This window comes from Bidens hawaiensis, unplaced genomic scaffold, assembly GCF_021521415.1.
Source record: "Bidens hawaiensis isolate Kalapana, Puna unplaced genomic scaffold, B.hawaiensis_p1.1 tig00026851_1, whole genome shotgun sequence".
NCBI classification, from domain to species: Eukaryota; Viridiplantae; Streptophyta; class Magnoliopsida; order Asterales; family Asteraceae; genus Bidens; species Bidens hawaiensis.
In genome coordinates, this window is record NW_027494324.1 from 102,801 (window position 1) to 174,689 (window position 71,889).

General features: G+C 35.6%; 5 protein-coding genes, 1 long non-coding RNA gene and 3 pseudogenes across 8 annotated transcripts; 2 read left to right on the forward strand and 7 right to left on the reverse strand.

Annotated features, from left to right (window-relative positions):
- Nucleotides 1-5,632: 5,632 nt before the first annotated feature.
- LOC143574120 (tubulin beta-2 chain-like) lies at nt 5,633-9,009 on the forward strand. Its single transcript, XM_077058827.1, has 3 exons — nt 5,633-6,041; nt 7,186-7,455; nt 8,327-9,009. Exons 1-3 carry the CDS (start codon nt 5,648-5,650, stop codon nt 9,007-9,009), a joined length of 1,347 nt encoding a protein of 448 aa, XP_076914942.1. The 5' UTR covers nt 5,633-5,647.
- A 1,344-nt stretch (nt 9,010-10,353) lies between these two features.
- On the reverse strand, nt 10,354-12,617 carry LOC143574139 (pentatricopeptide repeat-containing protein At2g01510, mitochondrial pseudogene; annotated as a pseudogene).
- Nucleotides 12,618-18,692: 6,075 nt separating this feature from the next.
- Nucleotides 18,693-20,621, reverse strand: LOC143574140 (uncharacterized). Its single transcript, XR_013142538.1, has 3 exons — nt 19,856-20,621; nt 18,908-19,067; nt 18,693-18,808 (listed from the first exon to the last, which is right to left on the reverse strand). It is a non-coding gene; the product is annotated as an uncharacterized LOC143574140 (long non-coding RNA).
- Nucleotides 20,622-22,993: 2,372 nt separating this feature from the next.
- On the forward strand, nt 22,994-24,523 carry LOC143574130 (putative glutathione peroxidase 8). Its single transcript, XM_077058836.1, has 6 exons — nt 22,994-23,023; nt 23,404-23,480; nt 23,553-23,614; nt 23,691-23,809; nt 24,180-24,347; nt 24,462-24,523. The coding sequence occupies exons 1-6, from the start codon at nt 22,994-22,996 to the stop codon at nt 24,486-24,488; spliced, it is 483 nt and encodes a 160-aa protein (XP_076914951.1). The 3' UTR covers nt 24,489-24,523.
- A 419-nt stretch (nt 24,524-24,942) lies between these two features.
- LOC143574141 (5-amino-6-(5-phospho-D-ribitylamino)uracil phosphatase, chloroplastic pseudogene) lies at nt 24,943-26,126 on the reverse strand (annotated as a pseudogene).
- Nucleotides 26,127-31,193: 5,067 nt separating this feature from the next.
- LOC143574142 (ASI1-immunoprecipitated protein 3-like) lies at nt 31,194-35,614 on the reverse strand. Its single transcript, XM_077058843.1, has 8 exons — nt 35,274-35,614; nt 34,245-34,313; nt 33,089-33,664; nt 32,880-33,020; nt 32,735-32,818; nt 32,588-32,647; nt 31,560-31,646; nt 31,194-31,488 (listed from the first exon to the last, which is right to left on the reverse strand). Exons 1-8 carry the CDS (start codon nt 35,577-35,579, stop codon nt 31,207-31,209), a joined length of 1,605 nt encoding a protein of 534 aa, XP_076914958.1. The 5' UTR covers nt 35,580-35,614; the 3' UTR covers nt 31,194-31,206.
- Nucleotides 35,615-39,803: 4,189 nt separating this feature from the next.
- Nucleotides 39,804-42,875, reverse strand: LOC143574143 (S-adenosylmethionine carrier 1, chloroplastic/mitochondrial-like). Of its 2 annotated transcripts, XM_077058844.1 has the most exons (9): nt 42,795-42,875; nt 41,267-42,311; nt 41,071-41,189; nt 40,859-40,983; nt 40,669-40,768; nt 40,485-40,562; nt 40,319-40,402; nt 40,147-40,232; nt 39,804-40,062 (listed from the first exon to the last, which is right to left on the reverse strand). In XM_077058844.1, the coding sequence occupies exons 2-9, from the start codon at nt 42,261-42,263 to the stop codon at nt 39,936-39,938; spliced, it is 1,716 nt and encodes a 571-aa protein (XP_076914959.1). In that variant the 5' UTR covers nt 42,264-42,311; nt 42,795-42,875; the 3' UTR covers nt 39,804-39,935. The 2 variants fall into 2 exon arrangements, with proteins under 2 accessions (XP_076914959.1, XP_076914960.1); XM_077058845.1 differs by lacking the exon at nt 40,485-40,562.
- A 1,563-nt stretch (nt 42,876-44,438) lies between these two features.
- Nucleotides 44,439-50,699, reverse strand: LOC143574131 (kinesin-like protein KIN-14J). The gene is made up of 16 exons (XM_077058838.1): nt 50,619-50,699; nt 50,455-50,532; nt 50,280-50,372; nt 50,169-50,198; nt 49,314-49,655; nt 49,116-49,197; nt 48,498-48,593; nt 48,229-48,408; nt 48,029-48,135; nt 47,250-47,428; nt 46,996-47,160; nt 46,653-46,906; nt 46,387-46,550; nt 45,455-45,789; nt 45,092-45,243; nt 44,439-44,613 (listed from the first exon to the last, which is right to left on the reverse strand). The coding sequence occupies exons 1-16, from the start codon at nt 50,697-50,699 to the stop codon at nt 44,561-44,563; spliced, it is 2,391 nt and encodes a 796-aa protein (XP_076914953.1). The 3' UTR covers nt 44,439-44,560.
- Nucleotides 50,700-56,588: 5,889 nt separating this feature from the next.
- LOC143574144 (uncharacterized) lies at nt 56,589-60,277 on the reverse strand (annotated as a pseudogene). Its single transcript, XR_013142539.1, has 6 exons — nt 59,696-60,277; nt 58,750-58,927; nt 58,297-58,672; nt 57,549-57,680; nt 57,296-57,471; nt 56,589-56,769 (listed from the first exon to the last, which is right to left on the reverse strand). The product of XR_013142539.1 is annotated as an uncharacterized LOC143574144 (transcript).
- Between the last annotated feature and the right edge of the window lie 11,612 nt (nt 60,278-71,889).

The following is a 71,889-nucleotide window of genomic DNA, read 5'->3' on the forward strand; positions in this document are numbered from 1 at the left end:
CTTTAGGCTCAAGATCTCCAATAACCAACGCATCTCAGGAGATTTTACAAGCCATATCGGTTGTTTTTGCGATTCATGGTATAACTTTGGTTCAAGTATGGAAACTATGTGAAGAGGGCGGTCTATTTTTCGCCGCTAGAGTCGGAGAGTATAATTATGACGTTTCATCAGAAGATGCAAAATATACTTTTCTATTTACAACACATTTCCCAAAAACAATGGTTACACTTTAAGAACCTTGACAGATGAGAAAAACCCACCTTGTTCTGAGGGCCGTTTGCCAAAACATGATCCAATTGGGTTACTCTTTTTTATCAACCGTAGAGAATAGAGAGGGTTGTTTGTTGTTTGCCTTAGAAAAGTGAATAACATGTTACTACCTTTTCCCGTTACGAGGACCAGCTCTTTCTCTATTCAAAAAGCGGTAGCGGCGCAGTTTGTTGCCCGCTTGCCTTGTGTTTCGATGTAATTTAATATAATTATTATATGAACAAAAATCATGAACGTATATTTATTCTACTATGTATAAATATTTAATTTGTGGGTTTGAAAGATAGAGTTGCCAGCAATTCAAAAAGGTTGGTTGGTTAGGAGAGATATGCTTAAAACAAAATCCCGCTCCAATAAACTGAGACACAACAGTAAGCAAGCCAACAATTAATAGAGAAATCTAATCTAACTTTACTAATAAAAGAAAATAATTAAGATGATGTGGTAATTTCACATTCATTTTTTATCTAATCTTTTTTCTCATTCATTCTACCTATTCATGGGTTATGGGCAAAACCATTTTGTTAAATGGGTTATAATTTCCTTTCTAATCTTTCATCTCATTCATATCTATCCATGAGTTTTGGGTCAAAATAATTTTGGCAAAAGTTATAATTCCTTTATAATTTTCTAATTCATCATCTTATTTATCCTACATATCTATTGGTCATGGGCTAAAACAATTTTGACAAATGGGTTATAATTTCCCTTCTAATTTTCTAATCTCTCATCTCATTCATTATAGTTATTCATGAGTAATGAATCAAAACAATTTTAACAAATGTTGTATATTGTTGTAAACTTATAATGGTTCATCTCATTCTAATTTCTAAATTTGAGATTATAGACTTCTTATTATTTGTAGTATATATATTTTATTTTCTTCTTACCTTCAATTTTTTTTCATTTATTTAAAAAAACGTACCGTATTTATTTTTATTATTTAGCAAACCCCGTGTAATACACGAGTTCAAAAGCTAGTCTGAATATAATAAAATCAAATGGATCAAATTAGCGTAGTAGAAATCGAAATCGGAACGGGACAGGGCTTACGTTCGACTCTCGTTGCGCGATGCTTCGTTCCATTTTGCCCTAATTTCGGTAAGGAATCGTAGTTCACAAAAAGGGTTTCTGACATGTTTAAGAGTCGGCTACGATGAAGAAGAGATTGCATAGTGAAAAGGGTTAAAAAGAAGGGGAACAGAAAGAACGTAAGTGTTGAGGAAAAGGAGAAAACCACAGGGGAGAATGGAGATTGTGAAATTGCTTATTGATTTATTTAAACCTTTGTTATAATGTATCTAACTTTTTATGTTATTGTCTTGCGTGATACGTGATGGGCTATACTTCTGTCCTCTATCAACTTATTGAGTGTAGTGGCATACTAGATAAATTCAAATGCTTGTATACAATGATACATAATTGTGAATTTGAGTCATGTTTTGTGGTATCATGAATATGGATTATTTATTGCCCCCTCAATATATTATTTATTTATTTAATTTTGAAGATGTTACACATTTGCAACTCAACAAATGTTACAAGGCCCTAGATTTGACGATGTCAAGACTCAGCTCGCCAAAGCCTGTTGCTTGGAGTTCAAGTTGAATCCCTTCTAGCTCTCTCTTGAAAGTCTCCTTCGAGCTTGCATATATCATCTTACTTCTCGCCGTTGATGAATCCGGACACCTGAATTGAAAACACGACATTTTTCTCAAATAACATTTTTTTTTTAAATCTTGTTTATGTAATGTACGGTCATAGACGCCAAAGTGGATATAAACATATAGAAACTACATTATAAACATCGATAATGTTGTGTATATATATTTGACTGTTTATTGGCAATCAAATGTACAAACATTATTACTTGTTTCAAATCCATTTTTAAGGTTTTTTTTCCTTTCTTCATTCAAATGTTATGATCATAACTAGTGTTTTGTACCTACCACGCAATTTTTTTTATTTTTTTTTACTTTTTTGGTAGTTCTCGACGGTAGTGAAATCTAAATCATAGACGGCATAGCGACATTCATTGGTGGCAAGCTTTTTTGAAAATCCCCATAGCTTTCATTTGGTTGGTCTAACTTCTCGATGACAACTTTATGTGTCTTGTCTTCGATCTTGAAAACTAAGAATCGATTGTTTCTCTTTGCTTTCAACTCCATGAACTTCATAATGCACTCATTGTTCACACGCATTCCGGATGCTGCGTTTGCCTTCACATTCTCAATTAATATTGTTAATATACATCACTCAATGTGTTGTGTATGAAAGCACATAAATATTATGTATTGAGATAACACTTTAAAAGATTACACATATGCATGGGCGGATCTACACACTATATCTTATGATATCATCAACCTGTTTGCATTATATAGTATCATATACTTGTTTTTTCATGTGTTGTTTACACATCTCACTGCATGCGTATGAGAGAGTGAAGAACTTACCATAATGCCTACCGACGACCGGAAAAAGATGTTAATTTATAGAATCAATTCTATTAAAAGGTGATAAGAAGATCTGATGGTGTGGGCAATAAATAATGAATGAAAAGGTAGTGTTTAAATACCTGAATTGGTTACTAAATTTTGATCGTTTTTGTATGTAACTAAGCAAAGGTTATTTTTGATTTGGGAAAACAAGACCGGTTAATACTCATGACCAGTTGACCACTACATGTTAGCATGTGTTCTTGTTCTCACTGTTCAGTAGTGGTCAGTTTAGTTAACATAATATAAGAAATTTATTTAGGTAAACTTATTTTTTTATAATAAACGACTTGTCGTTTATAAAAAAAGTTGAATAACATTTTAAATAATAAGTTGAATAACAATTTTAGGACATATTATTAATGTCCATGTCACAGCTAGCAGACAAGTTACCTCATTTTCCATACAAGTAAAACTACATGATACAATATAACTCGAATATGACTCGTTACAATTTGGTTGCTTAACGAATTTAAAATGGTTGGCAAGTCAAAACGGGTTGACATATTTTAAATGACTTGTAAATAAGTTGGCAAGTTGGTTGATGGGTTATAAACAAGTTGTAAAAAATTGTATACGCATATGTTAATTATGTTATATAAATTTTTGTTTTTATAAACGAGTTAGCCTGGATGAACAAAATACAAATACAAACATTTATTAACTGGATTCTACCCAAAAAAAAAAACAACATATTGATTACGCTAGGTACAATAACCAAAGGAAACACAAATTAATTTTATTTTATATTTGAATTGTCACTATAGGTTTCTTAAACACATGTGTTTCGCTTATAATATCAGTTTATACATATCTAGCATGAAGCACCGTGGTCTAGTGGTAGAATAGTACCCTGCCATGGTATAGACTCTGGTTCGACTCCTTCCTGATGCATGGCGATGAAGAAACAGCGCTAAAGTGATGTTGGGTCATTACAGTAGTTCGATAATTCAAATCATACAACGCATATCCGAGCTCTACTTTTTAAATTTTTTATAAATAACTTTCAACAACTATCCAGTAAATATATCGGAGCTTCTCCTTTTTTTTTAAATTGTATATTCTTGGTTATAAAACTGATCGGCAAGACGTACGGCAACAATGTAACATGACTACATGAGTGTCACGTGACATAAAAATCTTTTGATATATTCTAACTGTATCAATACTGACTGTTCATGTATGACTTAATACAACTAATAATTGAATAACATGAGTGCCACCATTCTTTTAATATGATGTCTCTTCTTTCACACACATACTCACACATGTAGCACTGTAGCAGTTTTTTTTCTCTATCTTTTTTAAAATGACGATCCTAAAATATATAAAAACTAACAAAACAATTTTAACATTTTTTATTATGGCGCAGGGCATGAACATATGAATTATAACACGTACACATTTGTCGGTAAGCAATTGAATAAAACATGTAAACAAATTAGTTTGACGGTCTTGTATCAACATACATTACATATTTATATTTAAAAGATACATAATTTAATATAGTATATCGTTGATAAAAGTTTATTTACAAGTGTAATTTTGTAAACTTAACATACCACAGGTACTATTCGCATAGAAATTAATTGATTGTTTTATATAAACTAAGAATATTATAGTAATTAGTATGATATATATGGCATCTCTATATATGATTGTCGGGCACGTGCATTTGCAGCCACATAGAAGTTCACTTGCCCCGTACTCCAACCACATAGCTTGACCATTACAAAAAAAGTGTGACAGCCTTGACAGTTAAAACTCACTATGGTGCATGTGCATCGAATTGATTTTCTCACCACCACCTTATCCTCCTTTACTCAACATTACATTCATTTTACATCTATTTTATGCTTCACATGTAAAACAAATTAATTAAATTTAGAACAAAAACGGTTACATCTTCATTCTTCAAAATGTAGGCTTTAATTCGAAACCATATATACTTTTTTTAATTGTTGTTACAATGATATTTGCTTTTCAAGTTGGGTTGTTTAATAGTCAAATAAGACGTGACATTTTATTACGGATCTATAACTCATATCGTTGTTACTAATATTATTATCCAATAGTTTTGAAAACTTAAAATGTCACAAACAATTTCATTCTTCAACCAAGGGGCATAACTATTTATGTGTGATCTTAGCTACACATTAAACCATTGATGCACGTGTGGTCATAAAATCGGTACGATGTAGTCATTTTTCGTGACAAACGTCTATTTACTAATTCTAAGGTACGGTTTCATTGGTCTATTTACTACTTAGAGGACAAGGAATGGTGCCCGGGGAAAACCAATTCCCTAATTTCTCTCGTTTTTCCCAAAATTGTGTGGGGTGAACCTTTCCCCGGGTGAAAAAGCTATGGACAAGTCCCGATTTCCCTGTTTGTTTCACAATTTGCTTTACATTCTGAGGAAAATTGGTGGTTACTAACCGATTTGCATGGATCTGCGTGTTTCAAGTTTTTCCTAGACCGGTTCCGGTTTTTTCCATTGCCTTTTCACGGAGACCGATCAAATTGCGTTTAAATAAACAAAACAAATTAAAATAATCAATTCGAGAATAATATCTAGAGTGAACCCGGTAAAAATCATGAGCCAGACACATATTAATAAGGGATAGTGGTGGGGCTAGCTCATGTGTTTCAAGGGTAAGTGAATTAAGCTTAGAAAAAATATAATTTAAGTTAAATGGTAAAGATGTAACATTTCAATAAAGGCTTTAAAACGTCTCCACGACAATAAGTATTATTAAATACATCTGTTTTAAAATATAAAAATAAAAAACTTCAAATCTCCCTCTATAAATAAGAAACCCCTCCTTATTTCATCACTCACCTTAACACTCACACTCTTTTGAAACCCTAACAAAACCATGAGAGAAATCCTGCATATTCAAGGCGGCCAATGCGGCAACCAGATCGGAGCCAAGTTCTGGGAAGTCGTGTGCGCCGAGCACGGCATCGACTCCACCGGCCGTTACAACGGCGACCAAGACCTTCAGCTCGAGCGCGTCAACGTCTACTACAACGAAGCCAGTTGCGGAAGGTTCGTTCCACGCGCCATCCTCATGGACCTTGAACCAGGCACCATGGACAGCGTCCGGTCCGGTCCCTGCGGTCAGATCTTCCGTCCGGATAACTTCGTGTTCGGGCAGTCCGGTGCCGGGAATAATTGGGCGAAAGGTCATTATACGGAAGGAGCGGAGTTAATTGACTCTGTGCTGGATGTTGTGCGTAAGGAAGCTGAGAATTGTGATTGTCTTCAAGGTTATCATTATCTTATTTTTGCAATTTAAGTTAATTAGTGAGTGTTTTTTTGGTTATTTGATTAGATCTATTTGATTAGGTTTTGAACTAAGCACTTAATGCGGAAAAATATCAGATATTGGTCAAGGACCGATATTGAGATATCGGTAATTTTAATATCATGTAAAATTCATATATGTAGAAATTTAACACTAATAATCAGTATAGTCTCCTACCGTTAACGAATTAACCTTTAGCAAATTGCAAAATACTAACTATCTTAGCAAGTAAGAATTGATTAAGACTTAAAACAATAACATTGAACACTAAAAGTTGATAATCAAGACTTAAAACACTGATATCGGGGATATCGGTGATATATCGGTCAAATATTAGTCCAATATCGGTCAATATCGTGATATTATCGGTCGCCAAGGGACCGACGGCAGATATATCGGTGATATATTGGCGATATCGACTGCATAGGTTTTGAACTGATGAAATGAAATTAGTGTATTGATTGATTTTGATGCTGTTACGATTTTAGGATCAGAAAGCTAGGGTTTATTAAGTACAGTTATAGTGTGGTTGAACTTAGAGATCAGAGCCTGGTATCACAATTAGCGTCTGTTGATTTGTGCATTTGCAGTTATCGTCCATAGATTCATAGAATTTTAGTTTTTGCAGTGTTGGCGATTAATCGCCAATTGGTATGCTACCGATTTGATTTCACCTACTCAACAAATCGGTAGTCGGTCAAAGTTGGTCCAAATAAGCCCAAATCGGTCGAATTTCGGTCAAAATTGGTAAACAAGTGTCGGTTGAATTGATAAAAAAAATTGAAGTATTTGGAAAATATACTTATTAATCCAGTTCTGATTAATAAGTTTAAAAAATTATATATAAAATTTTGAAACTTTTTGTATGTATATGTACATAATTTTGAAAGTTACATATAGATTCCAATCCGATCGATCGCTAGTCGGTACCCCATCGCCCGACTAGTGCCTAAGGAGTTCTACAACACTGCTAAGTAATCGTTTGATATTCAAAGCTGTGTAGATTGTTTAATTAATTAACCTCAGAAACTATGAGTTCCTTACATATGAATACTTAAGTGTATGAACTATGAACTGAGTGTTACATCTTGTGTTATGTGTAACAGGATTTCAGGTATGTCATTCACTGGGTGGTGGCACAGGGTCTGGGATGGGGACTTTGCTGATATCCAAGGTGAGGGAGGAGTATCCAGACCGGATGATGCTCACTTTCTCGGTTTTCCCATCACCGAAGGTGTCCGACACAGTGGTCGAGCCCTACAATGCAACCTTATCGGTGCATCAACTGGTTGAGAATGCAGATGAGTGCATGGTTCTTGACAATGAGGCTCTCTATGATATCTGCTTCCGTACACTCAAGCTCACTACTCCCAGCTGTAAGTTCATCTTGTCCATATGGTTTATGATTCAATATTAACCGTACTTGTTTCTGATGTTTCTAAATAATTAGGCATCTAGATAAGCTCATTTTCCTTCTGGTTTTTGTTAGTTGGACACATAGGATTATTATTAGTTTATTACAATTGTTGTTGTTATGCTATTAAAGTGTGGTGTAAGTTAAGAATACAGTTGGGATTGGCTTTTGGGTTAGTCAGATTTCTACTTGGTTATGTACTGAGTCAAATCATAGTGTTGTAGTTTTCAAGTCATGTGGGTGCCCATGTCATGTGATTCCCAATCTAAGCAAAAATTCTCTTTTTTTTTTATTATTTTTGGTGGGCATTAACACAGTTGTCAAGTTCAGCTTTCACGTGTTTGGTTTCTTGATATTACACGAAATATAAAAAGATAAACTTTTTTAATAAATGTAGTAAAAAAATAATGAAATCCTTCATTATCATAGGATGATTTGGATCTGATTGTCAGGTTTTCTGTTCATATTTGCCAATCAAGAAGGGATAAAATGTTACAGATCTGTCTCAATGAGCATTTAAGAATCACTTTTATGATAGCAAACAGTTTGGCAAAGTTTGGATGATTCATGATTGTATGTAATTTGAAGACATGGGTCCATGATTTTATAATAAAAATAAATAATTTATATGTTACAACTATCACTTTTTCTTCTCAACAGACAACAGTACATGGGTCAGATAATAGTATGAATTTAAAGACTTCATGTGGTTTTGTTCTCCATGAATTATAAAGATTTCATGGGATATGAATTTTAGCCATCCAAGTTACATATTTGTTTATATAAACATATGATATGATTTATAAGCCATTGTTTTTGTGACTTTTATACAGTTGGAGATTTGAACCACTTAATCTCTGCCACCATGAGTGGTGTCACGTGCTGCCTCCGCTTCCCGGGTCAACTAAACTCAGACCTTCGCAAGCTTGCGGTCAACCTAATCCCATTCCCCCGGCTCCACTTCTTTATGGTTGGGTTTGCACCCTTGACCTCTCGTGGGTCCCAGCAATACCGTGCCCTAACTGTACCCGAGCTCACCCAACAAATGTGGGACGCCAAGAACATGATGTGTGCCGCCGACCCCCGTCATGGCCGCTACCTGACCGCCTCGGCCATGTTCCGTGGCAAAATGAGCACCAAAGAGGTGGATGAGCAAATGATCAATGTGCAGAACAAGAACTCGTCTTACTTTGTCGAGTGGATCCCGAACAATGTGAAGTCAACCGTTTGTGACATTCCACCAACGGGTCTGAAAATGGCGTCTACGTTTATTGGAAACTCGACTTCGATTCAGGAAATGTTTAGGCGTGTGAGCGAGCAGTTTACCGCGATGTTTAGAAGGAAGGCTTTCTTGCATTGGTACACGGGTGAAGGAATGGATGAGATGGAGTTCACAGAAGCTGAAAGTAACATGAATGATCTGGTTTCTGAGTATCAACAGTACCAAGATGCAACTGCTGATGAGGAGGGCGAGTACGAGGAAGAGGAAGAGGGTGATTACGAGGAAGAAGCTTAGAATAAAATGTGCCATGTTTGCCTATTAGGTTAAGGTTTGTGTCTAGCCGTCTAGGTATATGCTTTGTGGGATTTGGTTGGTTGATTAAGTGAATAAGTGTATGAGTTTCCATAGAGTGATGTCTTGTATGTTGGTGTGCTAATGAATTGATTGTTGACTACAATATTATATCAATGCTTTGGTATTTCAAATTTATTTGAATTTTTATGAGATACAAAAAATATATATCATGTTTAAATAATGATAAGAACTACAATTTGAATGTATTTCTTGAACTTATGTTTCTGGCCCCATTTATAATAACAGTCAAGAATATAACCACATGATTATTTGTAAATGTAAAATTCTTTGACCATTACTACCTAGAAGCAATTATATAATACATTGTTTCCCATGAAAAAGAAACTGCAAGAATAATTTGGACCGTTAGATGAAGCTGAGAAGAAATCTAGACCATTCAAAGTTGTTGAAAAGCTTCTAGAAGCAGAAGTTAGAGGCGGTTTCTCCCACCAGTTAAACTTTGAGAAAATGGAGCAAAAGTTCAAGCTGGCTACTTGCTATCAAGAATAATGCATTGTATCTTAATCCTGAAAATGTGGTTTGTGTTGAATTGCTTTATCATACTTACATCATAAAAGTGGTCATCAAACATATCTATTATATTTGGCAGTTTTAAAGGACTTGCTTACTATAGATATGAAGAAGCACGGAATCGAACTGGTAGTCCGAATCTATGTTTCCCCAAGTGTGATTGTATTTACTGCCCGATGAGATCAGATTCCAGCTAATTCCTTGCAAAACAGGACACCGTGAGTCTCTTTACGGGAAGGACAAGATGGGGGGTCTTCCCGTAACCACCATCCGGCGTGAGAATAAGTACTGTACTGTGTGTAATAAAGTACGAATACAAGTAAATTGCTCTGATTACGTGAGAGTGAATGAATACCTCATGGAGATGATTCGAGTATTTATAGCCGGGGGTAGCCGGTGCGGTTCGGTTATTAACATGTTAACTGATAATAGCCTATCGAACTTAAGCTCTGTTAGCACTAACCGTATTAACCTATGTTTGGTTAGCTGGTTTCTATGTGAAAATCTCTAATCTGTTCCTAACCAGTTTCTTTACAGTTCGGTTCTGGTATCTGTTTGGTTAACCGCTTATGATTTGCAACTCTAACTACCTCAAGGAAAATTAAAAACTATCTGTTTGTGTCTTTATAGATATGTATATTTTAGAAGGGGGAAAAAAAAGAAACAGACATGTTTATGAAGCGTGTTAAGCGCTAACAATTGATTACCTAAGCAATAAGACCATATGGCTATACTTTGTATCTATGTCCAACTCTTTGATCAACCAAAAGTACACCATTAACAACTGATACATGGAAAGAATAAAATATTTGACAAAGGGATCATACCTCAGTTTGACCTTATGTATCCATCAACAAAAGTCAATACTCACAGGATCCATCACCAAAGGTCCTTACATGAGCAAGATCCTCCTACAAAGTGATGAAACCGATTCGAATCCCTCAGCACAATGTCACAACCAACGACTTTCGAAACAAACTTCATAAACATATGACAATCACCACAGACCCTGATATTCTTCAAAATCCTAACCACACGTCTTCCTCCGGGCTTCTTCATCAACGCGTAAGCAAGAGCCAACTTCTCACTATGATAACATATTGACTCAACCTTTTCGTCATCACCAACATCATGCAGCACGAGATTCTTGTTTGGAACAAATCCAGCTTTCAATACCTTCCTTATAATCCTATTCAACTCCCGATAAATATCATCTGACTCTGCGTGAACCCGATCCTCCGCCACAAATTTATGCACTTTTCCATCAATTTCCACCCAACTAAAAGCAGCAAACTTCTTAATATTATTACTCTTCATAAGAGACCTCATTACTGCAACATCTTTCCATCTTCCATTAGCAGCATAGATATTGGAAAGAGTAATATACGGTTCAGAATTATTCGGGTCCAACTCAAACAGATGTTTTGCAGCCATCTCTCCATGTTTAACGTCACCATTAAGTTTACAAACCGACAAAAGGGTTGACCAAATCAGACTATCGGGTTTGTAAGGCATACCCTTTATTAGTTCAACAGCTTTTTCCACACGACCGGAACGCCCAAGAAGATTGATCAGGCACGCGTAATGATCTGAAGTCGGTGTGATTCCATATTTTGTCATTGAGTGGAAATAATATTCTCCTTTCTCGGTTAGTCCTTCGTGTATGCAAGCCGAAAGAACACCAACAAAGGTGATACTATCTGGCTTTATTAACTTTATATCATTATTCAACATTTGTTCATAAAGTGTTAGTGCCTCTAAATCTTTACCATTTTGGGCATACCCTAAAATCATGGAATTCCAAGAAACCGTTGATTTCGCATGTATTGTGTTGAAGATCTTTCGGGCTTCATTCGGTTCGCCACATTTTGAATACATGTCAACAAGCGCACTAGACACAAGAGTGTCATGGTCAACTCCCATGTTGACTGACTTTCCATGAATTGTTTGACCATGAAACAAAGAAGCTAACCGAGCGCACGAACTCACCACGCTTGAAATTGTGAACTTGTCGGGCTTAACGTTTGTTGTTAACATATCATTAAACAACATTAACGCGTCCTCTTCCAGCCCGTTTCGAACATGACCTGCCATCATTTCTGTCCACAAAATCATGTCTTTTTTCTCACACTCTTCAAAAAGGTTACGCGCCTCGCGTATTCGCCCCGTTTGAAAAAACGCACCGAGAACGTTCGAAACCGTGACAACGTCCGGATTAACACCCGACAACTTCATCTCCGAAAACATGTCTAAAGCTTTTTCAGGCAACCCATTGTTCACATATCCCGAAATCATCAAGTTCCAAGAAACAACATTTCTGCATGACATTCGATCAAACAACCAACGCGCAGCATCACTCTCGCCACACTTCGCATACAAATCAGCCAAAGCATTGCAAACGAATCCATTCGACATCAACCCACATGCTACAATCTTTCCATGAACTTCCTTCCCATGCTCCAAATCCAATACTCGCGAACACGCATTCACAACACTCACATAAGTATGCCCAGTAACCTCAACTCTCTCTTTAACCATTTTACCAAACACTTCCAACGCGGCTCTTGCCCGACCTTTTGTAGCCAAACCGGCAATCACGGTATTGTACGAAACCGAATCCGGACATGGGATGGTGCTAAAAAGCCCCTGCAAGTCATCTGCAGACCCCATTTTGGAGTAAGCTTTCAACATAGCGTTGTAAGTGAAAACATCTCTTTGCGGCATTTGATCGAACAGGTTGTGTGCGTCCGAAAGTTTGCCAGAGTTAATATATACATGAAGAAGACGGTTGTGGATAAAGGTGGTGGTGGGTTCGAAGAGACTGTGTTCCATGTGGGATTGTAAGCGTTTGGCTTGATGGGCGTCTGAGAGGCGAAGGCAATCAAGAACGAGACGAGTGTAGGCTTCAGGGTTGGCATGATGATTGTGTCGATAAAGGGAGTCGATAGCTTCTTTAAGCTTGTGTTTTGGATGCATTTAGAGCTGCTTTATGCATTGATGAATCCAATTTCGCAGCTTTCTTTCTCCGAGTTTGAAAGATTTAAGAAATGTTAAGTTCGGGTTTGGGTCCGTCAATGGAGAACCAAGTTTGATTTTTCTGGTGGTAGAGGCTTGGGTTCTTCGGTTCGGTGGAGACGTAAGTTTGATCCTTACCGGTGGCACTATGGGTGGATATTTGTAATGGAGGATTTGAGCTACGCCTTACGAGGTTATCAGTTCGAATCCCGAGCTCACTCGGATTTTAGTCTCGCTGTGTGTTACTCCGGAGATTTCTGCTCTTTTGGTGGCACAATTACTGTCAAGGTTTAGCCAGTGATATGGTTTCCTAAGGGAACGCCCAAGCCAAACTCTGAAGCCAGCGTGGGCCATTTTAGTCTCGCTGTGTGTTACGTCGGAGAGTTCTGCTCTTTTGGTGGCACAATGAATGTCAAGGTTTAGCCAATGGTATGGTTTCCTAAGGGAACGCCCAAGCCAAACTCTGAAGCCAGCGTGGGCCATTTTAGTCTCGTTGTGTGTTACGCCAGAGAGTTCTGCTCGGCACAATGACTGTCAAGGTTTAGCCAGTGGTATGGTTTCCTAAGGGAACACCCAAGCCAAACTCTGAAGTCAGCGTAAGCCCGGTTAAAGGCAACATAGCCTGGCCGAAATGGGGCAACGGGACTCTCAAAATTTGGGGTTTGAACCTGGATCTACATTAAAAAACTAAAGGTTTCCTACCGCTACACCATGCTAAAAAGGCACTTAATATAATTAATATATGATTTTTAAGCAAACAAATAAAAAGATGGCCAATCAATTTGCGTTGTTAAAACCATCTAGTCTTCGACCAAAATCCAAATCAAAATAATCATTAGGCTTCAGCTAGACTATTGCCCATCTAGTCTTCTTTTCACTTGACTCAACAATTCCGAATATACCACTATTAATGTGTTTTCTAGTTCTAAATTTCTAATGTAATGATCATTTGTGTTGAAATTGTAATTTTGTTACATACATATTGTATTTTTATTATGTGTGTGACATTCGTCAATTTCGGGTCTTGTTTGTATTCGCTTTTGTATTTGTTTATTATGTAAACCGACCCGATTTGTAAACCGAAGCTTATGTTATAATCAAAATGATGGATTTATGTTACAATATTGTTTCACACTTGTTGGGTCTTGAAAACATCCTATTTTTATTTATTTATTTATTTATGTTTTTGTTGTTTTGTGTTTTTGTCTTGATCCATTTTGCATGAAAACTCTTGTGTCTCACACACATATTTGACTACCAACATTACCTTATATATACACCACCTTTCCTCTTCATTTTCCCTCGCTACAACTCCAAAAAAAAAAAAAACTCTCTCAAACATCAAAGATTCAAGGTTATCTTCTTAAGTGTTCTTGAAGGATTTTGGTCTTTCATCTTAATTAGTTTATGTAGCCTTATTAATACTTGTTTATGGTTGTGCAACATATATATAATATACACCCCTTGTTTACCTTTGGTAGTTACTTCTCCGATTCCGGTCGGTGAGGTTTCGGACCCCATAAGGCAAGGCTTCATGGAGGACTTCGTGTCCTTGATATATATACATCTATATAACTTGTTCATACATATTAATCTTGCTTATTTTAGTTTGTTGGTCATGTTTACAAGTTCTATGGTTATGGGTTTTTAAAAGTCTATGCTTCGGTTTAACCGTAAATAGCTCTAAACCGTAAACCGAACTTTGTTACTAGTCTTGTTTGTTTAAACATACTTAGTGTTAGATCTAAGTTTCTAAAATCATTTTTACAAATTCTATGGTTATGGGTTTTTAAAAGTCTATGCTTCGGTTTAACCGTAAATAGCTCTAAACCGTAAACCGAACTTTGTTACTAGTCTTGTTTGTTTAAACATACTTAGTGTTAGATCTAAGTTTCTAAAATCATTTTTACAAATTCTATGGTTATGGGTTTGTAGAATCTTACCTCGGTCTTAACCCGAAACACGATCCGAACCGAAAACCGAACTTTTGTTTAAAGACTTTATTGTTAACTTTTGGTATTTTTTTATTTGTACATTATTATACAAGTTCTTTAGTGTTTGGACATGTGGAAACCATCTATGAACTTGTTGTGAGATGGAAACCGAACCAAACCGATTCTTGCTCGCTTAAGACACACAAGTGTGTTTTTTTAGCCATCAAGACTTGTATATTTCTTTAAAAATAGTTACAAATTGATTTTTAAATATTTTTTTAAGTACTTGGAAATGTTGGATCCAACTTGATCTCATAACAAAGTTTGGACCGACAAAACCGAACACTCGCTCAACGTGCGTTGTTAGTTCTAAAACAATGGAACTACATACTTGGTTAAGTCTTATTAAATTTTATTGAGTTATCTCATAACATTCAATATTTTGGAAAGTTGACTTTGGGTTTGACCAATTATCAAGACCCGAACCGACAACCCGAACACTCGATAAAAAAAACCCCGTTTTAGTATCTTTATTCCAAAGGGACTTGCATTCTTGCATTTTACCCACCTTATTACTTAACATAGGTTGAGTAAATATTAAGGTTAGATACTTTAACCCGGTTTCGAGCAAACTTACATTTTTAAAGGGTTATTATTATAAATTCTTAAATAGTCACATTTTAAACCTTGAACTTTAATTATTTACATTTCTCAACATTTATTTGTTTAAAGACCTTCAAGACAACCTTTCTAAATTCAAGACTTCTTTTCTTTTTAGGCATTGCGCGTTAAACTCGTCGTTCCGACAAATCTCCAAATTATCATCTTTCAAGTTTACCACTTGAAGGTGAGTACTTCATACCCTATTTTCCATCTTTTATTTTGGGGGTGACATTTCATACTTATTCAACAAAATGCTTTATATTTGAATCTTAAACCACAAACGTAGTTGTATACTTTACCTAAATAATTGTTCGATTTGGTGTTCTATGCTTATATGCCTATGTGTTTATCGCTTTTGGTTGGTGGAATTATAAAATCCTAGACTATTTGGCATCCCCTTATAGCAAGGTGTCGTTAACGTAATGCAATTAACGATAACTATAAAATCCTAGACTATTTGACATCCCCTTATAGCTAGGTGTCGCTAATGTGTTTAGCGATATCTATTTATTCAAATTACCACTTTTATTTATCGTTTCGTATGCAAGTTTTGTGGCTATCTTTATTATATACTAATATGATTAAACTTATGAATTGCTCACCGACCTTTGTGTTGACAAACTTTATTTTATGAAATGTTGCAGGTTTGCATCTTGGTTGATTCATGATTGTGAAGAAAATGACATCAAAGACCTTAGGATATTAGTAAAAATGAACAATATCAATTTGCCATATTTTGTGATATCTTGTTTATGGTTTTTTTATGGATAATTGTTATGTGACATTTTCGATGTTGTGAAATGAAATGAGTTTATTAAATACTGTCACTTTAATTAGTGTCATGTGCTTATGGACAATCGTTACACCTCGGCATGTTCCGCCGCCTTTGGTCGGGGTGTGACAATGTGACTCTATCCGAAAAATTTATCGCCAAATAATCAGTGTTTTAAAAACCGGTACGTACCGGCCGGTTGAACTTGTTATACCGGATTTTGGTAAGGCAACCAGTATTTATAGCCCAGAAAAAGAATAACCCGAACTAACCCAAACCCAAGAAAAGACTAACCCAAAACCCAAACCGAAGTAATTTGGGTTGGTTCTTGGGTTTGATTTATGATTTTCGGGTCAACCTGAATAAACTTTGAGTTTTGAAATTAAACCAAATGCATTTTTAGGGATAATCGACTAATGTCATTCCACCAATTATGGATCGACTGCTAATTATGAATTTATATTTCCGTTTATGATTATTAGCAACTGTAATCGGACAACCAAATCAAGCCTGCTTGAAGACGACTATGGTTGATGTTTGTTTACTCTTTTTTTTTAAACGTTGCAATCAAAGAATAATATATATGTTTTAATTTTAGATTATAGTTTTTAAATTATATTTTATCTTCTGTTTTTGTTGTTTTCTAGAATACTCGATTCGAAAAAAACCTAACTGAAAAACCATGAGAGATTTAAGCTAGGTTTTAAGTCAAGATTTAAAACTTTGAAACCCGAAAAAAAAAAAATCCGAAGAAGACCCAAATTAAAACAATTAGCTTAGCATTGCTAATCATTGTAATTTGTTTGTTGTATATAATTAAACTCAAAAAATAAAAAGGTTGTTTCGTTTAATTAATTTGACCCACCTTTCCTGTTGTGGCATGTCTGCAGATACTAAGAGATATTATTCTATTCTTGCTACCTAATTAAATGACATTACCCACCCTTCCTCATAAATATTTCTGTTCTTATATTTACTACAAACAAAAACAAGCATTCACTTCTCACTTCTCATCTTCATCTTCATCTTCATCTTCATCATTGTGACATGGCATTGACTACTCAGGTACGCACGTAAGATCCGCAACTAGGGTCGAAATCAAACGACCTTAATGTGTTCCGTACGTTCACTCTTCTCACTAGTACATGAATATTTTTCTTTATTTCTTTTGATTCGATCGGTATTTTTTTTATGGTTTGGAGCGATCGAAAAGCAAAAACGCCTTGCTTATTTATTTTCTGGCAACTCAATCCGTTGATTTGTGTTGTACGGAAGATCTCCGAGTGGTGGGGCGGCGGAGCAAACAACTCCGGCCGGCCACTTTTATTCTTTAACTAGTAGCTATTTTTTTAAAATTAAAATCACTTTAGTTTCTGACATCAAATTAGTATTAATTTATTTATGTATTTTAAATCTATTGCGTAGCATAAGCTCGTGGTGGAGCTAGTTGAGATGAACGACTCGACCAAAGTGTTTTCTGCGATATCTGGTAGGGCTGAGCATGGTTCGGTTTGATTCGGTTTTTAGGTGAAACCGAAACCGAAAAGTCGGTTTTCCAAATACACAAACCGTTCGGCTTTCGTTTTTTCGGTTTTTTTGGTTTCGGTTTGGTTATAATCGTTTTTTTTGTGTGTGTGCAGGCATTGCAAAAAAATTCCAAAAAATGAAAAATGCACATTATATTCAATACACAAAAATAGGCATTTGTTACGTGAAACCAAACAAATACAAACTTATAAGAGTACTAGAGTTTAAAATTCAACAAAGTTCTTAATCCAAAAATACTAAAAGTTTAGTTCCAATCTTCATTTTTCATCTTATTCATCTTCAAAGCTTACTCTCAATCATCATCATCTTCATAATCTTCATCACCATCAACGGTAGAACCTTTTGGTGTTTTGTTTCCGATCATAACATTTAAAAAAACACACATAATTGTATTAATATTTAAGTAAAAACACATATCGGTTCGGTTTTTAAAAAATGGAAAACCAAACCGAAACCGAAAATTCGGTTTTTCAAAAAAACAAAAAATTAACCGTCGGTTAATGCTTTGGTTCGGTTTTTTCAGTTAATTCGATTTCGATTCGGTTAATTCGGTTTCGTGCTCACCACTAATATCTTGGCATCAAGGGAATAAGTTCCATGGCTGTCGACATGGAACAGAAAAGGTTGATGGTGCTTGGTAAGATGAATGCATCTCACGTGACATCCAAGCTCAAGAAGTGGCGCCTTAAGATGCTTTATTACGGTGTCAGAAAGCTTCCCCAGCCACAGCAATAGCCATCCGATCCTCCTCTTCCTCTGTTGGTGACGGAGCCAGAGCCACAACCAGAGCCAGGTCAACTGTACCATACCCATACCCAGTTTTGATGTTTTGTCTTTTAACTAATACACAATTCGATTTATAGTGAGTTTGTTTGGGGATATCTATGTATCATTTGATTATGCAAACCGCATTCAATTGTTTGAAAGGTGGTGTAAGGGAAACTGGCTCCAAATATAGTTGTATGCCTAAAGACAAAAAAAATATGTGTATATTTTATTTCAGACTCACCAACCCTACAAGAAAACTAAACATTTGCAACATAATAAAACTAGTTTTATACCCGTCCGGTGAACGGGCATTTTAATGCCATAACGCCACCACTATATTGAATTGCTATTTAGAACTCTACTACTAATTATTAACATAGCATGTTATAACTGCTTACAAAAGATTAAAACCATATACTCTGCAATTTGGCACTCCAATTTGCCAAAGATTTGTTTCACTGAACTTGTTATTACACATGCTTCTAGTGACAGCTCTCCATTTGGCCCACTCTGAGAGTGAAAGAAACATTGTTTATGTTGTAATAACTTAAAACAAATGATTAAATGCATAAGTAAAAGCTAATGCACTATTTAAAAGATATAATACCTTGGCCCACTTACATTCTCATTGCATGGTGTATGTAATCCAGGTGCTTGTCTGTCCATAGGCAAAATGGTGTGCAGTTGAACACTTCTAATACTTCATTTACAATTGGAATAACAACGTGTTCATATAATTCCTTTTGCTGAGCTGTAGGACCAAAAACCTGCCATAAATTTTTAAAAGTTATAATTAGAACCATAGTTGCTTGTCTTAAAAGTAGGCATCATCAACCATAAGCAGGTGACTCGTACACTGAACTGTTAAGCTACTAAGTTTATTGTTTTGGATTTCTAATACTCCACTCATCCAAAATCGATGGAATGAATAGCAGTGTTCATGAAGTGAGTGAATAGTACCTTGGGACCAAGAGCAAACATATCAAAGAAATAAAAATTTGTGGGGTACTATATAACAGCATGATTATGTGAAATATGACGAAACAACATTAATAGCTGGAACAAATAATAATGGTAAAGGTACTATTAGTAATCCACAACATGAAGAGAAACATACAAGTACAAAAGGTAAAAAGATTCAATAGCCTTTTATACCACCATTCTTCGGTGGTTAGGTATAGAATGCTAAATAAAAAAAATATTATGTATGTAGATTAATCAAATAATGTAAAATTACTAACCTCTAGCAATCACTTAAAAGGATTTGACTTTTAAAAATAGAAAAGAAAACTTTTACTTATAAGGCAGCTATAAACATTTTATTATAATTAAAGCCAAGGTCCATTACAGAATAACCATAATTTTTCTTTGTACTTATCATATACCATACATGTGTTCCATTGTCTAGAACTGTAGTTGCTGTAAACTGGCACTCAGCTTTATCAGTTTCATGAAAGTCAAAATATTTCTATATAGCTGCAGTTACATGTTTTTATTCACAACAAACTAACAGACATTTAGTAACAAATGCACTTATATGATGAATATCCCATACCAGTGGTGTTAGCTGTGATTATGGCAGTCCCAAACTGAATAATAGCTTGAAAAGTAGGGACCGTGATGCAACTGCATAAAATACATATATATAAATTATTTTACTGTGGTTATGAGTCTTAGCATTTTAAAGAAACAAAGAATGGAGAAATTTATAGAAAGAACAACTTACATTCAAGACATCCAATAATTTTACCTGTATCAAAATATTTAAACAATAAGTTGCTCATTTTCGACCCATACCCGATATAACACTTGATCTGTTTCAATCTTGAATAATGCTTATAACGAAAGTACCTGTCCACTCGACAAAAATTAACAGGCCGGCAACAAAATATGACCCGTTTGCAAGCAATGGCAGAACAACCTATCTGGACATTATATATAGAAAATATCTGGGAAGGTGTATGCATTAAAAATAGATTTTAGGTTTGACTCATATGACCCGTTTGAAATAATTCACAGCCCAAACCTACCGATTTAAAATCAAACGGTTTAATACTTCCACCTCACTATCAAGATGTTACCTGAAATCCGAGTTTGAAGAAGTTTTAATAGTATGTGTGTGTGTGTGAAAGTTTACCTAAAACCAATACGTAATATGTAATGTACCTGAGGCGAGATATGCTTACCTATGATGCTCATTCATATGCATCTGCTGCTCACAGCATGAACTGTTGAAAAAGATACAGCATAATTAATTAATGAAGAATCCAATTTCAAAATGAACTTTTGAAATTAAAATGAGTAAGAAGTTTTAAGTTATAATAAGATCAATTCAAAAGGTATTCCATGAAATACTTTAAGCAGACAGGGCAAATACAGTCGTGACATTGTAGAGTAGGGCATCAAACAATTCAATGTGAAAATTTCAAAAACCACATCACTGCAAATGGGTCAAACAGACATTACCGTGTTTGTGTTTCTAGAATGTAAAATCCAAATCAGCTTCTATCAATCTTCCTCTTCCGATTTTGCAGAGAGAAATGGAATTACGGATATAGCCACATGTTTTTCTCTTACCTTCATTGATTCTGATGTAACCTAAGAACAAACAACAAAAAAATAGTCATTCAGGTGTCACAAAAAAGAAAACTAATACAATTATAAAAATCCGTATGTATTTCAATTTTAAAGCGAATATTATACTGTCCTTCAAAGTTATTTTGACCAAAAATAAAACATAACTTATGGCAATTAGGCACAGCTATTACTCACAAATGCTCACCTCAATGTTTGCATCCCAAACATGATCTTTGGCTGTAACCATTCCCGAATCCCCGTTAACCGAAAGGGTATTGATGTCATTATATTGTTAATGATTCTTCAAAACAGCTAATCCAAGCCTGAGCCATTAATGGCTCTTCAAACTCCATCTTCCTCTAAGAGGTTAACCTGATCTTGCAATATATGTAAATCAATTCACAGTCCCCGTGTATGAACTGCAACAATACCATAATAATAGGTAATTTCAACTGCGATTACCTATATGTGAGTAGACACCATGGCCGAACAATTAGAAAGTACTCCATTCCTTCAATTGAAAGTAAAACTCAAAATTAGGGCAAAATTTGAAACGCAAATAATTGAAATAATTACTCACAAATTATTTTCACCGGCAACGTTGTATTGGGCGAAAGAAACTACACAGACGAAGGAACAAACAGGATCGGCAACTTTGAACTTGAAGGTCTTGACTCGAGAAAGCAATCGGCTAACTGGAATCGCGGTGGTAAAATCTCCAACCCTAGAGAGCTCGGTGCCAAACACATAGCTAGCAGCGACGGTGAAGAAAAGATTTGAATGGAGATCAGTGGTGGTAATATAGGACCAGTTATCCGCAGCGGGATGAAATTAACATACAACTACTCGTAACTTCTCCTTCTAGAAGCATTTTCTTGATCGGGCAGTTAAGATGCATCCAAACCGCAGCTATTTGCACCGGGATAAAACCGGCTAAAACCGGTTTATAAACCGAACCGAACCGACGTGACCAGGTCGACCTATCTTGTGTCTAAACCGGCTTATAAACCGAACCGGTTTGAGTCAAACCGGTTTTGACCAGCCGTTGACCAAACCGGTTCGGTTTGGGTTTAAAACAGGTTTTGTACACCTCTAGCTAGTATCAACAAACCACCAATACATTTACAATTTCTCCAAGCACCAACAAAACATGCATGCCACCCGAATACAACCTATACTTAAAATTAAAATTAAACGCACATCACCTCTTTCACGTCAGGCTCAACCATTTTTCTATATTCTTCACCCACAAGAAACTCATTGTTTTTATTCCGCCAATCATGCTACCTATGCAAGCCTGTTTCCTTTCGAATATCACTTCTTCCTTGTTTTCCATATGCACCAAATTGTTGTACAAATCGCGACATAGGCTCAGCAAGTTTCTAAGTTCAGAGATCTCATCCGGCGCATATGGTGCTCTCGACCAACCCCATTGCCCGCATAATTCCCATACGTACATTAATAGACGGCCGGAAACTTTGCACCCTTTATTAGTCTCAAGTTCGAGCAATAACGGGAACCAAGCATAAAAAGTGGAATCCCCATGCCACCTCTCAAGCCAAAAAAAAAGGTATTGTTTCCACTCTTTACCTCACGCCTCAACACAGTAGATAGATCCACCCCCGGTTCTGTCAAGTCGCCAAAAATCTTAATTATATGTGTCCATGGACCCACCAAGGAAATTTTTACCGGAACAACCACGATCTATCCGTGTGATGTAAAGACCATATAATTTTTCTCAACAATGGATATTTCTCACTTAAATCTCCACCACCATTTTTCTAGCACGACGATATTTGTTTCGCGTAACGAGCCCATTCCCAACCCACCCTTATTCACCGGAGCCACTACTTTTTGTCAAGCAAACCGATTAATTTTCGCCGCCTCCTCCTCCTCCTTCGACCCACCCCAAACAAAGGACCCTCCGAATTCTTCCGGGGCCTTTTATAAAAGTGATTCTTTTAATTATTTAGGCCTCTACAAACTCAATACTACTTATTTTGTGATATTTTAAAATAAAATATTATATGCTTTTTTGGTGACAAATACCAATTACCAAAGGGCAAGTGCAGTTGGCTGAAAAAAAAGTCTATCTTCCTTCTTTAGTCAATCGGCCATGGCGTCCATCTATGATTTTACAGTCAAGGTAAACTATGTGCTCTCCAGTCGTTAAAAAGATTTACTTTTTAATGTTTAAAGATCAATACCCATTGATAAAGGATTGATTTTGGAAACAAATATTGGATTTGGGATTTGAAGCTCCCGGTTTGACTTTTCAGGTCAACTAGCTTAAATTTTAAGCTGAAGTTTGTTAGCGTGAACGCTTTAATAACTCATGAAAATGTTGTCACTTGAATTAAAAAATAACAATGACTGAATGCAGAAGAAAGTGGTGTAAATTTTACAACAAATCCATAACATATTTGCATATAAAATGTAACAAGTTTGACCTGGAAAGTCAAAATTGTTATATAGTTAATAAGAATGCCCCTTTTGATTGTTAGCCTTTTTTATCTATATACGCAGGATGCTAATGGAAACATTGTTGAGCTTAGCATCTACAAAGGCAAAGTCCTACTTGTAGTCAATGTTGCTTCCAAATGGTATGATTCATTTTTCTTATACTTTGTATGATCATGGAATCTTGTTTATAAAATGGTGAAGCTTTGTGGCAGCGGGTTGACCAGTTCAAATTACACCGAGTTGAATCAACTCTATGCAAGATACAAAGATCAAGGTTCGGTTTTTTGATGACGGCTTGTTTGATTCTTGTTATAAGAATGTGAGTTTGAAGAGTTTGATGCATGATGTAGGTTTGGAAATCTTGGCATTCCCGTGTAACCAATTTGGGGATGAGGAGCCCGGGAGTAACGAGCAGATTTTAGATTTTGTTTGCACTCGATTCAAATCCGAGTTCCCTGTCTTTGATAAGGTAATTAGTGATTAACATGTGAATTAATATACTTACATATATTCTTCGATATATATTAATATAAGAAAATTACTGTTTGCGTCCATGTGGTTTTAGGACGGAGACACAATGAGTCCCCGAAAAAGATTTTGAACTGATTGAGTCCCCGTGGTTTCAAAAACGAACAATTTGAGTCCTGTGGTTTCAGTAAAATGAAAGTTTACCCTGAAAGTTAAGTAATGGCAGGGACACGAGTGGTTCGTTTCTGAAACCACGGGGTCTCAACCAGTTCAAAAAAATTTTCGGGGACTCATTGTGTCTCCACCTTAAAACCACAGGGACACAAACAGTAATTTTCTCTATTAATATAGATTTCAATTCCTTTTGATAGATTGAAGTGAATGGTGACGATGCTGCACCAGTATATAAGTTCTTGAAGTCGGGAAAACGAGGGATCTTTGGGGACGATATTCAATGGAACTTTGCCAAATTTTTGGTTGGAAAAGACGGGCAGCCTGCTGGGCGTTATTACCCGACGACTTCACCTCTCACAATTGAGGTAAAAAAACAACCTCGTTTTATAAAATCAGCTCTAACGGTTTTTGTGCAATTGTTATGGTGTGCAATTGCTTTCTGTCTCTCTCTTAAAGCTATGAACTTGATTATTATGCAGAGAGATGTGCAGAAACTTGTGGAATAGATTCATGAAAAGGTTCCCTTTTCGTAAGGTTAACAACTTAATATGCAATGATCAATATGCTGCTTGTACTAGATTTGATGTTAGTTTGAAAGACTTAATAGCATCATGAAAAGTTGTTTCTTTTTTTGCTGCAAATTATGGATAACTTGAAAGACATGTTTATGCACATCTAGTCATATACATTATATGAAAATCATAGTCTTGCTTTTTTTTTCCTTAATGTTTAAGAACAACTTTGATCATTGTGGAATAATGTTGCAGAACTGTAAATAAACTTGCAACTTTTATTAGAACCATTAAACATTGGATCAATCCCCTCAACTTCACATGTAATAAAAAAGGATAACAAAAATTAAACAAGGTGCAACAACTATGAAGGTAAAATATTTATATACAAATTACACATATATAACACATACAATTACAAATGGTAATCTAATGCAGACTACCCTGTTCCCTTTTCACTCCCCATATTCCCATTTCAATATTCATAAAACTATAACCAACTGATGCACATTTTCACCATGAACATCAGCATTAAACCCATAACACCTACTGTTTACAGATTCATGCATACCAAATTACCAGAAATCATGATCATCAATCGCAACCCGAGAAGACGGGTCGTCTTCTTCCTCCAACTCCATCTCCACCTCGACCTCCAGTTCCGCCCCAAACTCCGAAGACTCCATATCAGCAAGATTCTTCAAATCAACAACCGACAGCTCATCAAGCCACCTCACAACCAAATCGGCAGCAGTTAGCTCATAAACCGGATGCTTACTAGCCACCGCCACACACTTCATTCTAGCCTCATGAGCCGCTTCAACCGTCAAATTCGAGTTACCAAACACAATACACCGTTCCGGTATAAACCGCAACAACTGGCCCGCATACGCAAACATTTCCGGGTCGGGTTTCCCTCTATACACATCTTCAGCAGTAACCACCACGTTAAACAACCTGTTTATCCCAATCGACCCGATAGCTTCTTCAATATCATTTCTCGGACGTGTCGAGACTAAAGCCATGGGAATATCATAACGGGTCAACACATTTAAAAACTCCTTCGACCCGTCACGAAACCTGTACACCCCGCCTTGTAACGCTTGATAAATCTGCTCTCTTCTTAACGACATCCGTTTGAGTTGACCCGGGTCTCTTGACCAACAAAGAACCTCCGAAATTGCCTGCTCGTTTTTCATGCCTTCGATCCTCGAAAGCATAAATGAAGGAGGCGGGGATTTTCCCTCTTCTTGCGAAAGCGCAATCCACGACTGCTTCTCGAGATCAGGATTATCTTCAACAATAACCCCCTCCCACTCAAATATCGCGCCTAACCACCCGCACCCCATTCGCTCTTGTCTCAACAACGGGTTATCCAAAGATGGGTTATCGGCTTTGTTGTTAGGTGGCCATAACCCGGGCTTTCGGTAACATCAGTTTCATAATCAGAACTCTCTTTGAAATTATGCACCTCTTTGGTCAACTCCATTGCCCGGGTTTTGGTTGAGCGAAACCGAAGCAATCGATTCGGGCATATCGGAATTCGATTAAAGGAAGGATCTTTCAAACTATGCCCTAGTATTGGACTATGCCCTAGAAGGTAAGTTGCAGCTATTGATTCCACCATTTTCAAAGAAATTAATTGAAGAGAGCAATAACCCCAAATTTAATATGGGTTAAGAACCCTAATTAACAGGGTTTGTATAATCAAGATCTAAACTTTAATTGATAATAACAATATATACATATACAATACAATATATGTTGAGAAAATAAAATTGAAAAAGGAGGATGAAGAACCTGAATAATATAATAATAATAATGGATAGAGATTATTGAAGAAGAAAGAAGAAGAAATTAATATATTATGGTGTTTAATGGTTTATAGGGGTTGCGTAACGCCGGAACCCGGAGTGTTTGGAATGCATACGTGTCGGTGGCTCAACGTCATCTTTATTTTTATTATTATTATTAGGTTTATTGGATTTTAATAATCTCGTATTAGTCGATAATAATCACTATTTACTTTATCGTCACTGGCGGTCTCAATTTTAAAAAAGTTGGTTGCCAATGGTCACTTGTTAAAAAGGACTTAACAGCGTTATATTTTTTTCCGAATTCATAACTAATGTTTTAGGGCTTTTGATCGGAAGGAGGATGATGTAAAACTTTGTTCGAAACGGTGCTCCAAAACGGCGAAACAATGCTTCAATTCGGGTTTTTGAACTTCTAATTAACAAAAATCAAGTCATTTGAATCACGGTTTCAAGCTAAGTTTTACATCAATCGACTTGTATCCTCCTTCCGATCAAAAGCCATAAAACATGTTTGAAATTCGGAAAAATGTATAACGCCATTAAGTCCTTTTTAATGGAGGACCAATGATGGCCAACGTTTTTAAATTTGGAACCACCAATGGTGATAAAATAAATAGGGATTATTATTGGCTAATACTCGTCAATAGAGATTATTAAAATACAATAAACCTTATTATTATTATTATTAATTTAAATTGATTGATTGATTGGATAATATCCAACCGCTGGTTGTTTTTTCTTTTTCAATTTTAGGTATGGTTTTTTGTTGTTATTATTTATTCAAAAGCGTGAAAAGCATGAAAGAAAACAAGTACTAACCAAAGACGATAAGCCTATTTCTAGAAGTTGGAATAAGACGATTAATTTATGTAAACAAAGTAAGAAAGGTATTGACAATGGATGGTATTACTTGATGGTTAAGATAAGACTGATGCGGTTACGGTCTGATTACGTTTGGTAGATTGGGTGGGCTAAAACAAGTTCGTACAGTTCTGTTTAGTATGAAGTAACGAATGAAAGAGAGAACAAATAAAGGGTATATAATTGTGTCAAGCCTATATTTCTTCTAATTTCTAATCTCTCATCTCATTCATTCTAGCTATTCATGGGTAATGAGTCAAAATCATTTTGTCAAGCGGGTATAACATGGTGTGGATTTATAACATAGTATCATTTTCATACCTGAAGTTTGACCAACTACGCAACTTTAGCACATTTTTTAAATTTCTTGCAAATCCACACCCGACATTTCGAAAACCATGCTATATTAGTAATTTTCGTTAACCTTTTTGTTTTTCCTTTAAGTCTACATTAAATTAATTCATAAGTATTTTGATAATCACACTTGAAATAAAGGACCTTTTTTATTTTTATCGTTTGATAAATCTCGTGTAATACGCGGGTTCAAAAGCTAGTATAATTATAGATGATCAAATATTTTCTCCTTAAATTAGTTCATTTTTCCCTCTCTTTATGCTAAATAAATTTCACTGTTGTATCTTAATAGGATAGTTTTCAAAAATACTTGAATATAATCCATTTTAATAGCCACAAGTAATTCGAATCACCTTGTGACACCGTTTTTTCGTAATAACTACATTGTCAAACGTTTCACTTTAAATCGCCTTGTAACATTATATGATATAACAACTATATTGCTTTCTAACATCCAAATAATAAAAACTAATGGTATTCTAGTAAGTTTAATAAAATTTAAAATCCAAACAAAATAGTTTTCAATTTATATTTTTATTAAATTCTTATCGTTGTCGTTTGTTGTTATACATTTAGTATTCTATGTGTTATTGTTATTCATTGTATTTGCCTACCGGCCGACAATTGAGTAACTCATGTTATAAAATAAAAAATGAATATATTGAATAATGTTATTTTTTAGAACCGTGAATAATGTCATTTAAATTATGCTTTGTGATCAAATATGTTGCGCACAACTACACTACAAAAAAACTTAATGAACCTGCCCCTACTTTCATACCATGTTCAAGCTTCAAAGATTGCAACAAGTCGAGGTTGTGTCATAAAACACTACCAATATAAAATACCTGGGTAGCTATTGTTATTATTATTATATGCATGGTAATAATTAATAAATATACGATTCCATTCGGGTCAGTTGTTAAATAAGGAAGCTTTTCTGGTTTTAAAATATCCAAATTGATCTCTTATCTAATTTTAAACGAGTTAGTCACTTGGTTGAAGAAATCCAAAAAACAGGAGATGGTGTTTAAAATTGACGATGAAAAGTCTTTTGATTCGGTTAAATGGAGATTTCTTGATTCAAATCATGGCTCAAATGAGATTCTGATGAAGCGGAGAGGATGGATAAAAGGCACTCTAATGTCGACACAATCATCAGTATTAGTTAATAGAGGTGTACAAAACCGGTTTTTCTTAAACCGAACCGGTTTGATCAAAACCGGTTTGACCCAAACCGGTTCAATTGAAACTGGTTTAGGAGCAAGAAAGGTCTACCTGGTCCAGTTCGGTTCGGTTCTATTTAAAACCGATTAAAACCAGTTTTTTTCAAACCGGTTCGGTTTTAAAACCGGTCACCGGTTTGGGTTGGGTTAAACCGGTTTTATTAACCGGTTCGGTTTGCATAAACCGGTCCCAAACCGGTTTTTTTGTACTCCTCTTATAGTTGATGGCGCACCCACTCATGAATTCGACATCAAGAAAGGGGTTCATTTATCGTTGCATATTGCAATGAAAACGGCGTGTTCGGAAGGACTTTTCCATGGTATTCAAACCCCACATGCGAGCCCTCTAATATCTCATTTATTATATGATATACTACCTTGAGACCCGTGTACTACACGGATAATTGATGAAAAAAATAATATTTAATTATTAAGCAAAATACAAAAAAAACAATAAATTATCATGCATGTTAAGAGACAACCGTTGTAGAATAGTGTTTAAAAGAATCTAGATATTTATTCGGTTATTTGCATCCTTCAAATTTGTATTTAATAGTTATTAATTAACAAATAAATGGTAATGACGGATTTTAGAAATTTAGTTGGTTTTAAATTGTGAGGATTAATGTGGGAGTGACAAATGACAAAACATTATAGGTTTTTAATAGAGAGTATAGATATAGATGCGGATGATACGGTCTTTGTCGGGGAATGGAAAGAATCAAACTTCAGAAATCTTACCCTCATTCTGAGGTGTTTCAGCATGGCATTGGGGCTAAAGGTAAACTTGCATAAAAGTGTACCTTTTGGGGTTAATTGTACCTACCCTGAGCTGTGGTTTATGTGGCCAATTTCAAGAAACATCATCTCACATTCCGGTGCATTGTCATTACATACAACTTCTACGGTCAAGCATACTTTCATGGGTGAGGTTATCAACAAGTGGCACATGCGACTCGGTAACAACATTTATGGAGCTACCTGAATTCCATAAGGTGTTTGGGGGGGGGGGGGGGGGGGGGGTAAAGATTACACAAGCAATAATGGCGTTAGCTCTTTGGTTGATTTGGAAAGTAAGGAACGAGAAAGTCCTCAAACATAAGGAATGCTCGATAACAAAGTTGGTAAATGGTATAAAGGCCTACTCTTTCCTTTGGATAAAAAACCGAAGCAAAAGGACGAGCTTGGATCGGGAGCCGTGGTGCAAATTCAATTTTGTGAACTTCACGTTGTAGTTTCATGTTGTCTTTTTTTTTCCCCTGTGTTGTAATCCGTCTTTTAGGTGGACTGCTTGCTATTCGCGTAAGGTTCCCGTTTCTTGGTTTCTTTTATAACAGTTTGACCTTTAAAAAAATTCGAATTTGAGTTTATCCAAATAAGCTAATCTATTAGAGTTGTGGGCTTGTCTTTTCATTTTAACTAAAACAATATTACGAAATCGAGAATTTTATGGTAGTCTAATGAAGTATTAGTTTTACGAGTGGTGCATCTAACAGATATCAATGATAATGATGTCCCCGACTTGATTTCTATAATGAGTTTGAAATTTTGAATACATTGTTGATTAAAAATAATGCATCCATTTAATTAATATGGTGTGCTGCTTAAAAGTTGTAGATAGTTATGTAGAGTAAATTACATATTTCTTGCACTAATCGTTCGTAAACTACGAAAATTACACAAATCATCCTTTATGTTAATATGTTGACCTAACCGAACCAACTTAACCAACAATACCGCATCAAAATAATCGACCCACAAGTAACAATTAATGGCTAGATTTTACTTTTGTTAAATCTGTTCAATTTTAGTTATACCTCGTTCCAAAGCCAAATCCCACCGAACTTAGGAACCAAACTACACCAAACTTGTTTGAATGTTTTGTTGAGTTTATAGTGCAAATTCATTACTTGGACTTTGAGTCCAAAGTTTCTAGGACCAAACTTATTAACAAGTGGTTATTAAAATAAAAATTACCCAAAAGTTGCCAAATTCGATATTTTGAGCAAGTATTTTTTAAGATCTCATTCGTAAAACCTAAATTTAACCTATAAGGTTATAACCGAACCAAACCCACCCATAAAACCTAAAACCAAAACCAATTCGGTTTCCTAAAACCAAAGTTTCAGTTTATGTTCGGTTCATGTCTGGAACGGACCAATGCATATCCAGGGGTACGAATAAAATGTTGTGCAAAACCAAACTACAAAAAACTTAATAAACCAAGCCCAGCTTTCATACCATGCTCAAAGATGCTGTAATAAAACGCACCAAAAAAAACACACCTAGTAGCTATTATTATAATTATTATAAATAATAATATTATTATTAGATGCTCAGGTACACTATTCTTCTTTCCCCCACAAGAATTTACTGTATTCATTTTGCAATTTTTGAGTTAGACTGAATTTTCAAACCTACTTTTAGGCACACGTAATGATTCAAACACCAACATTAGTTTACAGGATCAGTTGTTGGAGGCGGGTTGTCTTGATCCTCGGGTGTCGACTTGTTCAAAGATTTCTGCTTTTTGGGTATAGCGACCAAAGGCTCGGTTGGTTTTCTAAGAGGTTCGTTGGCCTGAGGGCTCACCAACTTCTTTTCAACATCTTCAAGCTTGGCAGAGGCCAATGGTGCAGTTCCTACGGTCCTTGCTGAGCCCGGCCCGTTTATTGTAAGTGTGGATGCTTCGTCCTGAGAAGCATACCACGTGTTGCCGCATGCAGTACATTCGAGCTGCAAAAGAAAGAACATAAAGATGTGTTTTAAGGATCTATTAACTATGTAACATGGTATGGAGCAAGAACCTGGTATCGGTCTGCATGTCCACCTGAGATTATCTCCACCAAACGTATTTTTTTCTCCATGCATCTTTTACATCGAGCGTCGGTCGTCTTAACAAAACAAAATCCAAAATCTTTTATGTTTGAGGTTACATAATTAAGTCTTCAAACGAACCAAACATTCAAGGAACCGTTAGGCGAGAAGTTCGTTTATGTTCATTTATTTAATAAACGAATAAGCATAAACATATTTTTGTTCATTTAGTTAAACAAACAAGTATGAACACCTGTCTTGTTGGCTTATTTATGTTCTTAAACGTTTGTTTATGTTCGTTCATTGATGCTCATTTTAGTTCATACCTTTAAGTTTTACCTTCACTTATGTTTGTTAGTTTGTACTTACTTATATATTCATTTAAAATATTTAGCCCCCCTTCCAATTTAGTTTTTTAAGAAATTAAAATATTACCACTTACAATTTAGACTAGTTTTATAAAAATTTTAGGCCCAATGTATTAATGTCCACGTTTACTTTTTTAACGGTTTGCTCGGTTATGTTTGTTCATCCATATTCAATTACGTTTGTTCGCTTATGTTTGTGATCCATTCGTTTATACTATTAACAAGCGAACATAGATGAGTACGAACACACTCATTTTCTTAACAAACGAACACAAACAAGGAAACCCCGTCCGTTTAACTGTTCGTGTTAGATAATTTGTTCGGTAATAGTTAAACGGACAAACACGAACATGCCCTGTATGTGTTCGTTTGCTTCGTTTAATGGTGTATACATGATGGCATCAGTTTAAAGTGGCATTTCGACCCAATTACTAATGTGTAGGTCTCCCTCCCTAAAGGTCAAATAAAAAAACTTAGCTAAAACAGAAACGGGTCAAAGGTTGCTCAAAACATGTTCTTGGTGTATCTTACATCCTATTAAAACATTTTTTTATTAATAATAGATTATTATTGCGACTAATAAGTACATAACTTTTGTAGTCAAATTTTAAAACACTCTTAATGTGTTTACAGCCACATGAGTAAATTACCTGCACCTGGAGACCCTCTTCAGGCTCTTTACTTGCTATCTCTTCTGCTGTCAATCCCTCCTATAAAAATTTTTAAAAAATGTATCCCTTTGTAAAAAAATATGATTTTTTTTTCCTTCAATAAGATAAGATAGTGAAAACATATACCTTCAATTCAATAGGTGACATGCTCAATATTTTTGAAGGTTCTAAATCTCCCATTAGGAGGCGACGGGCTAACTGTGCATTTTTCTGCGAAGTAAATACAATTAGACATCATAACTTCATTTTGTCCTGATAAATATGTTTTTACCTTGAGATTAAAAACTAACTGTCTCATTTTCTGGTTATATTTCAGGAAATCTGAAGAAAGGGATTCATGTGATGCCCGCTCAAGCGCAGACACAGCACACACAGCATCATCAGGCCACGCAGGAGCTAATCCTGTTCCATTCTGCAACAACAATATATCATTATTATCAGAACAATATAGAAACTAAGTTGGTATTTTATGATACTCACATTTGGAATTTTGTCTTGAGGCTCATTTGGAATTTTGTCATCAGCCTTATTGCATACAAATTGCACTGTTTCTAGAAGCTTCTCTAGCCATTTATCGGTTGCAGCATCTTCATCTCGGGTAACATCTAATGATGACATACTCTTTCTCCTTAACATTCTTCTGCTTTTTAAATGATCTTCGTGATCAATAACATCATTATCAGTTTTAATATCAGGAATGTCACCGATCCGTGACATTGTTTTTTGAACAAGAAGATCGATTTCGTGTTGCATGCTATCTTCATAATCTTTGTCTGTAAGTTTATAAAGACGTTTAAAAATGGTGTCGTATACTTTTTGAACAATAAATCCGGGGTGCAGTTTACGACTTGGGATCTGTTTGTTTGCAGGGATAAAATGTACCACACATTTGTGCATTACAGATTCGGCTGGGACTTCATCTTTGTGAAAACTATAAAAGAGTTCCCGTGTGTCGTTTGAATGCCAATTCCCACTACCTTTTCTTTCTGCCTCTTCGGGTCGATAAAACCATTGACCATTGACCATTACACTCCCGTCTTTTGTTTCTGAAATATCCTGTTTATAAAACGAAGTTTCAACTTTCCAAAATTTCAGCACTCATTTTCCCTTTGTTAGTTTTACAGTTAATTAGAGTAGCAGGCATACAATTTCCTAATCTACCTTTTCCCTTTTGTAAGCCTATAAAATGCAGCTAACTGAGAACAGAAGATTATGAATGAATGAATGAATGAATGAAATGATTTGAGTCTAATTCTCCCCAATCCATTCATCATTTTCCCTTTCAAATCAAATGCCTTGTATAGGCTTACATCAAGGAAATGGTATACAAAAAAACTAACTGCCCACTGATCTATAACTCCGTGAGGCAAACAAAGGGAAAACAAGTGCTGAAATAATGAAAAGGAACAAATGCAGGCAGTAACAGTAACCCATGTTGGGCAAATGGGTGATGTGACATGGTGGACTAGGTGTGACACGCATTATGTATCTCATCATACAGTTAATGCTTTTTATAATGTACTACAGTTTATATGTATGATTATTATGGTTATATATTACAATTGTCCTCATGGTTATAAAGGCACCACACACCCCAAAACATGGCTATTTCGTGATTTTCTCAAATTATAATTACCTTGATTATAGCAACATATGGCTTCTTGTTTGGTCCTTCAGAAGCAGGAACTAAAAGCACAGGATCCTCCTGCACTTTCACAAAAGCAGAACAAAACTGTATGAGCAATTTTCACCTGGTAGCCTCAGTTTTTAATATGCTGAGATTTAGGTTCTTATATTATACATAATAGGACGGTGTACTACTTGTAACTTTTGTAAGACAATCTACACAAACACAAAGACACATATATGAATATATGTGTAAGTGCACACAAAATACGCATGACACTGCAAGAACACCAAAGTGACACAATAACAGCTCATAGTTATGAAAGGTGCTAGACGCACTTAAGGCGCAACTAGGCGCCAAAACAGTGAGGGCCTAAGAAAAAAAGCGCACTTAAAAAAAAGTTTAAAATATATTAAGTATTAGAAAAATAATGCCATTCTTCATATAAGATAAACAAAAGCTATTATATAGCAGTTAATATCATCTAATTAGCACCAAAAGTTCTAAAAGAGCTGAGATTTAAATGGAATTCCAAAACTTGAATAACAAAATGCTCAAAACAAAGTACCAAAATGTTCAAAACATGAAAACCAAAAGTTCAAAGCGTAATAAATAGTATAAGGTTCGAGTGATCACTGTTATCAATACCAATAAAGGTTGTGGCAACTTCAAGAAGCAAGGGCCTAGGAACTAGAAGCACGTATATTGGGCCTAGGCGCAGGAAGCGATGGCTTTTAATAACTATGTAACAACAAAAAATTTGTGAAAGAGTGTTGAGTCAAGTTTGACTATTCACATAAATAGTTAAATACATACAATAAAAACTGTTTAACATGACCAACAGCTCCTATCTACAGTAGATCAACAACACCTTCAAATAATCCATATCCATATATATAATAATTAATAAAACCTAACCGCTAAAATGCTAGATTCCTCACTCAAATCTCAGAAAACTGCTTAATAATAATTCAACATCAATCGAAAGTCAATAGAGCATCAACAATCAAGTAAGCGTTTATATAAAAAGGCACTGACGAGGTCGTAAGAGAGTCCGTCAAACTCGAAGGAGTTATAATGATTCCTCCTGGATTTGCCCTTGCCTGAAACCCTAACCACATCGCCGATGGCCTTAGCGTCTTCCGGCGCCGGAGAAGCTTCTTTCTCCTCCGATCGATCATCCTCATTATTATTAGTTCTGGATTGTTGAATTGCATCTTCTTCTTCGTCTTCTTCGTATATTTTCATCCGTTTCCTCCTCTTCCGCGTTTCATCGGATTCCTTTTGCGGCGGATCGTCTTCGTCTTCGTCGTCGCTGGCTGCTACGTATCTCCGATTCCGCATTTTCTTTTTGTTTAGTCTGCGTCAAGAGAGAGCATGGGTTGTGACTTGTGTTGTGATGTCAACTGGTTGGCGAGTCACCTGTTTGATGGTGATTTTTTTTTTTAATTGACAATGTATTAATTTATTAATAATCAAAACCAACCAAACGATTTACAATGAAGTGGCAGGTAAGCGGGCAACAAGCTGCGCCACAACCTATTTTGGATAGCAAACCCAACCCTACTGAAAACAAAGTTTTGATTCTTATGGGCCGATAAATTGCTATGCATGACTTTCTGAACTCTATTTAGAAGGTCTACGGCATCTTGAGCTAAGTAACCAAAAGTGTCAAAGGCAAATGAGATAAACACGTGTTGATTCTCCAAACAAACTTTCTCGTGTTTAACAACCTTGCCCGATGCCACCTTCAATGCTGCCTGACAGGCTACAAACCCACTGTCCCTTAGCCCAACAAGGGGGGACATTCCTGTGAGATCCACACAGGCGTGTTTCCCCCCTACCCACCCAAAAACAAGAATATCGGCCGGTCGTAACGTAGATCTTCCTTCAAGAGGATCCGTAAGAAAGTTTACGGGAGCCTCCTTTTTAGCTGAAATATCGGCCCGTTTAAGAACATCGCATAGAACATCCCTCACCAAATCATGTCTGTACTTAAACCCAGGTAACTCTTTTTAATGAATAGCGTGCTCGCCAAAAGAATCCAAACAGACCTTGCGGCAAACTGGGCATGGCTCATCTACCGGTAACAAAGGAATCATTAGCCGATACTTAAGGATGGTCCAGTACTCCAAAGCCGACATATGTTGGCCCAATCCTTCAATAGGGATAACACTTAAGAAATCTTGGGCCCGTGGAGCTCGAAGGCACTCAAACATCGCTTTTTGACGAGGAGATAAATCGAACTTCACTTCCAAACTCTGGATGATTCCACTACAAAGGGCACACGCCAAAGCATGTTGGGCTTTAGGTGGGGCGGTGTCTTTATTAGAGAAGCCGCTAATATCAAAATCAGGAAGTGAAATATGCAACCGATCTATCGCACTCCCATAATCGGAGTCAAACCCATCAATACCACAATCTCGAAGAATGTGGTCTTGCAATTTCCAAGATTGTGCTCTCGATGCCACAAACGCATATGCAGATACGTCTGAAGCTTAACATAAACCCAAATCTCCAAAACGAGCCGAAAGTGATGACAACCTCCATTGAAAATCTTCAAAGAAGGGACCACCACAAACCACGATGTTCTCAATCGCCCCCCGAAGGCCATTGTCAAAAACAGAAACAGCTTCCCCTACATACTCGGGCTGTCACGTTCTGAGGCCGAACTGTCACACCCCAACCTAAGGCGAAAATGCCGGTGCGTGATCCGATTGCTCACAGCTCGAAGATACTATTATATATGAAATGTGACAGTATCTAATTAATTATTCTATTCAAATGTGCACACAATATTCAATACAACAATTCAATTCAAATAAACATATACAATCATTTAAATTCAAGTTTTGTCTTCAATGTAACTCTAGATCAACAATCAACCAATCCGTTTAATGTTCGTTCGATTAAGGTTAGGGCTTACGTTATGTGCTGTTAGACGAACAATATACACAATTTAATTACCGTAAACGATGATGGAACAGAGGTGAACGACCACCTACTTCGCCGGCGGTAAGAAGGAAATCAATCAGAAGGTAGCGGCCAATATTAACGCAATTAGGGTTAGGGGTTTGGTTCGTCTGTTTATATAGATGATACAGATATGTTTAATTGAATTATAACCAAGCTTAAGGTATAAAATTGATCTTAGTTCAAGTCGGTTCCGTAATTATATCAATTCGTATCCTTTTTTATCTTGTTTTCCTAATTACTATGTCAGTTTGGCCGTTAATGGTAATAGAAATCTCAACCAGGATTCAATGTTTACGACAAAAATTGTGGCTCAAGTAAGATAAACGGGTCACGAATTAGGTATACGGGTCATGGATTACGGGTTTGGGTAAACGGGTCATAAGGAGGATGTTAGAAATTGCGTTTTAATCCCCATAGATTGAAGGTGGAAACATTAGAGGGTTAAAGTTTAGTTACGGGTTAAAAACATTCTTTTTCCAAAGTTATATATAAATATATAAACAATTAAAATCTTATAATAATGTCTCGATAAACGCGTTTACTTTTCAGTGTTAAAACTTCCCGAATCATAAAACGAGTCGGGTTATGGATATAAGTTCATTCGTTGGAAAACCCGAGTTGTTACATGAACAACAACTTACCTACTCCCATACATGATCGAAGCAAAAGGAGCTCGCACTGAGGGTCCCGCAAACGTGGGAAATGGCTCATCAGTTCTACCGCCCGCGAAGCCCTTTTTACAGCAAGTCCGCTGATGAATTCTGCATCCCGACTAACGGCTCCCCCAAGGAGTTTCACACCTAACATCGGCCTTCCAATCTCATAGGGAAACATCCATGTTGCGCCGGGGTGTTGCGTCGGGGCGGTCGGCAAAACTCTATCGTTAAAAAACAGGCAATGGTAAAACCCGAACGTTACGATGATGAGTCGATAGAATTCGGTCAGTATCGACTACGTTCGTCACGATATAGACACCATTTGTAAAATTTGAGCGTTAAAAGTTAAAACACAAAAATTTAATTCGTCAAATTAACATATAAGAAAACAAAACATTAAAGACGATGTTTATTTGGTTGGCAAACCCGGGCGATAGTAAAAACCCAAGCGTTGTTGGTCCCGACTCCTGAGCATTGAGGCGGTAACTTGACATGAACCGAGCGTTGTCAGTCATTGGCTTTAAATAAGGTAGTGAGTCTACGCGAACTCGGTCAATTTCTTTTCAGTTTCAGGTCTGTTATGATGCAGAAATTGGAACAAAAAAATTAGCGTTTGGTTAGCTTCCATTATGTTTATTATGATAACTGAATTAAAAAAACAAAATTCGTCAACCAATAGGCCACTTGCGGCACCAAAGTTCTATATACATATAGTAATATAAAGGGCCATTCAAATCGCTCGCTGCTCGAACTCGTTAGGTATTTCTTTCGATTATAAACGAGTCGCTCTGCTCGGTTAGGTTTGGTCAGGCTTGAATATTTTTAATTTGTTTTATATATATAATTAGCTTATATGCCCGTGTGATACACGGGTTTAAAAAAAGTTTTTTTTAACATATTAATTATACATAATAAAATGTGTAAAATTTCTAAAAATCAAATTAACATATAACCATATACATAAGTAAATTTAACATATATCGCGTTAACGCATATAGCTTATATATGAAGATGACATTATAATCTATGGCAACAAGTTTCTAGATAAATTCTAGATTACTAAATCATAGAAAATTATAGACTTATAGATATCAATTTTCTTCAATGAAAATGAATATGTAACTTTTATTTATTTTTTTTTAAACAAAACATCTTTTTTAATCTTTGTTTTTTTGAGACTTGAATCCAAGACCGCATTTTCAAACCCGGTGTTTAAAGGCTTTGTCATTACAAATGAATCACCGTCTCATTGGTTAAAAAGAATATGTGATTAACGTTACACTAAGAGCTTTTGAAAAGAAGAAATCAAGAAAAAATATATGTAGAGTCTACAATTTGTAATCAGCATGTCTAAGCTACAAAAGTAGATTCAGAGTTTGATTTCTTATTAGCTTATTTTGCATGTTTACTCTAAAAACATGCTTTTAATTCTTAAGGATCAACGACAATAATTATAGAACTCTCATTCCACTACGATTATCTACTCGTATCATTTTAAAATGGGACCTACAATGTCTTCATGAAGAACAACTAACCAAGTCATGGATCGATCTTTCTAACACTCAAATGATGTTACCCCATTTGAACGCGACCACGTATTTACTCGCCGTTGATCTTTGAAGGTCCCACATATATCTCCATTACTCGAAAGAGGGTAGTAAATATGAAAATTATTTTAACCAAGTCACATCACATCATAATGTTTGATTGACTTCTAAGAATTAGTGTTTCACTTTCACATGTTGAGAACAAGTATCTAAAGTACAAGGATTGCAAATATAACCTTGTTGAGATGCACTGATGACCGTGATTCATGAAATGATCTCAACATGCGATAAGTTAATATTCATCAATGATTCTAGGCTTGCCTTTTACAATAAGTCATAACCTATAGCAAATGCTCATTTCATCAAAACAATTGTTTATCACAAAAAAGAATTGTTAACCCTTTGATCCTCACCTCAGCATATCTTCAGATCTTTACATGAACTATGCACTCAATCAATATCATATATCTTACATCTATGACACCTAAAAGAATCAAAAATGGTACCACTTGAATGCTGAATTACAAACCCTTTGATGTAGATTCAAGTCGAGTAGCTTCCAAAGAAAGTAATCTTTTAAACGATTCATAAGACGCAAAGAAAAGTGCTCCTTGAGTCATGTACATGACCAATCTTGGAGTCAAACCCCTGGTAATCACCCACCCGTTAGTCAAACATTCAGATTTTAATAATCCTGATATCATGCAACTGTGAAAGTACTGATAACCTCACCTATATAGACCCATCAGGCCTTCGTTTTGGGCTATGTCTGTAAGTGTGTTATATACGCCATTATATCGATTTACTGATCCAGGAATCTACACAATAATTATCTTCATTCTTATCAAAATCTAAATGAAACCCACAAAACGAAAATGCAACAACGAATTAAATGAATACATACCTGTGTCTGTAATCTCGTCTTCACGACATCAAAAGGAGTAGTAAATAAAGCAGCAGTAGATCCAGCTAATCCTCCACATAATAGCTATATAACAGAAACAAATAAATTAAAAAAATTACTTGAAGAACACGCAACAAAATATCTCAATAGTAGCAAATATACAAACCGTTGACATTGTGGTTGGTTGACCCTTCACTTCATTTGAAGTGAGTAATACTTTCTTTAAACTCTCATATGTATAGAACTGCAATCACATGAAGCAAGAGCTTTCAAGAATATTATTAAAAACATTGGATATAATATTTACTTGCATACAAACTTATTACTCAAATTCAGTCAAATCATCTAACCTTTATGATAGAATGAGGAACATTCCTACAAAGCACAGCTCCCCATCCATTGTACAATGATAAAAAACCTCCTTTCCCAACAATCCCTAATAATGCATTCCTGCGAAGAAAACATATATGATTGTAAGGGTGTAATGGTCAATTTTTAAACTGTGAAGTCAAAGTTTAGAAAATGATAATAAAAGATTACCAGCAGGTGCGATAGTGTGAACCAACTTGCATCTGCTGCTTTATTCGTTCACTTGGAGTAAAAACAAACGAAGTAGCGACACTAGCACAACCTCCAGCCACACAATGAGCCAATGAATGATATTCCTGAAGTATTTTCGTACAATACAAAGTATAACTAAAGAATAGATTCAAGAAAATGTATTATGAGTATAACAGAATGAAACATTTCACCTTTGCAAAAAGAGGAAGCAAAGCTGCCTTTACCGATTCATAACTGAAAGTGTAAATTGCAGAAATGGGCGCTGACGAAGCAATATTGCTTGCAATTCCACGGTAAAGCCCTAATAAACCTGAAAATAAGACTATAAGTTAATATTTTTTATTACGGTCCTTCAACAGATCATAGTAATACTATTTTCACATGTACCTCTTTCAGATATAATCGATTTGCTCATATAAGGAATAGATCTATGGTCAGTATTGCAAGACTGCACGACAGTCTTAACTGTGTCCATGGGGTGCAGACACAGGCTAACAAACGTACCCGCAAACGCTCCAGCAAAAGCATGCTCTTGCTTCGCAAGTCCATACAATGGTGATGAAAAGATTTTGCTTTCTTGGTAGGAAAATTGACCTTTTTGACCCTCTTTTATCTCAAACAAGTCATCCTCTTTCACATGATGGGACTCTGTGTTACTTTCTATCACACTTTTTGTATTTTCATTACATAAAGATTCATCGTTTTTTGAAGTCATACCATTTTCAGAAGTAGTAGCATTATCTGTATTACTTATATCAAAATTATTTGTTTCTACAGCATTATAACTTGGTCCCAAAACCTGCATTGTGTTCATCCATCCGTATATATTCTGCAATTCATCTGAGATCCGTACACTAGAAGCCCTTTTTTCATCAGTATGCATGCATCTCAAAAGATAACGGTAAATATGGGACTCACTGAAACAACCAAGTTTATCGGCTAGGTGTACAAAATGCAACTCTTTTTGTACGTTCACTGGAGATGACACATGGCTACCGTCTTTAAAGTTGGCCGAGACATTTTGGCCTTCAGAAGAAATAGAAGCAACTATATTTCCTTCATCAGATGGATAATATAACTTATTCTCTTTCTGAAGGATTTCAGTATTCTGCGGTGATGTTGTTCTATGGCGTACAGGAATAGACGAAGTGGCAAAATTCCATAACTGACCGACTCCTGATACGACATATGCCGTGCTTATTACAGGTGACCTGACTTCAGCTTGATTAGCAGGCTTTTTTGTGTTATTATTATCGGAATCAGGAGCATAATCTTCACGAGTAACATCCACAACATCAAAAATAGCTCCTCCATGAAGATTATACTTATAATTAATAGACGGTTTATTATAACTATTTCGACGCGAGTTAGCTCCCTGGGTCATTAGTGTAAAACGGTTCAGGAATTTCCTTTGACAGGTGGAGAAACACAACTGCATAACGAAATTAAATCCTCATGAATCTTACCAATTCACATTTTTGTAAATAGAACCGATGAGCAAGTTCATAATAATATATGTGATAACATGATTAACTAAAGCGAATCAGCCCTAGGAAATACCGGAATCACTTAAGGCAAAAACCTACTAGCGTCGATTTCAACAAATCGAATGGATCTCAACTGGTGAACAACCAGCAAAATCAATAAAAACGCATTCAGTGATTACACGATATCCAGATTCGAAACAATTTCACATTTCTGTAAATAAAAATTCAAAATCAGTATTGCTGCAAAGGCATATATACAGAATCACATGAGCAAGTTGATAGTATACAGAGTCAACCCTAGGCAAAAACCTAATTGAAGCACTACTGGCAGGGATCTGAAATTGCGAGCAACAAACTAAACTGAATCACTGAATTGTGCAATCAGCGATTGGCAAACAAACACGTAATATGATATGATAGGGAAGAACCTGGACGGATTAGTGGATTGAGATGAAGATCGGAGCATAGGGTTTAGTGTATTCATTTTCAGGTATAATCGAATCCAAGGAGATGAGGGTTTAGCGGAGGTTTTATTTATTATTTAGATGTCATGATGAAATCTATAATAACTAGTACTAGATTCTAAATCCTCCCTCCCTCCCTCCCTCCCTCCTATCAAATCACATTTTGTAGGCCTTCTAAAGTATAAAGAATTAATCGCTATTTCCGTGGTTTGCAACTTTCATCGTTTCGGCCTAAAGTTTGAAATTTTATTAATTTAATTTTTATAGTTTTAAACATTAGTCAATTATGTTCCCCATCTAACGACATCCAATTATGCCGTTAATTTAAGGGTATTTTTGTCTTTCTGCCTTTTATTTTTAGTTACTGATCGTTTTTGTCACTATGGTTTGATATTTTTGCTATTTTAGTCCAAAGTTTGAAATTTTGTCAATTTAATTCTTTTTTTGGTCTATAACCCAAGCCCAAAACCATCGAGCATCAACCAAAATAGGTCTATATTTACTCTGTCGACAACAATAATCATACCACCCCCCTTCCCTCTTATTTAGTTTCTAGATATTTCCTAAACCCTCCCCCATGGTGGAATTCATTGGTCTTTCAGGGTAATTCCCTAAAGCCGTACTATACCAAAAAACTAAAATCGTTTCTTTGTTAATGCATAATAGTTAGGGTTTAGAGATTAACATATCGTAGCAAACATCTAGGTCGAAATCAACGTCAGGAAGTCGAATATCCCGTATTTCCATGTTTGCTCAAGAAATCGATACACTAAATCGCATGTGTATTCTTTAAATCGTGGTGTTGTTCTTGAATTCTTCAAATCGACATCAACTCTAGGGTTGAATTCTTCAAATCGCATGTGTGTTCTTCAACTCTAGTTTTACCATTCAAAAGGGGGTGATGACACAGCTTGTTGTCCGCTTCTCTCTATTGTAATTGGATCATTTTGTATCCCGATGTGGTTAATTTAGCCAGCAGCTCATTTGAAGGATACATTATCCGTTAAAAAAAAGGTTAAAGTGATTGCTTAATTAACGGGAAAATACAAAATTTTCAAAAAAAATAAAATAAAAATATAATGGAATCGTTAATATCATTATCTTCAATAACTTGTATTCCAAATTTTGACATTAAATGTTAAAGATAGAAAAGGCAAAATAGCAAGGGAGAAAAAAATCTGCTAATAGAAACAGTAAATTTTGACATTAAATGTCACTTTATTATTATTATTTTTTTTTTTTGGTATGCCAATAGAAACAGTAAGATTAACATTACTTGGGTTGATTGGCTTTATAACCTGCTAATACAATTTTAAATTTATCTGCTTGGACTAGCTTCTTGCTAGTCACAATTTATTTATTTTATAAATTACAGCCGTTCAAAAAAAATTAATACATAATCAATTTTGAGGTAGAACATTGTGCAAATCACAGTAACGCATACATACGTTGCTTAAACTGTTGAGATTATGTTACCATATAGTTGTTTTTCTTTCTCGCAGTTTATCTGTTTTCCCGTGTAATCAAACGATAGAAAATAATTAAACATGAAAATGCAATAACAAACACTCCCAAGTTTGACACTTGGTCAAGAAAGTTGACCCACTCTACACAGAATTGATCTATATCTAGATTAATTCACAAAATACTAGGGTCTTTTCATGTTCATGAACAAGATAAGCAATGCTAAACTATGTTAAGTTACAGTCATGGCAAACCGCATTTGACTTTCACCGGGATTTAAGTGAAGAGCCACCAGAAATCGACTTGTTCGCACTAAAACCTGAAAATCATTCAACAAAAAACAGAATTAAGTAACGATTTGCACACAAATGCAATGACAATTGACACTGATCTCTCTTTAGTGAAAGAAGATACAAGTTTGACTTCTGAAGTCAAAGAAGCTACCAGTCCCTTTAAATTTGAAATGAGGTTTTTGAATTATATGAAAACTATATTAATTATACATTTATAAGATGTGTTTTAATCATAAGTATGAAAATGATGTGATTGAGTAAATCATGTGTAAAGATCCCATTTCGCATGTGAATTTGGGTTATGCTTTATCACTAACGGGTCAAACGAGAAAGTCATAAAATATGCTTAAAACATGGACAAACATGCTTACGGGTCAACCTAAACCAACTTGACCCCTTTCGACCGATACCAAAAAGACAAAAACACCCCGTTTGGACCCGTAACCCAGCCCATCCATTTTTCCACCTATACTATAAAATAATAGTAATTAACAATTAACATACTTGATGCAATACGCGAGACCCCCTTGATTAACGAAGGTCTAGAAGGTGCTATTAGCCCCTGCCTTTGTGCAGACGGAGTGGTCTGCATCGATTTCCGTGAAGAAGACGCGGGCTTTTGTGGTGGTTTTGGAAGTTTAGCAGGTACATTGGGCCTGAAACCATTAAACCAAAAATCAAGTAAATACTAAAATAAATAAGAAACAAAAGTATACCTGGCAAAATACGTGGGCCGGGTCGGGAAGGGTAACAAGCCAGAACAGGCTGTTTCAAATGTTGATCGTTTTTGTTTTGGGTCAAAACAGGTTTTGACAAAATAGGTACAAGTCAAAACGGGTCGTTTTAAAAAAAGTTATAGGGACTTACTTCTGTTGGTGGTCAATATGAGCTTTTGCACTTTCAGGAAACAACTCAACGACACTACTCATTGACCCGTCAGTCTCGGTTCCCATTGAAAGACCATCATCACTTAATCTCCCTTCAGAATCTGCATCCTCTAAACCCAAAAGCCCGATATCATCGTTAAACTCTGAACAGTTATCAACATCAGAAACAGCTTTCGGCCCAGGATTTAAGCTTCCATCACATGATAGAGTACTGTTGGGTCTCGGCGCGACATTCTCAGCACTTGGGCTTTTTTGTACACGTAACAGTGCTATCTCCTCATCCTTTTTAGTCAATGCATCTTTTAGATTAGTCACCTGCATTAGGTAAAACGAGTTCAGGTTAAAAGGGGTAGTTTTTAGTTGAGGTCAATACAAGTCGGGTCGAGATGGGTTAACCCGAAAGCCCTTTTTGCCTGATCTCAACAAATTATGAGTGATTAAAATGTTACTCATGGCTAGAAAAACAATATTATTACAATAATCAGTTCTTGTAAAACGGGTCTGGTCTGGTTGGGTTGACCCGTAAGCGCTTTTTGTCTGTTCTTTAAAAATATTACGAATTTTTAAAATGTTATCATGGTGAGAACAACATTATTACAACAATAAGCTCATGTAAATACGGGTTGAGTCTGGTCGGGTTGAGTTAACCCGTTAGCCCATTCTCTAAAAATAGATATGAATAATTAATATGTTAATCATGGTTAGAAAAACATTATTATTGCAATAAGAATCTAAACCGTTGAAGTTTCAACACGTTTGATATGCATTTAGCTAATATGTTATCATGGTGAAAATCCTCGTACAAGTTTCAACACGTTTGATATGCATTTAGCTAACTATTTTTATTTGACCCGTTTGAAATAAACCACCACTCAATTCGGGCCGTTTGGATTAACCCGCAAAAACTAATACCTGTTCCATGAGCTCTCGAACGCCCCTCCCCTCTTTGTTACTACGGGCTGCACCTAACTCAACACCAGAAACTCGTTCAGCAAACTTCAGGGTACTTATAGTTTCGGAAAACGATTCCACCTCGGGATTTAGTTGTACAAACATTAGAGTTTTTGCTTGACCCCGTATAACATGCACCAAAACAGATAGCAACAATAAATATACTAAAACAGACCAAGGGCAGATAAAACATTAAAATGGGTCATTTATAAAACATTGCAAAGTACCTAAAGAGCTTTGCAAAACTTGTGTAAGTTTACTGTTTCTGTAGGGTACATGTTGACTTTTTTGTGCGAGTGCAAAGATAACATCTCCGAGAGCTGATAAAGATTTGTTAATATGCTGAGCTTCTCTTAATCTTTCACCGGTTGCTTCGGATCGATCAACCCGTTCACTTCCCGCAAGATCAACCAAATTCAAGTTACCATGCAAAACCGCATTGGTTTCAAGATCGATTCCACGGACATGAATGGTTAAGACACTGAATCATAGAAGATTTGAATAAACGTTAGACGCATTAAAAGAAATTGAATAAAGAAAAGAACTATTAAAAGACCATGAAAGCACAACCTGTGGGACCGGCTACTCCTTTCGTTTAATGCAGTGGCACCTACAGCCCGGTTCATTAACCCAACGTTCATTAACTCAAGGACATCTGCAGTTGATGTAACCGGATGCATGCTGGCATCGGGGACCGCTAACCCGTTCGGTAGGGTTGAGTTCCATATCCCAAGTGTGTGAAAGTCAAGGTGAAACTTTGAAGATACAATAATAACAACAGTTACTATAAGAAAATATAATATAAGTTTAGAATTGAAGGATATCTTTTTTGAGTGCTATCACTCGACAACAAATCACGAACTTGCTCGTTATAGATTTCAACCATTTGCACACCAATTTCATATTGAAATGAGCTTCTCCTGATTTGGGAGAGATGAAATAGATCATTTAAGGCGCGATAGTTGACCCCCCAATGTTCTGGAGATGATACATTAGGCCCGCTCTATGAATCCGAGAAAACAAAAGAAGTCAAAATTTGTTAATTAACAGTTCAACATCCATCAAAACACACGGCACGAAAACAATCAGGTTTTGGGTTGTCAAATCCAGCACCTTATAAATACAAGCCGTGTTTGGGCTGACCTATTTAGTCAAATGGGTCCTGTTCCGAATTCAAGTTTACTTGTTTAACCCATTCAATTAAAGAAGCCCACCCACAAATCGACCCACCAACCAATTTTACATGTTTTTAACTTGATTACAATCCATTTTCAACTAATCAACCTGTTTGACTCGTTTAGAAAATGGGTCGTGTTCGGGTTGACCTATGAGTTAAACGGGTCATTTTTGGAGTTCACGTTGACCTGTTTAACTCGTTCAATTAAACAGGCCGATGTCCGACACGTTGACCTGTTTGATATGTTTACAACTTGATATGACCTATTTACAACCATTCAACCTGGTTGAATCGTCTCCAACTCTCCATAAATGCGTTAAATAAGTCATGTTTGTGTTACACGATTTTAAGAATGTCCACATTAAGATGATATATTGGACATGACTATAATGTGTTGTGTTTGGGTTCAACGTAAACAAAGCTAACCATAGTATAAGTCTTCCCGGAGCCCGTTTGACCGTATGCGAAGATGCATACGTTATATCCATCCAACACCGAGCGAATGAGTGGTTGGGTATCTACAAAAACTTCCTCTGCAAGAAACATAGTTTTATATAAAATAAAAATCATAAAAATTAGCACATGCTCTAAATATAACAATACAAAAGGATTATAGAAGATCAAACCTTGTGTTGCTGCAGGGCCAAAGACCTTATTGAATTTGAACACGCGGTGACTTTCTTTGCCAATCTTTAACGGATCTGTGATAAACAATTCGCCATTGTCGCTAATGTACTCTATGGTTGTCTGTTTTTTACTTTGACCCTTAAGAATTGGCCTTATACGACAATATACTCTAATATTTCCTGTTAAATAAGAGAAAAATAAATAAATAAATAAAAAACAACACTTTTATTAAGAGCTCACATTTTTATATCTTTTTGCATTGTAATACCTTTCAAATCTTGAACTTCATTGTATAACTTCCAGTTTTCTGTTAGAACAGTGTGGTAATTTCTTGCAGCATCTACAAGCCCCTGAATCTTCATTCCTATTCAAAGTAATATACAAAGTGGTTAAATCACTATATGTATGATTATATGAATTTCTGACACGACATGAACCTAACACAGAATTTACAGGTTTGGGATTATAAACACTTTTAGTCAGTTTTAGGCCATCAAACCCACTAACAAGTTTAGCTAAACGGTCGTCTTCGTGTCACCTTGGCAGGCAGGTGGGTTGACCCGTTTGTTTTTAGTTCCTTTTAAATGCATTTTATGTTATAAATAAACCAATTGAGTATTCTAAATACATTTGTAAATTTGGTTGCAAAATCATAAATTTCTAAAAAATTAATAGGCAAAAACCTATTAAAAATCATGTTAAACGGGCCGTGTTCGTGTCAACCTACGAACATTCTTGTCGTGTTCAGATTCATACATCTAACATGATTTTTGGGTTCATACGTCTTATATGATTTTCGGGTGCGCTTCAGATTGGGCCCGCCATCAACGAACATGGCCCGACCCAGCCCATTTAGCACCTAAGTTGGGAGTAGCTAAAAATTTACCAAATTGATTAATTTCCTCACAGTAAATCTGTTGTGTCTTCAAAACTTCTTGCTTAATAGACTCAGAACCCATCCTCAGTTCCTGAAAGTAACCGAATTAAAAAACACAATTATAACATGTTTATATAATCCAAAATTAGTTGCATCATTAAAATACAAAACATTATTTAAAATAAGTCATTAAAATGCAACACAAACCTTTAGAGATCCAGACTGAAAATCCATAAACTTTTTGTAACCGCGTTCCTTCTTTTTCCATCTTAAAAATTTGGACTCAGTAAATCTTTCAAATTCTTTAACTTTCTTTCTTGAATCAATGAGAAGATTTTCAAGATTTGTAATCCTTTCCTGTAACTCAGATTTCGTTTCCAAAGCATGTGTTTCAAGATGTAGACAACGGCTCTTGTATGTATCTCTTGTGACCTCTAGTTCCTTATTTAATTTTGAAAGTTGTAAATTAAAATCATTGTTTTCTTTTCTTAACCTAACTAATTCTACATCTTCAAGCTTTTTCTTCTCCTCTACCATAGTCTTCTCGGTCTGCATGTCGAATCGTTCATATATTAATGGGCCGATTCAGGTTGTTTTTATCTCATTCGGTTCAATTAAAAAGTTTGGCTAAAAGTGGAGATATGCAGTGTGTAAACGAGCCGAGCAGCTCAAGAACTACTTGAGATCAGCTCACTAAAACGAGCCAACTCGGTTACCAACCCTCTACAAATGGGTCAAAAGTTATCCAGAATCCTTTTAATCATAGAACCTACTAAATTGTTTTATGCAACATTTTTGATTATTATTGTGATAATATTGTTTTTAGTCATAAATTCTTATTTAACACATTAATTTAAAATAAAAATAAAAAGGGGCAGAAAAGTGTTTGCTTGACAACCCAGCCCAACCGGCTCGTTTAGACCCGTATTAAAAAGGTAAAACGGCTCGTTTCAGCCCCAACTTACTTTGACCCGTTACCTAACCCGGCCCGGCCATCTTGCCACATCTAATATTTGGCAACTAAAAAATGGTAATGAGTGCCAAAAAGATAAGAAAACACACCTTCATATGCTGGAGCTGATTCATAAGGATCTAGCAGAAATAATGAAAAAACAAGTGGAGTAAAAACTAATTAATAAATAAATCAGCATGCCATATTTGTTATAAAGCTACCTGATTTTCTTCCATGGCCCCGGTTACAAGAGTTTTAAACACTCTCATTTTCAGTTGATACTTGTCTTCACGAGTCTTACACAAATTGTTTTGCTGAACCCACAAAAACAAAAGATAAATAAATAAAACCATCATTTGTTAGTATTAAGTGGACGAAAAAAACTTAAAGGTTTACCTTCGTGAACTCTTCTACTTGTTTTAAACCCTGTTGCTCGATTAACTGAACAAGCTTTTTCAATACACATGCAACTCTCTACAAAATAGATGACTACTTGTTAAGTTATTTCAAAAAATGTGATAATTAGTTGTTAATAATTAATAATATCATAACACAATAACTTCCTTACATCCGGTACATCCTCTTTCCTGTTCTCGATAGAATCTTATGCACAATATGAAAGAGTGACCGAGAATATGCATTCTGAAAATAAAAGTTGCATGGAATTCAAGTTAAAGAAATATAGAGCAACATGTACATTTTACAATCTTACAAAAGAAAAAAAAAATAAAAGCAGTAACCTGTAAATCGTTTAGTTTCGTCATTTCTGGCATGTTAGCAGCAGGAAGATCCCCTAATTAAAAGATTTAATACATTAAACAAAATAATACAATATAAAATATCAAGGTTCATTTTTTCAGTTTTTAAAATGATTAATACTCAATTAACATCTGACGGATACGTATGCAGATGTCAAAATAATACAAAAAAGACAGTGCTACCTTCAACTATACCTCTAGTGTCATCTGTGTGTTTATCACCACCACCATTAACATCAACATCGTTGAAACCATTTACTTGCCCGTTTGCGCTTTCATAGCCGTTCGGGTGCATGTTCATAATAAACCAGCTGAAAACTTGGTTCCTTGAATGTATCTGTATGGTGTTGACTGTTGAAAATACAAACATTTGTTTAAAGAGCTATAAATATATAAAAAATAATAATTAAAAAAAAGGATAACAATCAATTATGAGAGTTCCCTCAAGTCATAACTGGATTTAAAGATTTTGAGGTGCATCTTGGTTTATTTTATTATATTTGATCCTCAATTAAAACCAAGCCCTAACTAATTCCAATTTCAGGCAATGTTGTAAAAGTAGGTTTCCAAGGCTGACTACTCCCCGAGTACTCGCTACAAGGTATATTGCCGAGGCGAGTTTCTTTAATTCCGCCTAGATGCTAAGAATAGATTAAAGGTAGTCAAACTCAGCCAGAATCACATCTAGTCGGTGAACTTGGGCTGATTTTGACTTAAAAAAATAAAACATACCTCGTATTTCTTTAAATTAAAGAATAAATATCATTTTTTTTACTTAATAACAAACAATTTTTAAAATAATTTATTATTTTAAATTGTATTTCTCTTATTTATATTGATATTCACCTATTTTGTTATAAATATTAGTAAACTTATGATATGTTACATATATATAATATCCAAAAATTAATTTTCTATATATTTACCGTGTCCGAGTACACCCAACTCCCCAGTAGGTCGCCTAGGGTCCGCCTGCGATTTTTGCAACCTTATTTTCAGGTGACTTTTAGGGAAAATAAACTTGATTACCAGCTCATAACTAAAGTACATTGCTAATTAGTTTGCATACCCCCCACAAGTTAGTAAATTTACCCAAAATGTGATAAACCCAGATGCTAATTTCAACCAAATCTCTAAATAAATCAAAATTACAGCATTTGTTGATGAACCCAGATGAGCAAATAACATTAAAATCTAATAACACAAGATGGAAAGAAAAGATAAAATACCTATAGAAGATCTTTAACCAGAATCTTGAACTAGCATATCAAGGAGAAAGTGTTAATTTGAAATCTTGAAAGTGTTTTCTGCTGATTTTTAGACACAGGATATGGAAAGAATGCTTGACTGAATGAGTACTGTAGCTTTTTTGAATTTGTTTCTTTTACTTTTTTTGAAATTTATTACTTTGTTTTATAATTTATTATAATTGATTTTTATGTTGATGTTGATGTGTGTTATTTTGATTCAATTCCCGCACTTGTAATGGTCTTGTTGGGGCTTTAAATGTACCATTTATTTATAGCTTATGTTACAATTATTCAAAGTTTTAAAACGTTTAATTTGGTATAAATTTCATGTTAATATTGCCTAAAATAAGTTTTAGAAGGCCATCAAGTGAATTGAGTTTTTATTTTCTTTTTACAATATGTAAACGAGTTGATTTCCCGTGAGCTATTTAAGAGAGAAGAATGCTAAAATTTTTGAATTTTTCTTTTTTTTTTTAAAGACAACTAAACTTTTTGAATTAAGTCAAGTTTAAATGAGCTTAAACTTATATTGGAGTTATATAAATGAGCGAGCTCGGATTTCACATAGTGTCTAGGCTCATAAGCTAAAAGGATTCTAGTAAGTAATTATAAGTATATATTGATAGATAATTAAGACATTAATAAAAATATATATATACAGGTCGAGTCCAGACTTGAAAAATTATTCACGAACCAAACTTGAGCTTGGAAAGAAAGTTTCAAAAGAGTTGAGCTTGAACTTGAGCTCTCTTAAGCTAAATGAGTCAAACTCAAGCTCAAACGAAACAAGCTCAAGCTTGCACAATTGCAACAACATGGGTAAAAACTTAATAATTTACAGGGAACCACCAACTTTTTAGTGATAATAACACTAGTTTGTTTGGTTTAGTTTTCTCTTTGGTTTCTGTTGCACTTTGTTCATAAGATTTATTCACAACAAAATGGGTTTTTGTTTTGTTTTTTCATTAATAGTTAAAGTTATGTTCAATTTTGATAGTTAAAATAGCCTCTTGTTTCACTTCGTCATTCTGTTTGTAAAACATCTAAACCGTTCATTGACTTGTTAGATAGCAAAGCGTTGACTCTAATTGCGTTTATAAAAACAAAATCTAATATTTTTCTTAGATGCAATAACGTGGGACAAATGAAAGATACTATACATATCACGGTTAGAATTTTTACCAACCGGAAGTCTACAAGTATGACTTGTCGGTTTTTGTGAACAATAATGTTTGAATTTTATCAACTATAGCAAGGGGCTTAAAAGTGAAATCACTTCTAAAATATAATTTTAGAACGACTTTCTTTAGTTTATTGCATTTTTTAAATATGGAGAGCCCTGTTGTCATATTCTGGTCAGACTGTGTTATCTTAACCAGGCTCACGCTGGCTTTAGAGTTTGGATTGGGCGTTCATTCAGGAAACCATACCGCCAACGGCCATTTGACAGTCGTTGTGCCATCACAAGAACATAACTCTTTGTGGGACAAAATCCCAAGTGGACTCGGGATCCAAACTGACAACCTCGTTTATGTCAATCATTTTATGATATACTGTAGAGTAATTTGTTAGTTTTCTTATTTATTTATTTATTTTATAGTTTTATTTAAATTAAAGTTTTCGAGTTAATAGCATTGGTGTGTCATAAGAATGACATGGTTAATCAAATAACAATAATAATAATATTTAAAATAGTTATATTAATTATACTAAGACTATTGATTCAATGAAAACAATAATAGAAATATCATAAGTTGTAAATAATCAAAATACTATTAATAATAATTTTAACCAATAACAACAATATACACTTAACTAAGTTTAATTACTAACAAATATTATAAATAAATTCTAATGAAAACAACAAAAATCTAAATATTTATAAATATGAACTAATTTAATTAATATTCAAATAACGCATTCCCTGGTATTTATGTTATTCTGAAACTTTTTACCAATATTGATTATTTAACATGTTTTAACTATCAAAAGGTCAGCAATTGCAGCCAATTCCACCACTAAAGAAGTGAAAGTCGAAAAAAAAAAGTAAACCATGATAGGTTGTTTATAAGATAAATATATCAACAAATGCTTAGAATTATAAGAAAATATAACGGTCTATTATGGTACTTTAAAAAAAACAACCCATTTCAACCATCTATATTGGCTATAACATGTTTTGATCCTGAGTTAAATTGATACCTTTTTAAGGCAGTCGCATGTTGCAGCGGGGATAAAATGGGAATTTGGTTTGTGGCACGTTGATCTGATTTTTATTTAAAATGACAAGAGATTAGATGACTAAAAAGTCCTGGTATAGAGTCCACCTAGCGACGGGTAAACTTGGTTTTAAATAAAATTCATATAAGATCATAGATATTTAGGGTCACAACGAGGGTCATTAGGGGCTTGGTTCGTTGTGGTACGTTATTATTGTATATATAATTGTGGTAATAAGTAAAAATAATATATTGTGTTATATATTAATTATCGAGCTGAGGTCGCGAATTAAACGTAGAGTTGTGCAAAAAAACCAGAAAAATGCGAAAATTGAACTTTAAAAAACCAAACCAAATGGTAAATTTGGTTAACTGATCGATTTCTAATCGTATCCATATTGTGAATTCAGTTCTGTTTGGTGACTGGTTCCACAAATCTTTGTGCCCAGTTTAATTAAATAACCAAATTATAACCGGTTTAAATGGACAATGAACCGAATAAATCTAATCAAATGAAACGAAAAGTGCCCAACAAACCAATATCTTGCTTATAGAAGTCCCTAACTTGCTAACACTTTGTTCCTCATAAAGAGTCATCTAGTCTCGGGCATGTGGTGATGACCCTGACAAAAAAAATGAAAACTTAAAAAGAATAAACTTACATATACATTCAAAGTGAAAGCAAATAATATTTATATTACATTGTTTCTCCATCCATGGCCTCATTGCCGCAATTTGCCAACCTTTACCCGCCTACGCTCTTTAGGCTAAAGCCCCACATCATAATCATAGCAAATGAATGCATTCAGTTATCAAGTTAGCAATTTACCACCGGTATCCAAATTAAGTTTAAAAAAAGACATTACAATTTATTGCTGAAATTACGAACCATGAAATCATGTATACAATTGATAGAAGTTGGTAATTTGGAACGTGAATTTGATGCGAAATTGAATACCTGGATAATGGAGGTTGTAGAAGAAAGTGATTAGAGGTCAAATGAACAACAATTGGGAGGTGAAATAGGGGTTGCGACCTGGTGGTTCGCATTCATCTTGACACATCTAAAGAACGGAATTGATTGCTTGGACCCTATTATTACATTACGTAACCGAAGTGAAATTGATGGTCACCGGATTATGATTGGTAACATGCATTAGGTCTTTGCCGGAGCGTTAATGTACATTTAATTTTATGGTGTCTTAAGGAGAGAGAATGGAGAGTTGAAAATGTGCCTATATGCATTATAATGTAAATGTGCCTATATGAAAATGGAGCTTCGGGAGGGGGAGCTTTTTGCATCATGTGACGCCGCGTCACCAGGCTTTTTGCATTATAAGGCTATCCGTTATGGTGGGGGGGCTTCGAAGCCCCTTAACAGTGCCACGTCAACGCCACGTAAAAAACAGGGCATCAAAGCCCGTCCTGCTATGGTTTAATGCCCCTTAGGTGCCCCTAGTGTGTGTGTGTATATATATATATATATATATAGGCAAAGTATAAAATGAAAACCTACTTGAGTTGTGAAAACTCTAGAAACCCATTCTCAACCATATGTTTTTAATTAAAGTTTAAATCTTGTGGTCCACAATTAAAGTGAATAAAAAATGTAAATATAAATATAACTTTTTCTCTCTCCTGAAAACATATATAAAAAAATGTTAAAAAATAGTAAAACATTTTTTTTTTACGTTTCGATGTTTTGTATTAAATGTTACAACATATATTACATGTAACAAAAAAAACGATATTATATATGATTTTCGCTATATATATATAATATATATATATATATGGTAAGTTTAAAATGAAAACTCATTTAAGTTGTGAAAACCCGCGAAAACCCTATGTAACATCGTTTTTTTTTGTTACATGTAATACAAAAAAAAATGTTTTGCTATTTTTTAACATTTTTTTACTAATTTTATATATGTTTTCAGGAGAGAGAAAAATTTATATTTATATTTACATTTTTTATTCATTTTAATTGTAAACCACAAGATTTAAACATTAATTAAAAACATGTGATTGAAAATGGGTTTTTAGAGTTTTCACAACTTAAGTAGGTTTTCATTTTATACTTAGCCTATATATATATATATTCTCTAGTTCACTCTGCAGTTTCAAGAGCCATTATATTATCTAAACAATTTGTTCCTTTTATTTTAATATTGTGCCTAGTGATTAAAATGATGCAAACCAAAAAAAGAAAAGAAAGATTTTGATTTATAAAACAAAATGGAATGTCAGCATATTCCCAAAGTCAAAATTCATCAGCTACATCAAGAACCTTTGCTAATTTCACATGATTTGCCAACATGTTGACTTCTAAGAAGTCAACCACAGAAAACACCAAAGAATTATTCCCACTCGATTGTTGATGGAGGCTTCGATGTAATGTCGAGACAAACTCGGTTCACCCCACGAACACTGTTGCAGATTTTTCTTGCCACGTCATCCAGAAACTTATGCTCAAAATAGTACCTGAAAGTTAATAAATGTTAAACAGATCGAAATGAAAACCACAAGAAAGAAGAAAGTGTTCACTAAAAATAACTACTATTTTCAAAATGTCAGTAAGTTGACTTTGGAAGTCAAACTTCCATATCAAGATTATATAGGGCCGTGGTTATATGTCAAAAGATAGCACAGCACCTCAACATTTTCGTGAAGAAACTGTAGTCATTATATTTGACTCAAATGTCAAATATACCTTAGTCAAATTGATTCAAAGAGTCGTTTTTGACCCCATGTCTACATGTGAAAATATGGGGTGAAATTGAGTCAGTTTGACCCAAAAGTTAAAACCATACTGATTTTGAAATGCGAACTTTATTTTGACTCAAAAAAATCACTTTTGGCCGCATATCTACATGTAAAAATGCAGAATTAACTTCAGTCATTTTGACTCATAAATTCATTTTTGACCCCATATCTACATCTAAATACATGGGTTCCTAAACTAAAAATCAAATAAAAAAAATTCAGAGACAAAAACGAGAATGCTGACCAGTCAGCGGTCATGCCATCTTGACTTGTGACCGCTCTAAGTGCAACTGCATTTGAATGAGTCCTTTGATCTCCTTGAACACCTGTCGTTTTAATCGGTAAAAACACAGCAAAAGCTTGCCATATTTCATCATAGATGCCAGCATCCTTAATTGCTTGTATAAATATTTCATCCACCTACAACACAAAATCATTACAAAATAAGATTGAAAATAATAATAAAATAAATTATGCCAAACGATCTCGTTATTTACCTGGCGAAGAATATCCAATGCATTTCCTTGAGTAACATCACCCGGGATTCTCACAGCAAGGCCCGGACCCGGGAATGGATGCCGCTTCAAAAACGCCACTGGAACATCTAAAATCTTTCCTAGCTCCCGAACCTTCAAAAGAACAAGAATTACATAAAATTATTCCCAATTTCATCAAACTGGTTCGAATAAATATTTTTTTAAATATTCAATTTTTATGATCAAAATCTACAAGATTCTTCCCAGGTTCTTTAAAATGGCTCAAATTAATAGTATTTTTTCCCCAGTTTCATTATACTAAGCTCAAAATAATAGTATTTTTATAAAGATTCAGTTTTTATGAACGAAAACTACATAAGAGTTATTCGCAGTTTCAGTATAATAGCTCAAATTAATAATACTTTTTAAAAAGATTCAACTTTTACGATCGGAAACTACAGAGAATTATTTCCCGTTTCCTTATAATGGCTCAAATAATATTATATTTTTTAAAAGAATCAAGTTTTATGAGCGAAAACTACACAAGAGTTATTCCCAGTTTCATTCTAATATAATAATACTTATAAAAAAAGATTCAACTTTTATGAACAGAAACTAAATAGAATTAGTCCCAGTTTCATATAGCTTACCAAATTAATAATCCTTTATTTATAGGATTCAACTTTTATAAACGAAGACTACATAGAATTAGTTTATAAAGGCTCAAATTACTAATAATTTATTAAAAAAAATCAATCTTTATGCAAACCTCATCCTTAAAAAGAAGCTTAAGAGGTTCAATGAGCTTCAACTTCATATCTTTAGGAAGCCCACCAACATTATGATGACTTTTAATCGTGTGCGAATGAGTTCTTCCACTTCCAGGTGGCGGGCAAGATTCAATCACATCTGGGTACAAAGTTCCTTGAACCAAATATGTTGGTTTTTTCCCCAGTTTCTTCTCTAAATCATGAGCAAACGTATCAAAGATTGATATAAACTCCTTCCCAATAATCTTCCTCTTTTTCTCGGGATCCGTAACGCCTTTCAATTCACTAAGAAACTGAACCGATGCATCAACACAAGTAACAGGCAAATGAAGATCTTTTTTAAAGGTTCCCATGACTCGTTCTTGTTCCTTGTATCTATAACAAAGCACACCAAATTTTTAGAAACTTTACGAATGAACTTATGAAAATGTGGTTGAAGTAAAAAATCTGACCTTAACAAACCGTTATCAACAAAGATACAATGCAGCCTATCACCAATAGCTTTGTGAACAAGCGTGGCTGCAACGGTGGAATCTACGCCACCGGATAACGCGCATATGACATGATCATCAGGGCCCACCATACTTTTGATTGACGAAGCAGTTCCATCCCTTCGGGTGAATGTGTCACCTTTATATTATTAAAAGATATAAAAGCCAATTAAATTTATTGTTTCAAATAAAAAATGAAAGAAAACCAAGAAAATTCACAAATTGGTTTTAAATTTAAACCATCAATTGCTATGGATCTGAGTTTTTCAATCTGATTGAACAAAATAGCCATAAAATAGCCATCAGTTGAACACATCAAAACAGAGATGAATAACTATCTTATTTTAGTGTTAAAAAGGTGAACTTAACATATCATCTTAAACATTTTTTTATTGTCATTGAATAGCAAATGCCCCCCGTACCGTACGTGATGCACCACATGCTTAGTAAAACCAGGGTTCACAATCAAATAGCGTGGCTTAGGGACGGACATGAAACCGAAAAAAACGATCCGTAACCAAAAAACCAAACTTTCAGTTCAATTACAATTTTGCATGTAACTAAAAACCAAAAAAATGAACCGAACCAAATTAATGGATTTACATCTTCAATTTTAAAAATTAAGTACTTTTTAAGACTTTAATAACCAGTGTTACCTAAATACTTTAGCTCAAATGCATAATGATCAACTAATTATTAATTCACAAAAAGATTTAGGCCCAAATTAATTATTTTTTCCCAATATTTTTCGGCCCAAGTCAAATTATCGCTTTGTTGTTCGGTTTGAGCCCAAAACCGACCAATGCACACCCCTAAATTGTGTCTTGGTAGTATCTACAGCTATATATCTTCAAACAAACAATAATCCTGCAAAACCGATATCCCGAATCACAAATTAAATATCTACCTCAGGATGATACTGCAGCCCATAAAACCTCCTGCCCGGATTCTCCACGGCCGCAATCCCGCCCTGCTCACTCCTCGCAACCACCTCGAACCCAGCCGGCAACTTCACCGCCTCATCGCCATGACTCATCCACACCACCTGCTTATCCCCAAGCATCTTCCCCTTAAACAACCCCCCACCACAATCCTTCACAGCCTCAATCACCATCCTCCCATACTCCTGCTTCTCACCAACAGCCACCACTCCACCCAGCTTCTGCACAATCAACTGCAGCGCATAACAAATACCCAACACAAAGACGCCTGCTTTCTCAACGTACTCGACAAACCCATCTGGGAAAGAAGGCGCGTGGGGCGCTGGGACGGAGTGGGGGCCACCGAAGAGGATGATTACAGATGGGTTTAATTCGGTGATGGATTTAAGTGAGGCGGTGCCGGAGATGCAGAGGGAGAAGACGGAGAGGCTGCGGATGCGACGGGTGATAAGGTGGGTGTACTGGGAGCCGTAGTCGAGGATGAGAACGAGGTTCGATTTCACGGCTTCAGGCTCCATTGATTAATGGAGGTGGGTGTTGAGTTGAGGGTTTATTATGAAGGCTAGGGTTTTGAGGATGATTGGCGGGAAGTGAATGCCCTAATTACGGATGTTGATAAGTTTATTTATATGTTTAGAGTTTGGACCCTTTTATTTGCAATAATCTTAACTAAGATAAGATTAAAGGGGTGTTTGGGATTGCTTAATTTCATCGACTTATAACTTACTAAGTTTTTGAAAAGTAATAAGGTGTTTGGGATTGCTGATATTGTGAGAGAAAAAATTTCATAAGTTACAATGTTGTAACTTATTAACTTAATGAAAAGTTATAAGGAGGTACAATAAGGAATCCCAAACACCCCCTAAGATTTAAGACACTAGGAACATGTTTAATAGTTTGTATTGCTTTTAATGTGGTGTGTGTTTGCTAAGGGTGTAAATGAGCCGAACTGGTCGCGAGCTACTCGATATCGGCTCGTGAAAAAACTTAATCGAACCGAGTTTAAACAAGCCCGAGCTTAAAAGTGAGTCCGAGCCTGAGCGTCGTTTATCGAACTTGAGCTGACTCGCGAGCCTAAACGAGCATGTCATTAATATTGTTTTTATAATGTTTATATTTGTATATAGTTAATATATATTATTTCTTCTATATATTATTATGAAAAAATATAACTAAATAATATATAGATTATTATGCTATACATGAAATTATAATTGAAAGAATATATATGTAAAATAATTATAAATATATAAAAATTAATTAAGATATATTAACAAACAAAGCTCGAGCTTTAAAAACTACTTACAAATGCTGAGCTTGAGATTTAGAGTTAGATATCAAAATGAGCCGAGCTCCAACTCAAGCTTAGTGCAAAACTGCAAATTAAACGAGTCGAGCTTAGGCTCAGCTCGGCTTATTTACACCCTATTTGTGTGTAATGGGATTATTTGTGGGTTATATTTATACAAAAGTTGGATTGGAATAGGAAGATGATGTTTTGAAGGGCTAAATGGAGGATGTGGATTTGTTGAAGGGTTGAGCTTGGGCCTTACAAAGTGGATTAACTTCAAATCAAGACATTCCCATATGCTCATTTCTTATCCCACGCTTGTTTATTATTACTTGAATGTTGAGTCTTGTGAGAGTGAGATCTTTTTAGAGGAATATGGGTTTTCTCATTACTGTGTTTTTATGAAAGATTCAGGTCGAGCAAATGGAGTGCTTTTGGTGATTATCTTAGTATATTGTAAAGTCAGATGTATTGTGGGCTTTATCATAACGTGAAGTTATATGGTTTAGGTTAGACTGCAATCATCGGGACTATAATTGTTTGGTTTCGTTTTGATAGTTGTTTCAAGACTTTACTAACGACGACGACAACAACAACAATAATATCTAGGAATATGGCAGCCTCATGAAAAAAACGATTTGGAGAACGACGACAACAACAACAATAATAATATCTAGGAATATGGCAGCCTCATGAAAAAACGATTTGGAGAAACATCTCTCTGTGATGGGGTTGTGATCTAACAAGCTTCTTAATAGATGAAGATCAATCACCAATCAATATGCATTAATAGATGATTCTCAATCACCAATCAATCCCTATTAATCCTCATGGTCAAATATTGTAATTCAATGTTATTTATTTGTTTTCTATTATTATGTATAATATCTCAATATATAGTAAAATTTCACCCATTGAGGTAGAGACAATTTCCTTCACATGGTATCAGAGCCACATGTCGATCCTATCTCTTCTATAATTTTTTTTCCACCCCTGCTATACCCATGTCGACCTCCTCTGATACAACTCTTCCCATGGCCACTATTCTTCACATGATCACCCTCAAACTGTCTTCCACCAACTACCTTTATTGGAGAAACCAAATCCTACCACTTCTTGCTTACCAAAAACTCGTCGGTCACGTCGATGGTTCGCTTTCTCCTCCACCGGCCACTATCACTAATGACACCAATGAAGTTCCTAATCGTGCCTATACTACTTGGCTCGATGAAGATCAGCGAGCGGTCCTCATTCTTAATTCCTCTCTAACAGAAGAGGCCGTTGCTGAAGTTCTTGGTCTCACTTCTGCTCGTCAGATATGGGTTGCCTTAGAGGCAGTGTCAGCAATATCTCTATTGAACGGATGCACCTACTCCGTGACAGTCTCCGTCAACTCACCAAAGGCTCCGCATCGGTCACCGAGTTCGGTCACAAGTTTAAGGCCATCTGTGACCAGCTAGCGACTATTGGCCAACCTGTTAATGATACGGATAAAACTCATTGGTTCTTATGTGGACTCGGATCAGCCTTTGAGAATTTCTCCACAGTTGTACGTGCTAATCGTGATCCTCTCTCCTTCAGGGAGTTGGTCACCAAGGCTGAAAGTCATGAGCAGTTTCTCCAAACTCTTCATCCCCCGACCCTTGCTCCCGTTGCCTCTGTTGCAAATCAGAATCATTCTCGTGGTACCGGATCGTCTGTGAACAGATCCAAATCTGCCTCCTTCAGTCGTGGTTCAGCCTCCAACAACTTTTCTCGTGGCCCTCGCAAGCCACCTCATTACCAACTCTGTAGAACCAACGGCCACTATGCTAACAAGTGCCCACGGTTGTCTACATTTGCGGCTGCCCCCACTAGTGATAAGAGCATTGCTCAGGCCTTCCAGGCCCAGTGTCATGCCACCACTAATGGCCCAGACTGGACAGCTGATACTGGTGCCACTTCTCATATGACGGGCACGACTGGTAATCTTCATACTTTCTCTTCCTATACCGGTAACTCCACCGTTGTATTTGGTAACGGTTAATCCTTACCTATTTCTCATAAGGGTCATGTTTCTCTAAACAAACACGTTTCATTAAAAGATGTCTTGGTTATCCCTAAAATAACCAAGAATCTTCTTTCTGTTAGTAAGTTAACAAAAGATTATCCTGTTGATGTCCTATTCTCAAATTCTTTTTTTACTATTCAGGACCGGAAAACAAGCCAACCTCTCACTCAAGGCCGGTGTGAGAACGGTCTCTATGTGCTTCGGGAAAAGAATTTTGCTTTTGTTGCTTCTGTTTCATCAAATAAAGCCTCATTTGAGTTATGGCATAATCGTTTGGGGCATGTTTCATTTGATACTATTTCAGTTTTAAAAAGACATGGTTGTTTATCTTTTACTTCTATTTTACCTAAACCTAATATTTGTTCTCCTTGTCAACTTGCTAAGGCTCATAAATTACCATTTGATTTAAATGACAAACGTGCCTTACATCCATTAGATCTTGTGCATTGTGACTTGTGGGGTCCTTCGCCTATTACTAGTAATGATGGATATAGATTTTATGTTGTGTTTATTGATGATCATTCGAGGTTTTCATCGTTATATCTTCTCAAAGCAAAAAATGGATTTTATTCCGTTTAACAAACTTTTTTGCGGTTTGTCCAAACACAATTCACACGAAATGTTAAGGTCTTTCAAAGCGATGGAGGCTTCGTTAATCAATATGTGCGAAAAGTCTTTGATTATAATGGCACATTTCACCGTCTTTCGTGTCCTTACACCGCTCCTCAAAACGGTAGGGCCGAAAGGAAGCATCGCCATATTGTGGAAACGGGCCTAGCAATGCTATTTCATGCTCGTGTTCCGGTCACTCATTGGGTAGACGCCTTTAGCACCGCAACTTATATTATTAATCGTTTACCCTCCAAGATTTTAAATGATAAATCTCCATTTGAGGTGCTCTTTTCTACAACACCCACCTACAATAATTTTCGTGTTTTTGGGTGTTGTGTCTACTCATACCTTCGAGACTATGCCCCACATAAACTAGCCCCTCAAAGTATCCCGTGTATCTTTATGGGGTATGCACCTCAATACAAAGGATACAAATGTTTTGATCCTCATAATTCTCGCATGTATGTGACCCGGCATGCACGGTTTGATGAAAATTGTTTTCCCTATGTTAGTGACTCATCTCAAACTAACCTTGCAAACCTTTTCCCCTCCACCTATTAAGAACCCACCACCTTTCCACATGCTTCTGTACTTGTTCCACCCAAACCCACCTCATCCACTCACATTCCTCCTTGTTCGTTGTGCAGAGCCAATCACCTTTCTGATACACAACCCTCCCATGCAATATCATCCCTCTCACTTCCATCCACCACCTCTCTCACAGACAACGATTCAACTCCACATCCAATAAACACAACCCCTCCTACATCTAATACCTACACCTCAACACCCACCACCACCCCCGTACCTGACCCTCAATCTTCAACGTCCATACACGATCTTCAATCTCAATCTCTCACGCCACCGGTTACGTCTCCGCAGCCCCCTCCACCGCCTTCATCCCACCCTATGGTTACTCGCTCCAAAGTTGGTACCTTTAAACCCAACCCCAAACATGGAGTTTATCTTGCAAATGTCATGCATTTTGGTCTTCATCCAGACTTGCTTACCTCCACTGATCCGAAAGGATTTAAGAGTGCATCCAAACACCCTCATTGGACGCATGCCATGCAAGATGAATTCAAAGCTCTTCAACGAAACTGCACTTGGACTTTAGTGCCTCGGCCCGTCTCAACTAATGTTGTTGGTTCCAAATGGGTTTTCCGAACCAAATATCACTCGGATGGCTCCCTTGACCGTCACAAAGCTTGACTAGTTGCCCAAGGTTTTACACAAATACCGGGCCTTGATTTTTCTTATACCTTTAGTCTGGTTGTCAAATCCTCCACTGTTCGCATAGTTCTCTCTTTAGCCATTATTAACTCTTGGCCTCTTCACCAACTAGATGTCAATAATGCGTTTCTTAACGGCTCTCTATCCGAAACAGTGTACATGGAACAACCTCCGGGATTTGTTAACTCGGCCTTTCCAAATCATGTTTGTAGGTTGAAAAAAGCTCTTTATGGACTCAAACAAGCACCACGGGCTTGGTTTCAACGACTTAGTTCGTTTCTTGTCTCCTATGGTTTTACATGTAGTCGAGCTGATCCATCTCTCTTTGTCTTTCATCAAGGTGATTCTCTTACGTATCTCCTTGTTTATGTAGACGACCTTATTCTTACGGGAAATACGTCTAAATTGCTTGCCACCTTTATAAGCTGTCTACACAAGGAATTCGCCATTAAGGATATGGGGTTGTTAAGTTATTTTTTGGGGTTAGAAGTTGTTCACAACCCAACTGGTCTTTTCCTTACTCAAACCAAATATGCCAATGATATACTCACTCGAGCCAGTCTTGTCGATGCCAAACGGTCTCCACTCCTCTTTCCACAACCGATACTTTCACATCCAATGGCACACCATACTCTGATCCTACATTCTATCGTTCCATTGTGGGGGCTCTCCAATACTTAACCATTACCCGACCCGACCTTGCTTATGCTGTAAACCAAGCATGTCAGTTTTTACATGCCCCAACAGAAAAACACTTTCAACTGGTCAAACGCATCTTACGGTATGTTAAAAGTACTATCTCACATGGTCTAGTGTTTCAACGACCACAGTCCACTACCATTGTGGGATATTCTGATGCCGATTGGGCTCGGTGTATCGAAACTTGCAGGTCTACGTATGGTTACTCAATTTTTTTGGGAGGCAACTTGGTTTCGTGGAGCGCAAAGAAGCAACCAACCGTTTCTAGATCAAGTTGTGAATTGGAATATAGGGTCATGGCCAATATAACGGCTGAGATCGTTTGGATTACTCATTTGTTAAATGTAACACCCCGGCTAAAGCGGAAACGCCTGAGTGTGACGTACAGATTGCTCAAACACACGTGACACTATTAGGTGACCATAATAACATTATTTCATTTAACTCTTCATGTAACACAAGTTTATCAAATAATACAAGTTGTAACAAATAAATAAACAAATGATAAGTTATTCTTTGAATATCCTATAGGCATGCTATGTGTCTTCTAACTTTCATCCTCGTATCTTTACACCTGTAACATATGTATAAAATAAAGTCAGCTACGAACATAGCTGGTGAGCTTCCACAGTTTAAATACGTACGTAAAAACCATACAACTCATGGACAAGTGATAAACGAGCAAGTGAGTCCTTTCCAATTGGTAACAACCAACGTACTCGGGAAATCGCGCAAGTAAGGTCCTTTCCAGTTGATAGCAATCAACGTACTCGGATAATGAGGCCCTTTTCCACTCGACACAAATGGACCGGAGTGCAAAGGGGGGCGTATGATCATACTTAATGAGGCTTCCCAACCGTGCAAGTAATATTCGTGCAAGTAATACAAGTAACACACAAGTCCATATACGAATTGTAGTTTTGTAATAGAATTAACAATACTTGAATTTCAATATGGATACATATGCTACCCCAAAACAATAAAAATATTAAAAAGGGGTGGTGAAAAACTCACCTTGAAATTGAAGATAAACGTTGCAATGAAAACCAAAAGCATGATAACGAAACCGAAGCGGTCGAACATGCATTAAAGAAATCCGAAACGATTGAACTTCTCGAACTATAATTAAAACAAAAGCAAAGTCTAACTATCGGGATTGAAAATGTTAAAATTATTTTGTTAACGGAGTTAAGCATTATTTAATGTAACTTTTATTATTTTATGGCATTTTTATATTTTAATAATATTTTTTAAGCTTTAACAATTTAAATTAACATTTTATTAATAACTTAACGCTTATACGAGAATTATGATATTTGCGAATCACGGATTTTAACTATTGTTTTATCTAAAAAAAAATGATTATGTTTACAATTTATAAAAGGTAACGAGCTATAGTAAACGAAACGGAAAAATAAAATAATTTTATCGGGTTTAATGAAGGTGAACGTTAGTTTTTAGGTGAAAAATGTTAAACTTAGATTTATACATAATTTATTTATGTTAAAATGATTTTATTTGATTTAAAATAATTTTTAATAATCTATTTGGTTTATTTAATAATAAAGACGACTTAAAAGAATTCGGTTCATTTCCGGTCGGACCCGGACTCAACTTTAGGTTGGGTTAGTTTCCGACATGGTAAAAAGTATTATATTTTAGAGAGTGAGATGAAATGAATTAGTTTTAGATGTTGCATAAATAAAATAACTAAACCGAACCGAATAAATACATAAGCGAGTCAAGATCGTTTTTGATTAACTACACTAATGTTAAATAAATAATATAACATTAAGTTCTAAACGACACGAACAAGCAGAAACTAAAAACATACCCGGAACAAGAACTTAGATAATAAAAGAAGAAATCTTGAACTTCACGGTTTGACTTCATAAATCAAAGTAGGTGAAAATCACCAAAATGAGAAAATAACAAGAATCTTTTGTAAATTGAGTTGTGAGAAAATGGGAATGAATGGAGCTCTATTTATAAGTGAAGTGAGCTAGAGTTGTTTCAATTGTATTAAATTGGTCAAAATACTTAATGGGTCATGAATGCCATTTAAAACTTGTAATTGGTCATAAAAATTAAATTGTAACCTATAATTTATATTCAAACACATTTATTATCATCATAAAGAATTTTGACCAAGATGTAGTAGGAATGTATTTTTCTTCATCTTTTAAAACCAACTAAGTAAAAAAAAATGTGACATAATTAAATAATAATAAAAAAATGTACTTTGGTTATACGTAAGTAATGTTATCTATGCGACATTTGAATAAAGTGTGTATATATATATATATTAGTAATGGTTAATATGTTTAAATAACTTTAGGAAAAGCTATTACATATGAAATATGTAACATATGATTGTATTTATAACTAAATGGATCACCTCGACTAATAAAACGGATTAGTTTTCAAAATATATTTACTCTTTAGTCCTTGAACTTTGAGGCGCAATCTATATGAAATAGAATTTATATAACTTGGATATTTTTATATTTTACCGGCACAGTTTGCAAATTGTTTTATCTTTAAAACATTAAATTTCGTTAGTTGCGCAAAATGAATTGAAAGCGACAAATGATAACCGTAAATCCTCGGAATTCAATACGAATAGAAAATGAAGGTATGATAAACGACGAACAAGAGTACATTAAAATGAAAAACCGGGTCGGTTTAACGAACACAATACTAACTCAAAAATGACGAATGTCACATGAAGTGAAACTTGAGAATATTAATAATATATTTATAAACAAAAACCGAAAATTTGAAATGGGTCGGGTTTTCAGGTTTGAAAAGTAACGAATGTTACATTAAAAGAACTTCATGCACTTCCATCGACAAGACCTACTCTTCTTTGTGACAATCGCAGTGCTTTATTTATGAGTCAAAATCCCGTTTCTCACAAACGGGCAAAGCACATCGATTTAGATTATCATTTTGTCCGTGAACTTGTTATGTTTGGAAAGCTGCACACTCGGTTTGTTCCTACCTTGGCCTCAGTTCGAGCACTTTGGCAAGTTACTTCGGGTTTGTGCACCGCCGTTTCACTTGCTGGGGGATAATAGATGAAGATCAATCACCAATCAATATGCATTAATAGATGATTCTCAATCACCAATCAATCCCTATTAATCCTCTTGGTCAAATATTGTAATTCAATGTTATTTATTTGTTTCCTATTATTATGTATAATATCTCTATATGTAGTAAAATCTCACCCATTGAGGTAGAGACAATTTCCTTCACACTTCTCTATGTTTGAATAGTTGGTATACGTTGCATACGATGTGAATTCTGATTTGAGGAGAAGGCTGCCACATAGCATTATTTACACATCTTTCAGGAAAGTTAGAAACATATGGGTCTTCAAGATTTGTTGTCGTCGAGTGAGAACGTTACGAAGGAGATAATTTCACAACTGTTTGGTTGGGTCAAACACAAGTCTCACCTTCAGAATAAGGCTGGTGAAGTTAACATTTAATGTAGTTTAATTATAATATTTAATATATTTTATTTTTCAAATCATCTATATCTATTCCTCTAATGTCTTGTTGTCGGGTTAAATTGTATCTAAGTGGACTTTTTGTAGAAGTGATGTTGTTTAAGAAATCTTTTTTCACAACTAGGCATGTGTTTGAAAAGTTTATAAAAATAATGCAATCTCCGTTAGTAACAACAACTTAAAGAAACCCTATAGGGTTGGACATGGACTGTAAGTCTCAAACTAGTGGAAAATGTATAAGCTGTCGTTAGTAATGGCAAATTTTTCCATGATTTTGTCACGTTACCATTAGTATTGAAAATTTATGCAAAGCTGCCATTGGCAATGGTAACTTATGACAAGTGGCCTAACAATGAAAATTTCTAACAAGGTGCCGTTACTAATGACAATTTCTACCATGTTGCCATTACTTATGACAACTTCTGAAAAAGTATGATCACATCTACAAAGCAAGAGTTGATTTAACCATGCTTTTTCAGAAGTTGCCATTAGTAGTCATGACAACTTGGCAGAAATTGCCATTACCAACGGCACCTTGCCGTAAGTTTCTCTTGTTAACGGCAACCTGTCATAAGTTTTCATTGCTAATGGCAACTTTGCATAAATTTCCAATGCTAATGACAACTTGACAAAAACATGACAGAAGTTGCTGTTAATAATTTGAGTCTTATTTTCCCTTATGTTCTCTTCTTAACCCTATAGGATTTCTTCAAGTTGCCGTTACTAACAAAGGTTGCATTATTTTCGAAAACTTTTGAGACCCATGCTTAGTTGTGAAAAAGATTTCTCTAACAATATCACTTATAAAAAAAAAGTTGATATCTAAGTGTCGTGTAAGATGAAACACTAACAACGAATAACCAACCTCTCTTATATAGAGCTTACGACCACACCAAAGAAAAGAGGGCCAAGGACCACTTATCTTTTGTTACACGTTTTAACTTTAATTTTGGGACAAAGTGTGCATCCGTTGTACAAAACATTAAATATGCATAACCCTATGAGGAGGTGGGCAACCCCACCAGAACTGTTTTATGTAGATCCTCTTAAAAAATCATCATTTATGTTATCCTATTTATCTTTCATTTTTATCTATTAACCATATGCAACAATTCCATTAGGATGACTTCTTCAATAAAATGGAATCAATTTCATATTATTAACAAAACTAGTAATTAGTTGCATGATACATATGTATAAGTTTGGTTACGTAGAACAATTTATCATTTATGCCATCATAATTGATTTCATCTTAAATATATAATATAAAAATATTATTTACCGTATGTAACTATTAACTTTTATTATACATACACGATAAATACTATTACTACTGTAAATAACAAAACGTAAACGGGCGATGCTAGTTCTACTATGCTGCTATTTATGTTTAAATCATTCTTTATTGGATTACATCGAAACAGAAGGCAAGCGGGCAACAAGCTGCGCCGCTACCCCTTTTTGAATCGCAAAACCCAATCTTTTAAAAACTATATTTGCTGATCTTGGAGTCATAACATTACTATGCATGACCCGCTGAACACGGGTAAGTAGCTCCACAGCTTCAGGTGCGAGGAAGCCAAAAGTGTCAAAAGCAAAAGGAATAAATACATGTTGGTTGTCAAGACACGCCTTTTCATGTTTTGCCACCTTACATGAAGCAGCTTTTAATGCGGCTTGACCGACCGCAAAACCACTACTCCCTAAGCCCACCAAAGGAGAAACCCCTGTTAAATCCACACACACACGTGTTTCCCTCCTATCCATCCAAACACCAAAATGTCAGCCGGTCGAAGAGATGATCTTCCCTCCGACGGGTCAGTCAGGAAATTCACAGGTGCTTCTTTCTTAACAGAAATTCCAGCTCGCCTGAATATATCAAAGAGCACATCCCTAACCAGATCGTGTCGGTACTTGAACCCTGGGAGCTCTTTACAGTGCACCGCGTGCTCCCCATATGAGTCTAAACACGCCTTACGACAAACAGGACATATCTCATCAACCGGAAATAGAGGAATCATGAGACGATACTTAAGGATACTACGATACTCCACTGGAGACATATGCTGGCCTAACCCATCTATAGGGATAGCAAGAAGAAAATCTTGAGCATGTGGTGCTTGTAAACACTCAAAATGGCTTTTTGTCTGCTTGTCATGTTAAAGTGTGACTCCATGTCGTGAACAATTTTACTAAAAAGAGTGATCGCCAATGCATGCTGGGCTTTAGAGGGGGCGGTCTCTTTGTTAGAGAAACTGCTAAAATCGAAGCTTGGAATCATATCACGAAGACAAGCCAGAGCACAAGAATAATCAGAATCCATCCCACATATACCACTGTCTCGCAAAATGTGATCCTGAAGCACCCACGATTGGGCTCTCGAGGCCACAAACGCATAAGAGGAAGCCTCTACTGCCGAATACAACCCCAAACCCCCATTCTTAATGGGTAAGGAAGCAAGTCGAATTTGTTGAGTGTAAGTCTAATATCATTCTTGTTATAATTTGAATGAATTTGTTGAGTGTAAGTCTAATATTGTTCTAAGTTGTCTTTTACACGTAACACCAACAAAACACACCCCTTTTCCATTTTCATGTTCAGTTTGTGACCCATTAATTTGTTTATTTCAATTTTGTTATACGTCTTTAGTTATTAGCACTCCATATGCTGATGTTGTTAGCACTAGCAGTTGGCTCATTGATCAGCCCTAAGTCATGGTAACAATATACATTAAAAAGCATAAACTACAGCAACCCTT

Bases quoted from the DNA above. Each gene is read 5' to 3' on its own strand.
- LOC143574120 (XM_077058827.1), top strand. From the start codon at position 5,648: ATGAGAGAAATCCTGCATATTCAAGGCGGCCAATGCGGCAACCAGATC. The intron at 6,042-7,185 runs GTTATCATTATC...TATGTGTAACAG, and splicing joins GAATTGTGATTGTCTTCAAG to GATTTCAGGTATGTCATTCA. The intron at 7,456-8,326 runs GTAAGTTCATCT...ACTTTTATACAG, and splicing joins CAAGCTCACTACTCCCAGCT to TTGGAGATTTGAACCACTTA.
- LOC143574130 (XM_077058836.1), top strand. From the start codon at position 22,994: ATGGCGTCCATCTATGATTTTACAGTCAAG. The intron at 23,481-23,552 runs GTATGATTCATT...GCTTTGTGGCAG, and splicing joins GTCAATGTTGCTTCCAAATG to CGGGTTGACCAGTTCAAATT. The intron at 23,615-23,690 runs GTTCGGTTTTTT...TGCATGATGTAG, and splicing joins TGCAAGATACAAAGATCAAG to GTTTGGAAATCTTGGCATTC.
- LOC143574142 (XM_077058843.1), bottom strand. From the start codon at position 35,579: ATGCGGAATCGGAGATACGTAGCAGCCAGCGACGACGAAGACGAAGAC. The intron at 33,665-34,244 runs GTAATTATAATT...TTTTATAAACAG, and splicing joins CATATGTTGCTATAATCAAG to GATATTTCAGAAACAAAAGA. The intron at 32,819-32,879 runs GTAAAAACATAT...TTTACTTCGCAG, and splicing joins AGTTAGTTTTTAATCTCAAG to AAAAATGCACAGTTAGCCCG.
- LOC143574143 (XM_077058844.1), bottom strand. From the start codon at position 42,263: ATGACCCAGGGAGCTAACTCGCGTCGAAATAGTTATAATAAACCGTCT. The intron at 40,984-41,070 runs GTGAAATGTTTC...AAAATACTTCAG, and splicing joins TGCTTCCTCTTTTTGCAAAG to GAATATCATTCATTGGCTCA. The intron at 40,233-40,318 runs GTATGTATTCAT...ATTATTGTGTAG, and splicing joins AGACGAGATTACAGACACAG to ATTCCTGGATCAGTAAATCG.
- LOC143574131 (XM_077058838.1), bottom strand. From the start codon at position 50,699: ATGCATATTCTCGGTCACTCTTTCATATTGTGCATAAGATTCTATCGA. The intron at 50,199-50,279 runs GTAGCTTTATAA...TATTTCTGCTAG, and splicing joins GGGCCATGGAAGAAAATCAG to ATCCTTATGAATCAGCTCCA. The intron at 46,551-46,652 runs GTACTTTGCAAT...TGCATGTTATAC, and splicing joins AGTTTTGCAAAGCTCTTTAG to GGGGTCAAGCAAAAACTCTA.